Source organism: Canis lupus, chromosome 5 (assembly GCF_048164855.1).
Source record: "Canis lupus baileyi chromosome 5, mCanLup2.hap1, whole genome shotgun sequence".
NCBI lineage: Eukaryota > Metazoa > Chordata > Mammalia > Carnivora > Canidae > Canis > Canis lupus.
Genome location: NC_132842.1, coordinates 59,506,105 through 59,563,092, shown reverse-complemented (window position 1 = coordinate 59,563,092; position 56,988 = coordinate 59,506,105). Strand labels below are relative to the sequence as shown.

At 55.7% G+C, this 56,988-nt stretch overlaps 1 protein-coding gene across 5 annotated transcripts; it reads left to right on the top strand.

Annotated features, from left to right (window-relative positions):
* The first annotated feature begins 19,490 nt into the window (after window positions 1–19,490).
* On the top strand, window positions 19,491–56,416 carry ADGRG1 (adhesion G protein-coupled receptor G1). 5 transcript variants are annotated; one of them, XM_072826945.1, is made up of 14 exons: window positions 19,491–19,609; window positions 45,774–45,870; window positions 46,417–46,839; window positions 47,376–47,508; window positions 48,084–48,231; window positions 48,816–48,947; window positions 49,278–49,394; window positions 49,571–49,616; window positions 49,869–49,972; window positions 50,364–50,482; window positions 52,299–52,567; window positions 53,537–53,645; window positions 53,875–54,143; window positions 55,094–56,416. In XM_072826945.1, exons 2-14 carry the CDS (start codon window positions 45,807–45,809, stop codon window positions 55,222–55,224), a joined length of 2,064 nt encoding a protein of 687 aa, XP_072683046.1. In that variant the 5' UTR covers window positions 19,491–19,609; window positions 45,774–45,806; the 3' UTR covers window positions 55,225–56,416. The 5 variants fall into 5 exon arrangements, with proteins under 5 accessions (XP_072683046.1, XP_072683045.1, XP_072683048.1 ...); XM_072826944.1 differs by lacking the exon at window positions 19,491–19,609 and adding an exon at window positions 26,520–26,681; XM_072826947.1 differs by lacking the exon at window positions 19,491–19,609 and adding an exon at window positions 28,336–28,356.
* The last annotated feature ends 572 nt before the right edge of the window (window positions 56,417–56,988 follow it).

Below are 56,988 nucleotides of genomic sequence, written 5' to 3'. Positions count from 1 at the left end.
GATGGGGAAGAGAGGGCACCAATAAGTTACAGAGGCCAGATGCGGGATGCATGAGTGGAGTACTGGACCTGTCCGGCCAATCCTAAACTCTATCCTGCCTAGTGGGCTCAAACATGCCCTTTCTGCCCCTCTCTTACCACCTGTAATTGCTGGGGCTGGAACCAACTCCTGTGCACAGCTGCTGGGGTCTGGACCCAGCCTCACTTCCTGGACTGGACCCTTACAGGGATGTTGCCCTCACAACAAGGGTTGATGTTCCCCCATCCACCCCATGTCTAAGTGAGTCATATTGGCTGCACTCTCTGGACCCTGAGTCTGGTGTCCTTAGGCCCTTCCCGGGTCCAGCCTCCCCCATCTTAGTGAGAGGCAGGCCCATCTCAGCTCAAATTTCAAGATGCTTCATGCCTCAACCTGTCCAAGCAAGGGGGTACCAGGCACCAGACACCAGGCACCGGATGGCTTCTCTTGTCCCCAGTCCTGGAGTAGAAGCAGATCTGCCTAGAGTGCTGGGACTGAAGAGGAGTCAGGAGCATGAGGATCCCAGGGAATTTTGGTCCTTTGGTCCTTCCTTAGCAGGGAGGCAGGGTACCTGTAGGGGTCTTACCCAAGAGGCAGGACCCTGTAGACCCAACAGCCTGCAGGGTAGAGGCCAGGGGAACCTGCTAGGAACGCTGGAGAAGCAGCTCTGCAGGGTGAGGCTCAGAAGCAGGCATGGTAGGTCCAAGAGCAGGGCCTGATGGGGGAGGCTGTAGGAGGCTGTGGGAGGAGCCAGAGGGGTCTGGGCAAAGGCCTATCTGCCTATTTTAAAGAGGGAAAGTGCATGTGGGGAGTGGGGAGAGGCAAAGGGTGAGGGAGAGAGAATCCCAAGCAGATTCTGCTTGGAGTGCAGAGTCCCAATCTGGCTCAATTTCATGACCCCGAGATCACAACCTGAGTGGAAACCAAGAGTTGATCACCAAACCAGTTGCACCACCCAGAACCCCCACTATAGGTTTTAATATATGTTATTTTCATTAGTGTTCAGTTAGAAGTATTTTTATTTTTTAATTACAATTTCTTCTTTGACCTATATGTTATGAAGAAGTGTGTCATTAAAATTTCCAAATAATGGGGATTTCCCAGATATACTTTTTATTGTTGTCCAGCTTAATTACACTGGGGTCAGGAATACATTATCTGAATGATTTAAAGTCTTGGAATTCACTGCGATTTGCTTTATGTCCTACAGTATGAGCCATGTTTATACATGTTCTTGAGGTGTGTGAAATGGGTATTTTGTAATTGTTGTGTGCAGTGTTCTATTTATGTTCATTCATTGCCTTTTAACTGGGGGCATCTAGCCCACTTATAATTAGTGCAAATTTTATATATTTATACATTTATGTGTGTGTGTATTTACATTTATTTATATTACATAGATACATATTTACCTATATATATGGGTAAGTGTATATGTAATATATACCTACTATAAATATTTGGAATTAAATCTATCACCTTACTTATCCTATTCTTTCTCTCTCTTCTTTTTGGCTGTCAAAAAATTGCTTATATTTTATCATTTCATTTGATTCCTTTCACTAGTTTGAAATGCTATTTAGTTGGCCTTTGAACACGCTGGGGTTAGGAGTGTCAATCCTGGGGTAGTTGAAAATCCACATTAAAAATCCACATTTTGACTCCCTAAAAACTTTACTAATAGCCTGCTGCTGCCTGGAAGCCTTATCAATAATGTACATTGTTGATGAACACATACTTTGTTATATGTATTATATAATACTGTAGTCTGACCATAAAGGAAGCTAGAGAAAAGAAAATGTTATTAAGAAAATCATAAGGAAAGGAAAATGCATTTATAGTCCTGTACTATTACAAAACCCATACATAAGTGAATCCATGCGGTTCAAGCCTGTGTCGTTCAAGGGTCAATTGTACTGTCGCTATTCCTTCAGCGCAATGGCCAGCAGCCTTCCTCTGTAAAGGTTCAGATAATAAATATTTTAGGATTTGCACACCATAGCCTGTCACATATTGTTTGTTTGGATTTTTTTTAAAGATTTTATTTGAGAGAGAGTGTGTGAGAGAGAGAGCACAAGTGGGGTGCCGGGTAGAGGGAGAATCTGACTCCCCACTGAGCAGAGAGCCTGATGTGGGGCTTGATCCTGGGACCCTGGGATCATGACCTGAGCTGAAGGCAGATGCTTAACTGCTGAGCCACCCAGGCACTCCATTTGGTTTGGATTTTTACAACTATTTATTTATTTATTTATTTATTTGTTTGTTTGTTTGTTTGTTTATTTATTTTTTACGACTCTTTTAATATGTAGGAAGCATCTTGGCTTGTAAGCCATATAAAAACAGGCTGCAAGCTGGATTTGGTCCATGGGCCATTGTGTCATGACACTTATATATTAGTGTCTATCCTAGAAATTATAACGTGCACACCTAATTTATCAAAGCTAAAAATAATCAAAACCTTTCCTTTTCCCCTGGGTAACATTGATGTTAAAACATTTTGATTCTACTCATTTCTCAATTTATATGTTATCTTGTCTGGTATTTTCATTGTATTTTAAACCTCACTAGAGTTTGTCATTACTATCATTACTGTTTTATACAGCCAATGTTTTTGTACATTGTCCACATACGTATCACTTTCTCTACTCCTTATTCTGTTACCATATTTCTAGCCTTCAATCTCAGTCATTTTCCTGATGACTCAAGTAATGTTTTGGAATTTTCTTTAGGGAGCGTTTGCTGGTAATGAACTCTCTCAGTTTTTGCTTACCAGAACAAAGTTAACAAAATTTATTTTGCCTTCATTCTTGAAAGATGTTTCAAGAATGACTATAGATTCTAGGTTAGCAGTTTGAAGGTCAGAGGGGACATATTCATCAGATGCTCATTTCATGTTGAATTGCATAAAAGAAACTATTCTCTTTATAATGCTAGTTTCTACACATGTCCAGCCTACATCTTGCCATCACTTCCATGCCCCATTGCCAGGGTGCTGTGTCCTCTGAGCTGGTAAGAGCAGAAGTGAGCTACATACCATAGACGGATGCCTGCCTTTCCTCAGGAAGGTGGGAAGGTGAAGGCTGACTCCCAAGCTCCTGGCACATCTATCAATTACCTCTCCTATGTCCACCTGTCTCCCAAATGGCTACCCTAAGGACCTCCTGCCTCCTTTTTGGTGGAGAATTCATGAAATGGGGGCAGGATGGTGGGCTGATTAAGAACATGGACTTTGAAGCCAGGCTGGTCAGTGGAAATCCCAGCCCCTGTGTAGGAGTTATGCGACCTTAGGCAAGTTACCTAACCTTTCCATGCCTGAATTTCCAGATCTGCAATATGGGCATGATCATAATGGTAACTAAATCATGGAGTTGGTAGGAGAACAAACATGTTAATAATAGCAATGCCCTTAAGAAATGTGCTTGGTACATAATTGGCAGTATAAAATCTGCTCTAAAAAATGGGATGATACGGGCACACCTGGTGGCTCAATCAGTTAAGTGTCTGCCTTCAGCTCAAGTCTTGATCCTAGAGCCTTGGGATCAAGCCCTGCATCAGGCTCCCTGCTCATCTAGGAGCCTGCTTCTCCCTCTCCCTCTGCTTGCCTCTCCCCCTGCTTGTACTCTCTCTATCAAATAAATAAATAAATAAATAAAATCTTATTTAAAAATGGGATGATAAAAACTGTCTCATGCAGGTCAACTGGAATCATGGACACAGTATTATGGTTGTTCTTGCTCTGTTCATATAGTACAGTCCCTTCATTTAATAGATGAGAGACGGAGGCCCAGAGAGGGTGGAGATTCAGCCAGGACCAGGACCACCTAGCAGGCCACTGGCTCCCTGATCTAGAAAGCAGCATTCCAGGGTGCTAGCTCAGCTCTGCCACTAGTGACTGGTCGTGGGACTGTGGTCTGGTGTGTTCTCTCTCTGGGCCTTGGTTTCTCTGTTGGTGAACCAAGAGGAAGGGCCAGTCATCCCTCCCCCCATCCTCCAGCTCCATCTGACTGGTGAGGGATATTATGAACAAGCCCCCAGGCTTGTGCTAGGAGGTTTGGGCATAGCAGTTCTTAAAGTTTACTTGAGGCCCCACAGGGCTGGGGATGTGCAGTGGAATGATTGTTGAAGCTGTCTTCTTGGAATCCACAGGCTTGAGAACTTGCCTCAAACCAACTGCTATCACACCTATAGCATCTGAGAAGGTGTTACCCAACAACTGGCTTGGGCAAGCAGTTTCCCACGGTGGAGGGACAGGCAATGGCTGACACCTGGGGATGAGAATTTGCTGCAGCCCTCTGAAGGCAGGCCTTCTTTGGACATCTGAGACCTGCTCCACCTAGACTGCCCTGAGCTGACACATGACACCTGTGGGTCTGACCTTGCACTCCAAGCCTCGAATTGGTTCCCACCTTTCTCAGGACGTCAGTCGCCCATGAAAGAAATGGGATGGGGGAGAAGGTGGCTAAAGGCTCCACCCAGCCTGCTCACCAGGTATGTGTGCCTGTCCCTCCTAGCACAAGCACGTGGCCCTAATCTCCACCCGCCCTCACTGCAGGGCAAAGGCTGTGCAGAGTGTGAGCACAGGGACCGCTGCTCAGCCACTCTCTTGTCTGACCTCTCTGAGTGCCAGTGCTCCTCACCTGTGCAGGGAGAGCAGCTCCCTCTTGGCAGAGCTGGTAGGATTATCAGGGCCTGGCATAGCATCTGTGCTCTGTAATGCAAAAAGCAATTCCCACCCCACTGATGGCCCTCTCCGCCCCCCCCCCACCCCCCCCACCCCCGCCTCAGGACTCCCAGGCCTCCACCCTAGAAGGAGCCAGAACTCAGAAGAGGCCTTGGCTGAGGTTCCAGAGCAGATGCTGGAGCTCCCCTCCTGGAGTGGGCAAGGGTGGGGGGGGCCCTACACCCATATCCTGCCGGGCCTCCAGGCCAACCCCGAAATTACTTATCATTTAGTTAGGGCCACCAGTCTGCAGGCAGCTAATTGCTTCCATTAGCAAAACAGGAAGACCTTAACGAGCAATTAATTAATAAAGCTGCTGACTTCCAGAGCCACTTCTTTCAACAGGAACTGATTTTATTAACCACTTAGTCACTTGGACAAAGGCTGATATGTGTGGATTTGCATCCTCCAAGATCTTAGGAGGAAATGAAATGTAACTGGCTATCATTTATAGAGAGTCGGAGCTGTGCCCAGTGGTGTGGGTTGCAAACCCCAGCTCTTCCACTTCTTACAGTGAAGTCCTATTATGATGCTCATTTTCCCCAAAGATAGCGAGGCTCAGAAAAGCTCCTCTCTCCCTCCAGGGTCACAGAACTAAGTATAAATGGATCCCGGTGGGTCTGACTTCAAAGGTTGTCTTCCCTTTGAGTGGCCCCCCAAATACAAATTTCCTTTCATGGATAGAAGACTCCAGAACCTGTGAGCTAAGGGGCTGTCGCTGGGACTCCCTCATGGCCTGGCAGGGAAGACTTGTTTGGACTCAAATATGTTCTCAAAGCAGCTTCATGGCTTTAGAGATGAAGGAAGCCCTCAGGCCCTCAGACACACTGAGGCTGACTTGTCTCCTCCAGCTACACTCCTGCCTCTCAAACTACCAGCCCCAATTTTCAAGTTCCCGATCTTTTCTCTGCTACTCACTACCTCTTTGTCTGTGGTTCTCCCCAAAAGGCAATGTTAATGTGGTTTTGGATGGCATAGGGAGATTAATTTTTGATTTTAGTTTTTAGTTTCATGCATAGACTATCTATTTATTTATTTATTTATTTATTTATTTATTTATTTATAGATTTTATTTTCAAATCTTTACACCCAACTTGGGGCTCGAACTTATAACCCTGAGATCAAGAGCTCATGCTTTACTGATGGAGCCAGCCAGGCACCCCTAGTTTCATGCATAGCCTGTAATGATGGCATGTGACTCTGGTTATTGAACACAGGGATATTGTGCCTTCCTTTAAAATCTGCCATTTTGGATCACATTAAAAAAAATCTATAGATCTTAAAGAAAATATTAGGTAGATATTTGGCAGATTTGATTTCTAGATTTGGAAAAAACTGAGAATGAACTTGCCTGCCGGAAGTTAGGGCGACTGGGTCTGGGTTACCCCCTCCCTTCTTAACCACACAGGTTCAGGGAGGAGTTTGTCAGCCCCAAGAGAGAAGTCCTTTCCCAGAGGGGAAGTTGGCCTTCCTCCTGAGCCAACAGGCTTATGCTGCTGTGGGGTATTTATTTTTCTGCAAATGTTATCAGTGTGCTACATGCACACTGTTTAAAAAGAATCATGGTTGCCTGGGATGGGAATGGAAGGGAGGTTGCCTGCAAAGGGGGCATGAAGGAACTTTCTGAAAAGATGAAGATGAAGATATCTTGACTGGGGTGTTTGTTACATGAGTGTATGCATTTGTCATCAATCTGTACATTTCAAATGAAATTTTAATGTGAAATTTGGTTCATAAGTAAATAAAGCTGTTTTGAACGCAAAATCAAAACCAAAGCCACAAATATTCATTTATGTCAGGAGCCACTCATATTTGTTGTCACATTTGAGTTCTGAGGCCTATACTTCCCTGCACTATTGTGTATGCTGCTTCCCACTCAGCTGTCATTTTAGCTGCTCCCCAAACCAACATTTATAGAGCTCTTCCGTGTGCTAGTCACAGCAAGGGTGCTTAAGATGTCAGAGTTACATGTGGCAAAGGGATATCACAAGTCAGCCAGGAAATTATGGATTAATTAGTAAATGGTCTTGGGACAACTGGCCCTCCATTTAGAAGGAAATAAAATTAGATCCCTGTCTCATATCATATACACATACACGAACAGTCCACATGGATAACGGATGGATTCAGTGTTAAACAAGAACTGTGAGAGTATTAAATGAAAATAGCGGAGATTTTAAAAAATAAATTCTAACTAGAAGCAGCCAAGACATGAAACCTAGAGATCATAAAGGAACGTTACCTTTGACTATATAATAATGGAACACTTTCTATGACCAAAGACACCAAGAATTTAGCTAAAAGGCATGCAGTAGACCACCAGAAAATATTGCCTCCTATGTATTAAAGAATTAAGGATTTTGAAATGCAAAGAGGTCCTATAAATCAATAACAAAGTGACAAAAAGGCCAATTAAAAATGCACGAAGGTGGGGCGCCTGGGTGGCTCAGTGGTTGAGCATCAGTCTTTGGCTCGGGTTGTGATCCCGGGGTCCTGGGATCGAGTCCCACATCGGTCTCCCGTGGGGACACTGCTTCTCCCTCTGCCTGTGTGTCTCTGTCTCTCTCCATTTCTCCTATGAATAAATAAACAAAATCTTAAAAAAAATAAAAATGGGTAAAGGATATGAAATTTGTTTCATGCAAGAAGAGATACGAATGGATAATGAAGTTAGGAAAAAGTGTTTGATTTCCTTCACAATTACAGACAGGGATGTTAAAACAATAATGTCACCCCTCTCTGGATTAGCAAAGGTTAAAAAACATTGATGTGGGTAGGGGAAAACAGGCACTTTTCTCCAGTATTGGTGGGAACCTACTTGGTACTACGTTTTATTTTTAAGATTTATTTATTTATTTCATTTATTTGGGAGCGAGCACATGAGACTGTGGGGTGGGGGGTGGGGGGCAGAAGGAGAGGGAGAAGCAGACTTCCTGCTGAGCAGGGAGCCCAGGACCCTGATCTTGACTGAGCCGCCAGCCAATTGAGCCACCCAGGCACCCCTTAAGGTAGAACTCTGAAGTATAGCTGCTACAGTTAAGCAGTATCTATAAAAGTTTGAACTGCATAAACCCTGTGCAATTCAACCCAGCAATCTCTCTCTTAGAAATCTGTCAGCCGAAGCTACTTCTGTGTGCCCCCAAATACGTATGTCTTAATTCTTACAAAGCATATTTTACTAAAAATTGGAAACTGCCTATGTTTCCTTCAAAAGGGGGTTATGGAAAAAGAATTTTCTATTTGGTGCAACAGGATTCTTGCAGCACTTTGAAAGAATGAAATAGAACCCTGCGTACTGATCTGGAATGATACCCATTATATTGTGGCAAGAGAAAAGAAAGCAAGTTGCAATAACTATGTATGGCATGATAATCGTGTGTTTGTGAAACAATTGCAAATATGAGTTGCAGGTATATATAAAGTAATAATGGCTCAAAAAATGGAGTGCTTGCTGTGCATGCCAGCTACATGGGGTTATTATCATTGCTATTCTATAGAAAAGGAAACTGAGGCCCAGTGATTAAGTTACTTGTCCAAGGTGGCACAGCTGGTCAGTTGCAGAGTGGGGATTTGAACCCCGGCAGCAGCCTGACTCTGCAGCTGGAGCACTTGATCTTATTTTGGCCTTAAAAGCCCCAGTACTTCTGTTAGCAATGGTGACCTCTCAAAACAACACTGAACAGGCTGAGTTGCTTTTAATAAATACTTACAATAAATAAACATTAAAAAATGCAAACTGGTAAAAAAGCCTTATCAAAAGTCCCAGTTTCCTGCCAACGCTCCCCTCAGAGGCAACCACTCTAACAGTTTTAGTTCATGTGGTGGTTGCCTCAGTGCAATAAATAACATGCTTATACAGCTATTTTTTGATTTATTAACCATGGATAGTATCTATTGACTTCTGCAAGCATTGGAAAAAAGTAAAATTAGCTTCTCTTTTTTTCTTTCTTTTCCTGTTATGATGCTGTTTGCTGCTCTGACTCTAGGCTGGACCCTGGGGTGGGCACCTCATCCCACTGTTGCTAAGTCGAGGCCTATTGAGGCTCAAAGTCTAAAAAGGCTGCTTCAAGGTGGTTATGGGGGGTACTGGACCCCTGGTGTGTGCATCTCCAGGGCCTGGCTGTTTCGGTGACGCCCTGTGGCCCACCCCATGGATGACAGTGGTACACTCCTGGCCACCTCCCTCTGGCGGAGGCTCAGCATGGCCGGAGTGGAGTGACCCTGGCTGAGTGCCCGCAGGAGGCCATCCGGAGGTGTCCCCCTGCTCAGAGGCGGGAGCAGGTGTGTTTACGGAGTGGCAGGTGCAGCCTCCTGGTGCTTGGCCAGCCGAGGGTTTCATTCTCTACCACCAAGAAGACTAGACTTTGACCCTTTGGGGCCTCTGCCTTCCAGATCACTGCTCCCATGTACCTGACTCCTCCGGTGGAAAGGCTGAACTGGTGATTGAGGCTAGTGGTTGCCTGATACCCAAGACCCTTAGAAAGAAAACACCACTCTCCCATTCCTTGACACTGAAGTCACCTGGCCGGAGAGGCTTGGAAAAAAATTACCAATATGGCACCATCCCAAACCAATTAAATCAGAAACTGTGGCAGCAGGTATTTGGTCTGGAAAGGAGGGGAGCCCAGAGAGGGCAGTGATTTGCCAGAGGTCAACAGCAACCTTGGGATGAGTACATAGGAGTCCAGGTCTACTAAAGACCTGTTTAGTCTGGAGAGAAGCAGGCTGAGTGGGGTCAGTGAGGAAATTCAGGGCAGAGGCAGCTTCACGGCTGTGGGGACAGAGGGGTGGTGGCCGCCCTGCCAGAGGGATGGCCGATTAAAGAGGCAGGGTCTGTGTGTGCCTGCCTTCAGGATGGCCTTCCTCGCGGGCCCGGCACGGCAAAGACGGGAGGGGAGGCAGGCACAGCCATGCAGGGGGCCACATGGACCACACTCCAGCTGAGCCAGGCCACAGGTCTCTGACCTCAGCTAGGGCTGCGTGTGGGGGTGGCTGAGGAGCCCCTTCCAGGGATGCAGGTACAGGTGGGCTTCTACATGGCAGGGGTGAGGAGGTAGGGGCAGGGCTCTGGGGGAGGGCGTGGGGGAGGCAGTGGGGGCATCGGGGGTGCAGGTAGGGAGGTGGAGAAATGTGGCAGCACGGCCCCAGGCCCCAGCGCCACCCCTCCCCCGACCCGGAGCCTGAGCGGGCCGGCACCCCCAGACCCTGCCTTCTGACTCTCAGCAGATGGGGGGCATCACGTGAGCAAACCCAGCATTCAGGGAACCAGGGGCCTAGGGACCAGGCAGATGGCAGGTGGGGAGGGGGCAGGCCTGGCACAAAGGGGCCCCTCAACAGAGGGGAGGGGCGGCCAGGCCCCACCTCTCCAGGCTAGCCCTCCACAGTCGGGTCCTCAAGCCTCACCGGGTGTTCCTTGAGGCCCTCGGGGAGCCCTGCAGATTCTGGGGTGAGGCTTGGACTGCTGGGGAGAGGGGAGGGGCCGGGGGTGTGGGAGGAGCTTGAGACGCACAGTTTGGGGGTCCTGCCCAGTGCCAGCCTGCCCTGGCATAGGTGGGCCGAGGCACCTGGCCAGGCCCCTCCGGCCCCAGACTCTCTCTGGCTCCCTGGAGGCTCGGCCTGAGCTAGAACGTCCTGGGCCTCCCCTGGCCTCAGACCCTGGCGGGCCCTGGGCTCAGCGCTTTGCACGCCCCTTCATTCCTGCCAGGTGGGTGCTCCTGCTGTGGCCACTTGAGAGATGAGGACACTGGGGCTCGGGAGGCTCACCGGTGACCAACTGCTTGTCTTTGGGGCTCTAGAGTCTCAGATCTTGTCTGCTGTGCTCCCCTGGCCCCCTCAGTCGGGGGGCAGGGGGTTCCTGGGTTGGGCCGGGTTCTGTTCTGGGCACTGGAGAGCATGTGCCCTTGTCTCAAACCCAAGCCCACGCTCTGCCGGGGTGTCAGGACCTACAGGGATAGCAAGGCGGGTCTGCCTGGGGAGAGCCCTGGCTGTGTTCCTCTCTGGTGGCGTGAGCGTGGGCGCCAGCCTCGGTTTCCTCATCTGGACAAAGTGGGTAACACCAGTGTCCACGTCGGAGGGCTGTTGTGAACACTAAGGAGTTAATGCAGGGGGCTGTTTGGAGCAGCCCTGGCCCACGGAGGGACGGACTGACAGATGGACGTTAGCCTTTATCCTGAGATCTCCATATCGGGCAGGTGGAGGCACTTGGTCCCGTGGCCACACTTAGCAGGAAGGGAAACCAGAGGATGATATTCTGAGGAACCACGAGGCCCTTGAAAAGCTGAGGCTCTATTCCTCTAGGAGGGACAAGTGGCTATTGGCAAACACCCAAAATATCTGACCTGGAATCCAGAGGTTGTCAGCTGGAGGGCCATGGGTGGTGTCTGTCCCCAAACAGGTTTTGACCCATTTTCAAAGGGCTTTAAATCCATTCAAATTCATTCTTGACTTTTAACCTTTTAAATTTTCACATAAAAATCCTATTTCTGGCTTCTCTTGAAACACTGTAGGATCAGCCTTCCCTGAGCCAAAGCCCTTCAGTGACGGCGGGTTGGAGTTGAGCATCACTCCCCAGGATGGCCCGTGCTCTCCCCGCCCCGCCTCCCACCTGCTCTCACTGGCTTGCCCGGCCCCCCTGGGCCCTACGTTTGTAGCTCCTGCCATCAGCTGCTGCAGACAAGGACGAGAATCCGTGCTAGCTGTGGAAGTGCACCTGCGCCGTGCCGTGCTGGGCTGCCCCGCAAACACGACACCCTCTCTGATTCAGGAGCTGCGCCCCTGCACTCCCGTTTCCTCCAGTGGAGTTGCCTTCTCAGGCTTCAGTTCTGACGCGGGTTAGGAACTTCAGAGAGGCACCAGTTGCTTCTCCTGTCAGCTGTTCTGAACATACACCACAGGAGTTGCACACTTTGGGGCCAGCCACAGCGTCCGGGGAGCATCCCCCCACTGCGCCCTCTGCCACAGTCCAACATTTGGTTTTGGGCTCTATTTATATACATTGATGTACATAGATACCAAGGGGTTTCATTTTGTTGTTTTTATTGTACCAACTACATTAGAACAACCATTATGGAAAAAAACTCTAAAATTGAAAGAAACACCCACAATCTGAACAGCGGGCTTTGCTCCCCAGCCGCACTACCTAAGTGCTTGCTACGTGTCAGACACCCATGAAGTAAGAACGGGTACAGATGGGTAAACCGGGGCACAGGGCTGCTAGGCCACCTCCCCAAGGTCACACAGCTAGTATGCGATAGAGCTAAGATGTGAGCCAGCTCCGGGGTCCCGCACTTACCGAACTCCTCAAAGTGGCTTTTCCATTTCTCACATCCATGCCTAGATCTAGAACTGGCTTGACCTAGAAACACAAAAGCAACACCATCGTTCACTCTCTACAGAGCATTTCTGAGTAGCCCCGGGACCCACCCTACCTCAGAGCAGACAAATAAACTCCTGAAACAGGGAGAGACATCACCTTCTCTTTCTGCTTATTTTCACCAAATTTAGCATTAAAAAGCACTTTTATTTTGGTCATGGCACATGAGGAGAGAGTGGCCAAGTGTCTCAGTTTGTCCTGGTTTCCTGGGATGCAGAGCTTTATTTATTTATTTTTTAAAGATTTTATTCATTTATTCATGAGAGACACAGAGAGAGGCAGAGACACAGGCAGAGGGAGAAGCAGGCTCCCTGTGGGGAGCCCGATGCGGGACTTGATCATGCCCTGAGCTGAAGGCAGATGCTCAACCACTGAGCCACCCATGTGCCCCTATTATGAGGTCTTTAGGGTAGGCCCTAATCCAGTAGGACTGGTGTCTTATAACAGAGGGGAATGTGGATATAGATACATGGGGTGAATGTCACCTGAAGATGAAGGTGGAAATCAGGGAGATGCTTCTAGAAGCCAAAAAAGGCCAAAGATGGCCAATCCTAAAGGGAGGGGAGAGTATGCAACAGACCCCCCCCTCACAGCCCTTAGAAGGAAGCAATTCTACCTTGCTCTTGGACTGTCAGCCTGCAGAGCTCTGGGACAATATATTTCTTTCTTTTTTTCCTTTTTTTTTTTTTTTAAGATTTTATTTATTTATTCATGAGAGACACAGAGAGAGGCAGAGACAGGAGAAGCAGACTCCATGTAAGGAGTCTGACATGGGACTCGATCCGGGGACTTCGGGATCATGCCCTGAGTCAAAGGCAGACGCTCAACCACTGAGCCACCCAGGTGCCCCTGGGACAATACATTTCTGTTGCTGAAGCCACCCAGTCTATGGTCCCGTGTTGTGGCAGCCCCAGCACATAGATCACCGGTTCTGAGATTATTGATGTCACTGGTAGTGGTATAGCTAGAAGACCACAGAGCACTGAGCTGCGGCACGTCTTGTCCCAAGTCCACGTTCAATGCTCATATCCTGGAACTGGCCACGTGTGAGCCCTTAGACCATGGAGACCTGCAAATGCTACACATCAGCCCTTGAGTTACTGTTTTGTTGGTTGTGTAGATAGACGTAAGACAGTGGCGGAGAAAATGGTGATGAGGCACATTTCTCCCAGTGTGTCGTGTCTGTGGTCACTACATCTTGAACAGCACAAAAGGCTGAAAACTATGATCCCCTTCGGCAGTGCATTCCAAAGCCATTATCTGAGTCAGCAAGGATTCTAGGGCTTGCAGGCTATTGTCCAATTCTGTAGAAAATCACCCACGTCCTTGATGAATAAGTGAAGTTCTGACATGTCTTTGTCATTTCACTTTTGTCTCAGCAGTGTCAGTGACAATATCACTGTTCATGTCCTAACAACACTCAGAGAGCTCACCCCTGGAGAGGGATGGAAGGCCGGCTCCAGACCCAAGGCTTCAGAGGGCTAATGGGTAGATGGACAGACACACTGCCTGATGGACGGGCAGATGGCCTGCTTCCAGCTCTGAGGGTAGACCAGAGTCCCGGACAGGGTGCAGGGCTGCCCTACTCTCTGCCCAGGGTACATCTGTAGGGTTCCTGCTTGGTGCCTGGTACCTCTCTCTGTTAGGACCTTGTGGTGTTAGCAGCTGAAGCTTGACCCAGCCTTGACCAATAGCCTTGACCTAATCAGGGCAGAGTCTAGTTGTTCAGCTACTCTCTGAAATATATATTGATCCCTTCATCCCCCTGTTTAAATCCACCCATGGCACCCCCCCCCCTCACTGCCCGGGAACCAAGATGGCACCTCCATCCCTGTCTTCACAGTGCTGCTCTTCAGCCTCATTCCTCTTGTCTTCCTGCTCCAGCCACACTTACCAGCAGCCTAGTTCCCCAACACTCTGAGCTCATTCCCCTCTTCAGGCCTTTGCATATGCTGTTCCTTATGCCCCAGGCTCACTCCTTCCAAGGCTGGCTCCTCTTTATCCATTAGGACCTTGTTACAAGTGTCACCCTCTCCAAGAAGACTTCCTTGGTTACCTGGCTAAAGCAGGTTCCCTGTTGCATGCCATCTTTGCCCTTTTGTTTTTTTATTTGCTTTCTTCATTGTCCTTATGTTATATGTCATTATTTATCTTCATACTTAGTGAATCACTTAATTTATTACTTCATTGATTTTTTTAATCCCTCATTCCATCAAACTATAAGCTCCATGAAGGCAGGGGTGGTGTCTATCTCCCATTCACAAACAGCAGTGTGAGGCCTGGCACCCAGTGGACACTTAGAACATGTTTGTTGAATGAATGAATGAAATACATTTTCTGCGGAGCTGCACAACATAGAGATAAACCGAGGTCCAACAGAGCTGCAGGTTCAAGTCCTGACTGGCACTAACTGGCAATGTGCTCTAGCGCAGGTTACTAAATCTCTTTGGGCCCCAGTCTCTCTTCTGTAATAACAGTACCTCCTTCATAGGATTGCTATGGGGATTAAATGAGTCAAGCCATTCAGTTTTTAGGAAAGGGCCTAGCATACACCGAGGTGCTCTCGAGAGTTGGATGTTAGTGTTCTTGAAGGTAAAATGCAGGACTTTTACGATTCAGAGGCTCAGAGGCTAACTTCCTATAGGAAAGAATGGGATAAGTCCAAGAGGGCTTCCTGGAAGAGAGGACATTTGAAATGGGCCATGGCGGGGGTGGGTGAAACTTCTCCAGGGGGAGAAGGGGATGGGGAGGTCAGCAGAGAGGAGGAGCACCAGGTCCCGGGAAGAGACCCACAGGCAAGCCAGCCCTGCCCTGGGGCTGGATGAGATGCCCCTGATGCTTCTTGCAGAGACCGACCCAGCACGAGCTGTGCAGTTCTCAACCCACAGCCTCCCTGCCCCCACGGCCTTGACATTTCATTTGTACCCATTTCCTGTGTTTGGTTTGTATACAAGGAGGGCTGACTCTGAGGAGACATGGGGAGGCCTGGCTGAAAATGCTCTAGGAGGAGATGACTCAGTTGCCCCAATACCAACCCTGGTAGACCTGAGTCAATTTGACATGGGGCAGATCTGGAGAGGCCCCCCTGGCCTACCTCAGGACTGCTCCCACATGTCACGGAAGCTAAAGGTGTGGCCTGATGCCATCGAGTCATGGGCTTGCATGAATTGGCTCTGAGTCTCTGGGTTGCCCTCCGTCTCCTCATCTGTAAAATGGGGGCAGACACCCCTCGGAGTTGCTGGGACGGTGAAATGAGTCTTGGTGGGAATGGTGCATTTTAGAGCGGTTTCTACCCCGGCTCCTTGTGCCATTCGTTTGAAAACACTATAGGACGGGTCCTTGTATTACTCCCATTTCACAGACAGGGAACGCTGAGGCTCAGAGGTGGGCTCTACACCACACAGCCAGGGAGTGGCAGACTCAGGACCGATCTCCAGACGAGGTGCAGGTGGATGATGAGGTACAGGCAGCACCTAGAAGGGAAGAGTGACCAGAGGTGGGCGGCGGAGGATGGGCTCCTCCTGGGAAGCGGGCACGCTGTTGGCTGTCTTTCCACTTCTTTTCTGGAGAGGCGGGGCTGTCCCAGGACAGTGAGGACAGCGGGGGCTGAAGAGCTGCAGCTCCGGCTCCGACGCTCACCTCTGGCCCTGGAGGTCACCTTCTCCTCGACGGTCACAGTGGAGGAAAGTTTTGCTCTTATTCTGATGGAAGGAGCAGAGGCCAACTCCGTTCAACAGAGACACAACAGCAAGGACCCGAAGGGGCTTTACAAGGCCAGGAATTTAAATCGGCAGGTCAGCCACTACTGGTATAGCACTTTGAACGTTTTCTCATTTAATCCTTACAACTCCGTGATGGATACTCCATCACCCCCATTTTGAAGGTAAGGAAAGCAAGGCTCAGCAAGGCAAGTGGAGCTGCACCCAGCACCCAGGCGGTCTGCTCAGAGCTCCTCACCTAGTTGCAATTATGTCTCCAGCCGTGTGTTTTCCAAAACATAAAGCCCTGGCACCTGGTAGTTACTCTGTAAATGTCAGATTAGGGAATAAAAACATGAAGTAGTAAAAAGATGGCTCATATGCATTAACCTGTGAGGAGAAAATGATTTTAAAGACCATTTAGTCTTCCCCATGGAGGTGGTGGGTGTCTTCTCTGGGACATCCCAGCTGAACACCTCCTTAGTTCCCCCCTCCGGGGGATGGGGAGCTCACTTTTTACTTTGTGGGTAGTATTAGCTCTCAGAGGAAGTGCGGACGCTGAGCCTGTGGTCCTACTAGAGCGCAAGAGGTCAGAGCTGGTCGCCTTTCATGCCTCTCCACACTTCCCTCCTTTTTTTTGTTTTTTAAACATTTTATTTATTTATTCATGACAGACACAGGCAGAGGGAGAAGCAGGATCCCCGCAGGCAGCCCCACGCGGGACTCGATACCAGGACCCCGGGATCATGCCCTGAGCTGAAGGCAGACGCTCAACCACTGAGCCACCCAGGCGTCCCTCCACACTTCCTTCTTGTCTAGATACAGGAGTCTGCATTTCCTGAGGCTCCCCGCTGAGCAGGGCTGGGGGAAAGCAAAGGGAGGCTAGACTTACCCAGGACGGATAAATGGGCCCAGTCCTGGATCAGACCCCCTGAATATGATCCCAACCCTCACCTTCCACCTTTACCCTTAAAACCTACATTAAAGGGATCCCTGGGTGGCGCAGCGGTTTAGCGCCTGCCTTTGGCCCAGGGCGCGATCCTGGAGAGCCGGGATCGAATCCCACGTCGGGCTCCCGGTGCATGGAGCCTGCTTCTCCCTCTGCCTATGTCTCTGCCTCTCTCTCTCTCTCTCTCTCTCTCTCTCTCTCTCTCTGTGACTACCATAAATAAATAAAAATAAAAAAAAACCCCACATTAAAAAGTGTCTCCTATCTCATAGGGTGGAGTCAGGAGTCCGTAGGGGTGTGTGGGCACCCTGGAGATCGAGGCCCCAGCCCTGCAAATGCTCCACAGATACCTTCTCCAGTGGGGCACATTGCTGACCCCAACCCTTTTCCTCTGGAAGGCAAGCAGGGCAAAGGCAGATGTCCTCATTTAAGAGATGACCTAAGGCGCAGAGAGGTTGAGCAACTGCCCAGTGCACCAGTAAATGAGGGTGGAGCCAAGGCTCCAGTCCTAGCCTAGTCTTGGTGAGCTGGTGATTATATCACTGCCAGGGGCCCTGAGAGCAGAGTGGGGTGGGGGAACGGAATCTGGGTGCTGGGAGTACAGGAGTCACCAACAGGTATCCCGGAAGTCACTGGGACTCCCTTGCTGTCCTTATCAGGGTGGGTGGCATCAGGGTGGGGGCCACGGGTACAGCTCTCAGGGCCCCGGGGTAAACCCTGGGGCTTTAAGAGTCAAGCTGTCTTCCTGCAGGCCTGTTTGTTTCTCTAGTGCCCCTCACCTGTGCTCAGCCCCTGGGGGGGCGGTGTGGGGGTGTGGGGAAGCTTCCTGCTGAGCAGAGCAGGCATGCCTGCCCGTGGGCAGAACAGAGGCGGTATAGCAGTTGGCAATTTGCCAGGCGAACAGGGCTGAAGGGGTGAACTGGAACCAGTAACCCCAGTGGGTCTGAGCTGTGGTCAATAGATCAGGCTTTGGATTGGGCTTCTCCAACACTCCTCTAGATCCGGCTCCACCCCATTCCCTTGCCATCCATCCATCCTTCCACTTTCCTCCTCTCATGTCTACCTTGACCCTTTCATTCAGCTCTGCCCACCTCCTCCTTGTTCCTTAGACACCAAGTGCCCACCCACCACCGGGCCTTTGCATGTGCTGTCCCTGCCACCAGAATGCCCTCACTCCAAACATTGCGCAGTCTGCTTCCCTTGCTGCATCCAGTCTGTGCTCAGAGAGAATTGAAACCAAGCCCTCTCTTTTCTTTCCCTTCCACCTGTTTGACGTTGCTCCATAGTTCTTACCACCGGATGTAGTTCATATTTATTGGCTTATTAATTAATTCTCTATCTCCCTCTCCAGCTCTAAGAGAGCAGAGATTTTTGCGTTCTGTTCACTGCTATAGCTCCTATTGCCCAGCATGCAATAAGCATGCCCTCAATTTAGCACATGCTTATTGCCCTCAATAAGCATGTGCTAAATGTGTGGCCAAGTCCATCACCTGTCTGGCTTCCCACCTGCCCATCAACCATTTCATCTCCCCACATTTCCTCCGTCACCCACCAGTCACCCAGAATTTCTTTGCCCCAGGCCCTGTGCTGGGGCTTGGGTTTGGTGATTTGGCAGGCACACAGATAAGAAGGGAAGAATTCTGACCCTGGAAATGGGTCCCAGGTAAGGGGGTGCCCAGGAGCCTGTGGGAGGTATACATGGGGTGGGGAGAGGCGAGGGAAGGCTCTCAGGGCACAGGATATAGACTTTGGGGATCCCTGGTGGCGCAGCGGTTTGGCGCCTGCCTTTGGCCCAGGGCGCGATCCTGGAGACCCGGGATCGAATCCCACGTCGGGCTCCCGGTGCATGGAGCCTGCTTCTCCCTCTGCCTGTGTCTCTGCTTCTCTCTCTCTCTCTGTGACTATCATAAATAAATAAAAATTAAAAAAAAAATAAAGGATATAGACTTTGTTGAATGAATCCATGCCTGGACGGCCTCTTGGAAGAAGTGATGTTTTGGGCCTCAATACTGGGGATACTGGGGGTACGGGGTGGAATCATAAGACGCCTGGGGGAGAGGGTTCCTGACTGTGAGAACTTTGAAAAGACCCGGCTTGGAGAACTACTGGTCTGAGGTGAGACCAAAGGGTCTGGGCAGAGGCTGGCCAGGCACCAGGCTGGAGGCCAGTGATCCAGGAGGCTGGATGGGGTGTGCCCAGGGACCCCATGGGAGCCTCTTGGGTGGGGCAGGGCCTGCCTGGACCACTTGCCTCTGCGCCACCTGGGGTACCTGGAGCAGCTGCCCCAATCCCTCCTGAGGAAGAAGCTCCCCTTCCTGTCCTTTTGTCTTAGTTCCTGCTTTGTGTCCTGCAGGAGGCTGGATGTTCTGAGAGTAGAGACTGGGTGCCCCATTCTCCATCCACCTGCAGTCCCTTTACTGCCAGCCTCCAGCCAGGTGTGGGCTGCTGACTTATTTTTCCTCTAAGCAGGTAAGCCTGGGCCCAGGCTTCAGGTGGGGCCTGAACTCAGGGAGGCGGCAGGAGGGAATATGGGGCAGTACCTCCAACAGGGACTCCTCCAGGCTCATCCAGGGCCCACGGGTGGACCAGCAGCCCATGCATTTGGCAGAGGTGCTAACATCCCATGGAGGACTGAGGCAAGGGGTACTCAGCACCCAAGTGGCCAGGGCAGCCCCTGCAGAGAAATCCAGGAATGGGAGGGGAGGTGGCAGCCAGCAGGAAATGGCTCGACAGGCAGGCGGAGCCTTACCTGGGGCGGCCTGCCCAGACAAGCTCAGACTGGGTGCCCGTGCGCCCTGGGAGGAGGTAGAGGGGAGGAGACAGTCCGACCAGGGGTCTACCCAGACTCGGAGGTAAGAAGCCGCTGCTCCCTGTTTATGGTGGAGGACGGGGCAGGAAAATTTAGCAAAGTTTGACTCCCAGCGTGGCCCACTTGACCCTGGCAGGCTCTCAGGTCTAGTTCAACGCCCTGAGGGCATGTGGGAGGCCTGGCCCTTGGTCTGCTTGGGGTTCTGGGCTGATTTGGAGGCCCTGGGTGTCCTGGGGTTCCGTTGCTGCTCTGAGCGTGGGTGGGGCGCACTAACACGGTAGTCGTTTTGGTGGAGTTGGGGCAGGTGGGTGCTATGTATGGTTGAGGACCAAGGTGAGGCTGTGAGCCCCAGTGTTTGGATGGGAAGGCAGGAGACATGCCCCAGGTGCCTCCACCAGTTTCGACCCCCAGCACCTAGAGCCTGTTTCCTCCTGTTATCCCAGGGGAAACCGGTTTGGGAGCAGGTTGGCCCAGGCTGTTTGTCCTGACAAGGAAGAGAAAGGCAGCCTGCCCTGGTCAGCTGAGCGGAGGGGACAGGGCCCAGGCCTGGGGGCACGCCTGCCCTGTCTGGCCAGCACAGGACTCTGCCTGTGATGACAGTCCTGTGGTGGCTGAGGACACCGGGAGAGCCATCACGGAGGAGAAGACCCAGCCCTGCCTGTCCCTCCAGGGCTCCAGGGCCAGGAGCTTCCATCCCTGGCTGGTGTCCCTGTCTGTACCCCGAGGGGGCTGGGCGAGGGCCTTGGTGTGAAAACAGAGCCGGGCTGCACGGGCTCCCCCCGCCCCCACACTGCTGGTCCTCCAGCCCCACGTGCCAGCCAGCCCCAAGTGGGCGCCTGCCGCCGGGAGGGCCCTGGCGTCTGGCCAGCTCTGCCCCACCAGCCTGGCTCCCTCGGGGAGTGTGGGCAGCAAAATGGGCCCCCCACGTTCCCTCTGTTAATTAGACAGCCCTTGCTAATGAGTGGCCCTCGCGGCTGCTCCATTACGCCTCCTGTGCCATCTGTGCCCCCGCACTTAGGGGGACACCCCGGCGGCTGCCTGACTCCTGGGACAGACAGGCGTGTGCAGAAGGCAGTGCTTCTGGGGGGTGTTGTGGGGTGTCTCCCGGGGCAGGAGGCTGGGTGCTCTGGGGCTTTCCACAAAATATGTCCAGTTCCAGCTCTTTCTTTTGCTAAAAAGAGAACTGGTAGCAGCTGGAGTTCCAGGTGAGGAAACAGGCTCCCTCTTTCTGCCCAGGTGGGCCTCCGGCGGCCAGCACCTTCACACGGCTCTGTGCGGGGCGCCGAGAGGTGTGTGTGGAGGAATAGGGGTGGGCCACACGGCAGCTGCCAAAGCCGAGACCCTGGGCTCTGGGGACACTATGGCAGTCAGAGCTGGACAATGTGGTGTCAGGTCCCCTGCGGTGCTATTTGAAGGACTTTGGGACCATGCTGGGAGGAGTCTAAGTGGGGCAAAGGGCAGTTTGGAGTCTCCCAGTCAGTGGGTCTCCCCCACCCGGGATCCCCTTGGGAGGAGTGGTCCCTCCCCACTGTCACTCTGAGGAGGGGCTGTCCTGCTGGTGCCAGAGGCCAAGTGGGAAGACAGCGCCCAGCCCACCTAGCTCCAACCCCCTGAGCTACGAAGGGGGGCCTGATGTTTACCAATGGCTAGGGCCTCCCCTGAGGAACCCAGGCCTCTAGATGCCCGTCCCTGCACTTGTTTCCTGTGGCAAGAGTGGCCCAGGCTGGCCGGCATGGACCTGGGTGTGGGGACAGAGCTTCTGGTTCATCTTGGGAGAGCCCATCCTTGCCCTGGGCTCGGGGGGGGGGGGGGGCTTCTAACGGCTGAGAGGCAAGAACGTGGCCAGAATGACCTTCCAGGCCTGTTCTGGCTGGAGTCAAGCCTCCTGCCAAGTGCCGCCGTCAGGGGCTGGGCTGAGGTCAGACATTCCGTCATGCTGGGAAAGAGGGGGCGGCAGCTCTGTCTACCTTCTGTCTCAGGCAGCTGGGCACCCAGGTGTGCCTACCTCCTGAGGAGGTCAGCAGGGGTGATCCTTGGATCCCAGCCAGCCCGACCCCTGTGAGGACCTGCATTCTGTAGTGGCCTCCTCCCAGCAGGATAGGAACAGGGGGGATGTCTGCCTGCCTGCCTGTCTGTGCTGGGCCCAAGGCCACTTCTTGTTTGTATGAGGTCAAGATGCCACTGGGACTAGGAAGAAGGCACTAGGGAGTTTCAGGGGACCTTGAAGTTAAATTCTGGCTCAAATTCTGTGTGACCTTGGGCTGGCTCCCCTCCCTCTCTGACCCTCAGTTTCCTCCCCCCTCAAATGGGACAAAGCCTCCTTGGCAGAATCATGGGGGAGAAACGAAAGTCACTTGCCTGGCACACAGCACTCAATAGGGGTGCATGAGCCATGAGTCTCAGACCTTAAGGGGGAAGGGGTGGAGAGAAAGCAGTGCTGGGACAGGTGTAGAGGCAATTGGGGAGTGTCTTTTCCCTGACCACAAGCTCCAGAGCTTTTGAAATCTGAGGCAGGTGAATGTGGGCTGGGCACCCGCTCAGCTCCACCCTCAAGGGAGCCAACTGGATCCAGTCTGTTCTTGGAGCTCCTAATAAGGTCTCAAAAAAACGGGGATGGACCTGCACGGTCTCTGCCCTCCTGTTTGCCTGGCCTTGCAGTCTATCCTTGCAGTTGGCACTAACCTCTTGTACCCCAAGCCTGGGCTTGAATCTCCATTAGACTTGTCCATTTTAACGGCCCACGGTGCCCCATGCTCTCCCAAGTCTTAGGTATGTCAGGCTCCCTGTTCCTTCTCCAGCTGGGGGAAGAACGGTGGGTGGGGGAGGCAGGCACAGGGCACACAGCTCCCTTTGTGAGAGTGGCTGAGTCACATGGGCAATGCCATCCATGCTGGGCCCTGGGGCGGCTGTGACGGGAGGTGGTGTTATCATGAGGCTACAGCTGCCCCCGCGCCTGTGGCCAGGAGGCTTTCCCACGGGAACAAACAGGAAAGTGTCTGGGAGAACCGGCTGCAAAGCATGTGGTCTGGATCCCAGGACCCAGGTTCAAGTCCTGGCTCTGGTACTGACGTACTGTGAGGCTTTGGGAAACTTCTCTTTCTCAGCCTCAGTTTTCATCTCTGTTAAATGGGAACAATCATCATTCTCTTGTAGAGGAGATGCTGGATGTGAGAGGCCTTTGCAAATGGTGGAGTGCCAGGCCTTTGGCATCTGTGTTGACTTTATTTTTTTTTTAATATTTTATTTATTTATTCATGAGAGACACAGACACAAAGACAAAGACAGAGGGAGAAGCAGGCTCCCTACAGGGAGCCTGATGCAGGACTCGATCCTAGGACCCCGGGATCATGACCTGAGCCAAAGGCAGACACTCAACCACTGAGCCACCTAGATGCCCCATCGGTGTTGACTTTATGATAACTGCAGCGACATTGGCCAATGTTTGTTGACTACCTACTGTGTGCCAGATGGGGTGCTTGATGCTTTATGAGGCCACTTTATAAGGCAAAGGGACAAGTCTGGATTTGAAGTCCTTTTGTCCAATAAAAACCGACCTCCAAGCAGGCAATGGTTGCCTGTGACCCTTCCTGCAGGTAGGCACAGCTCTTCACTGTCTGCAAGCCTGGCTCACAGTGCCCTGGGTGGGGGTTGAGAGGTGGAGAAGGGAAAGGCCTCTCCCCCCAGCTCTGTGACAGCGGGGCCCATGGAGCTCTGTCCTCTTACCCTGTCCTGGGGGCCATGTGTGGTTGCAGATCTGCTCCCACCTGCCCGGCAGTCCTGTTTCTGTTTCATGTTCAGGCTGTTCTGAATAGCAGAGCTCTTGCAAGTACATCAGGGGCACTCACTCGTGCCCAGGCTGTGAGCTTTATGCATGTGACCTCATTAATTATTATCTGTGGTGTTGGCGTTTTCTCCACTTGATAGGGGAGAAGGTGGATGGCTGGGGAGACAGCGCCTGAGTCACCCAGCTGGCAGAGCTGCAGGAGAGCCAGTTGGCCTGGGCCCAGAGCCCAGGCTTCCAGTTGCTCTTCCATCCCTTAAAATGAAAACCCTTTTGCACCTTCCCCTTTCAGCACTCCCCACCCTGCCTCTGGCTTGTCACTGGCCGGTAATGCATGTGACTTCCTCCCGGCTCTGGGGACCTCAGCCTTTCATCGCTGAGCTCCAGCAATGTTTCCAGTGGACTGTTAGAAGGCTCCCCCACACGTCACAGGGACACCCCCAATCCCCTGTCCCTAAGGGCAGCCTCTTCCTTGCCTCCCAGATATCTCTTCATCCCCCTGGCCTTCACATGTGGGGTAGGGGTCCTTGCCCTGCTTCGGGTTTCTTGGACCAAAGTCTTTCCTCCTCCCCCTGTCTCTATGTCCCCCAGTGCCCCACTGGACTTCCCCTCCACCCAGCTCATCCACATGACTGGCGTCAGCCCCTAGAGTCCAAACTAGGATTCTCTTGCTGAATTCCTTTGTGTCTCCAAAATACCAGTGGGACCCAGCCCACAGGTTTTGGGGAATGAAATGAGAACCATCCACATAAAACAGAGCATCTTGCACAGTAAGCCCCATGGACACAGCATCTCTTATCAGTGCTGTTATTAGTACTAATAATAGGTACTATTGTGATTAATACGAATTTATGGGGTTTCTCATTTTTGACCCCCAGAGCACTCTGGGAACTCTGCAGTGTCAATAACTGACTCTTAGTGTCACCCTGATGTGAGCCAGACTGAGGGCCAGGTGGGCCTGCTGTCTACCCCTGCCCTGGAGCCTGGCACAGCGCCCAGCACAGAGCAGGTCTCCGAGAAGCCTGATGGTGACCGGGCAGGCAGAGCTCAGCAAGCTCTCTCCTGCCCTGGCCAATCCACCACATAGGCCTTTCTGGCATGGCCTGAGTGGCAGCTGGCTCAGATTCTGTGTCCCTTGCTCAGAGGTCCAGCTTGGGGTGCCCCTGCCATCTGCAGAGAGAGTGTGCCTCCAACAGTCCTCCTGCATCCTGCTGGTCTGCACCCTCTGTGGGGGGTGTGTGCCGGGGGGACTGCTTCCTGCTGGCTTGGACCTGGGGGAACAGCTGAGGCTGCCCCAGCTACCAGCTGGCCTGGCCCTGAGGGACTCATCTTGGAGAAACTGAGGCTCAGAGGTAGTACTTGCTCAGAGACACTGCATGTCCGGGACTCCACATCCTTGGATAACTCACTTCCACTCCCTTGTTTCCTAGCTGTCCCTGCCACCCTCACCCCTCTGCATGAACTGGCCCCTCCAGCCCTGGCAATGAGCAAGTGCCCACGGTGACCCGGGAGAGAACAATGAGCCACATGAAGGCCAAGCACCCATAGTGCCTGTCTGCTGAGGGCATCGACCACAGCCGCCCGGGGGGCTGATAGCTTGGAGGGCACAGCACTGCTTACTGGCAGCTCTGGCCAGGGGGCCTTCCTGCACCTCACCATCAGCTTTGTTGCCTTCCTCCTCCCTTGATCTGTGCAGGCAGATGAGGGGTACACCTCACCCACAGCGGATTCCTGGCCTCTTAGACTGCTTCCATTCCTGTTGCATCAGGGCACTTTCCCAGGTCCCTTTACTAGAATGCAGATCCCTGCACGAGAGAAGGGGTGTATAGGCCCTGAGCATCTGTTGTGTCCAGACCCCATGCCAGAGGTCTGGGGAGGCTGGATTCATGAGTGATCAGGAGAGCCATGTGGAGCCAGACCGTCTGGGCCTCCATCCCAACTCTGACACTTGCCAACTGTGTGACCTTGGGCAAGTGAATTCCCTCCTCTGAGCTGCATTTCTCCACCTTGTGCTCTCCCTTCTCTGTCACCACATTCACGGCGAATATTTGTTGAGGACTCATCACGTGCCGGGCACTGGCCTGTGCAACATGTTTTCCTCCTCATCACTGTCCTGTGCTGCTGCGGTGATGGTGGGAGGGAAGATTCTGGGATGCAGTAAATGGTCAGTAAATGTCATCATTATTGTTATTATTGTTGCTGTCATCACTTACCCTCATTATATTGTGAAATTCCTATGGCACCTTGACTTGGGAATTGGGTAGGGATGAGGGAAGGCAGGGAGTTCCAGCTCTGCAGGGCGGGCCCTGAGCATGAGCCTTGTGGCGCTTCCCGACTCCCAGGGTGGTTATGAGTCTTAGCAGTGGGAGGGAGCTGCTGACAGAGGCCAGCAGCCGGAAGAGAATGCGGGCATCGGGCCATTTCCAAGTGTCTCGTTTTGAGCTTTTGGAGGCACCAGGAATGGTTCTTTTTCACCCGGGCCTCAGTTTCCCCTTTGGCCCAGTAGATGTACCTCTAGGGCCTCAGAATCTAGAACTGAAGTCCTAGAATGTTGAAACTTAGGGAACATGATGATGGGTCCCTTGGCTGTGGCAGCTGAGGCTCAAGGAGGGCTCAAGGAGGGCTCAAGGTGGTCAGCTGTGCATGGCCCGGCTGGCCACATGCCAAACCACTTGACACCCCGCCCCCCCACCCCCACTCCCGGCCCTTCCAGGGCTTTCCGCTCTGCCGGTCAGCGGCGGCTCCTGTCTGCTGCCAAGGAGCCTAGACTCTCCTTCAGGAAGGGGCAGTTGTCGCCTGGGCCTTAGGGGGGGGGCGGGCAGCATCTGTGGGGGCCCGTCGCCATGGCAACCCTGGCTTCTCTGCGGGAACTTTGGGGAGAAGAGCCCCGGGCGGAAAGCAGCAGATGGAGGGCGGGGAGGCAGGGTATCCCCAGCGGGGCTGTCTGTGCCTGAAGCCGGGCACCTGCCCGCCGATGGGTGGTGAGGCCAGGCGCCCCCTTGCCCAGCGCTGAGTCATGGGCATCCCCCAGGGTCACCGCCAGAGCTCCCTCGGCCCTGCCCCCCTCCCACTATGAGAAATCCGTGACTCACGTAAGGTCCCGTCATCCCAGCCAAGCTAGGGAAGAGGGAGGAGCCCGGCTGGGGCAGGCGGGGGGCGTCCCCCCAACACACCCGCCGCAGCCGCCTCGCCGCCGGCCTCCTCCGGCCTCCGCAGCTCCTGCCCGCTCGCGCCTCCCACGCTCGCCAGCGCGCCGGCTGGGGGCAGCGACCCCGGCTGGGGGCAAAGGCCTGCCAGCCGCCTGGCCCCGCACAGGACCTTCCACCGGCACCAGGTACCAGATCGAGGGTGTGCCGGCGGGAGGGAGGAGGGGTGGGGTGTGTGGCGGAGGGTGGGGTGCTGGTGAACCGGGAATTGGGAGGTCTCTTGGCGGCAGCCAGGCTGGATAAACACTGCTGTGCGGGGGTCTCCAGAGTCGGCGGTGGATGGACAGGGAGGTGTCTCAAAGGGGACTCGGCGCCAGAGGATGGACCCTCTGAGCGCTAGTCATTTGTTAGCAAGAGAAACTGAGGAGCAGAGTGGTATAGTCCCCAGGTCCGGCAAGCTGGGCTCTGCTCTCTGGTCTGTGAGGTCACTTCCCACTCCTGCTCCCACTGCATAGGTGGGAGAATGGAGGCTCCCAGGTGGCTTACCCAAGGTCATGCATCAAGTCTAGGGATGAAGGGCCAGGGTCCCTGGCAGAGGACTGTGCTTTTGAGGACAGCTTTGCCCACAGATGCCCAGTGTGGGTGCCAGGTGCCCAAGTGAGCCAGGGGCAGTCTGACTCCCATGACATAGGCCACTTTTGGTAGGAGATGGTCTCAGCTGTGGGGTCTCAGAGACAGTTCTGGAAACTAGAGGCAGACTGATGGGGAAGCAGAAGCTGCGCCTGGAGCCCCCTGCCCGCTAACCACCAGGTCCCAGTGCTTCCATTGGGTTGCACTCATAGAATTTCTCCCCAGGTGCTACTGCAGCGCCCACCCTGTTCCAGTGAGGGGCATCTACTGGTTCCTGTTCTCCCCTCTTCCCCACCAAACCTCCTTCCTGTGAGGCTGAGCTGGGGTCTCCCGTGGCCCCACAGGAGGGCCTGGTGCTCATTTTACTGAGGAGGGTTGGGGGACATGTATTGAGATGGGCACCTCTCACCTCACCCCAACTTCCATCCTGTCTGTAGCAGCTCTGGCCTAGCATAGGTGGGGTGGGTCGGAAGAGCCCTTGTGGCTCTTGAGGGCCAAGGAAATTATTCATGTGACATTTTTTGAGTGCCTTCTGTGTGCCTGATGGGGTGGGGTGGGGGCAGAGAGTGAGACAATTAAGGTGTCTTAGAACTCATGAGTGGTCCAGACTCTGAGCCAAGCCCCCCACCCCCTCACCGTGGGTACTCTGAGGGCAGAGCTGCTTTCTTAGGGTTGGAGACAGAGTAAGAAGCCTCTCCTGCCCTTGAGAGCTACCAGCTGCTGAGTTGGCTCCCCAGAGCCCAGGCCAGGGTCCTGTGGGAACTTTCCTGCCAAGGTCTAGAGGTTGGACTAATTTTGGGGCCAGACCTAATCTGCCTTTGTTTCAGGGACCCTGGGGATCTGAGATATAGACCCACCTCAGTCAGAGCACCTTGCCTTGCTTCTCTCTCTGGGCCTCAGTTGTTCCAGCTGCTAAATGGATATGTAGGGGTTATGATACCTGCCCTGCCTCCTGTGGTCTTGGGGCTTAACCCCAAGAGTGTCAGCTTGTAAAGCACACCACTCCGGGCATGGTCTGTGGGGGAGAGGCTGTGCTAGGCCGGCTGCATGCACTGTTGTTGCTGGCTTCACTGCTCTGGGCCACTGGTCAGCCTGGCTGTGACACCTCCTTGTCTTGTCAGGGAGACAGATAAACAAGACAGTGAGGATCTGAGGCTGAGGAGTGACATAATTTGCTAGTAGAGGGGAAGAGAACTTTCTGAGCTGGGAGGACCTGGCTGGACTTGGAGCCAGGTGAGGAGGGGTAAAAAGGTTGATGCGCATGTATGAGGATTGGGTGGGGGCTATTTTGGGCAGAGGCAACCGCATGAAAAAGGTTTGGGAATGATGAGAGCCAGTAAGTGGGGCAGGTGATGGCACTGGAGACCTGCCACAGGTCACTTTATATGGCCTGGATTGCCAGGCTGGCAGGTACCAATATGCTCTGCAGGAGGAGGAGTGGCATTGTGGCCAGCAGCCAGGTCAGATGGGTGCTGGGTGGGGGCTGGGTGCCCTGGCTGTGACCCTGACAGGATGGGGAGGTGAGGGGTGGGCTGTGATGCCGGGTGGCCTGGCTGCCCGAAGCCTAGGCTGTGGAGCTCATCGCTTGTGCTTGGGAGGCAGCTTCACAGCTGTGGGGACAGAGGGGTGGTGGCCGCCCTGCCAGAGGGATGGCCGATTAAAGAGGCAGGGTCTGTGTGTGCCTGCCTTCAGGATGGCCTTCCTCGCGGGCCTGGCATGGCAAAGACAGGAGGGGAGGCAGGCACAGCCATGCAGGGGGCCACATGGACCACACTCCAGCTGAGCCAGGCCACAGGTCTCTGACCTCAGCTAGGGCTGCGTGTGGGGGTGGCTGAGGAGCCCCTTCCAGGGATGCAGGTACAGGTGGGCTTCTACATGGCAGGGGTGAGGAGGCAGGGGCAGGGCTCTGGGGGAGGGCGTGGGGGAGGCAGTAGGGGCATCGGGGGTGCAGGTAGGGAGGTGGGGAAATGTGGCAGCACGGCCCCAGGCCCCAGCGCCACCCCTCCCCCGACCCGGAGCCTGAGCGGGCCGGCACCCCCAGACCCTGCCTTCTGACTCTCAGCAGATGGGGGGCATCACGTGAGCAAACCCAGCATTCAGGGAACCAGGGGCCTAGAGACCAGGCAGATGGCAGGTGGGGAGGGGGCAGGCCTGGCACAAAGGGGCCCCTCAACAGAGGGGAGGGGCGGCCAGGCCCCACCTCTCCAGGCTAGCCCTCCACAGTCGGGTCCTCAAGCCTCACCGGGTGTTCCTTGAGGCCCTCGGGGAGCCCTGCAGATTCTGGGGTGAGGCTTGGACTGCTGGGGAGAGGGGAGGGGCCGGGGGTGTGGGAGGAGCTTGAGACGCACAGTTTGGGGGTCCTGCCCGGTGCCAGCCTGCCCTGGCATAGGTGGGCCGAGGCACCTGGCCAGGCCCCTCCGGCCCCAGACTCTCTCTGGCTCCCTGGAGGCTCGGCCTGAGCTAGAACGTCCTGGGCCTCCCCTGGCCTCAGACCCTGGCGGGCCCTGGGCTCAGTGCCTTGCACACCCCTTCATTCCTGCCAGGCGGGTGCTCCTGCTGTGGCCACTTGAGAGATGAGGGCACTGGGGCTCGGGAGGCTCACCGGTGACCAACTGCTTGTCTTTGGGGCTCTAGAGTCTCAGATCTTGTCTGCTGTGCTCCCCTGGCCCCCTCAGTCGGGGGGCGGGGTGTTCCTGGGTTGGGCCGGGTTCTGTTCTGGGCACTGGAGAGCATGTGCCCTTGTCTCAAACCCAAGCCCGCGCTCTGCCGGGGTGTCAGGACCTACAGGGATAGCAAGGCGGGTCTGCCTGGGGAGAGCCCTGGCTGTGTTCCTCTCTGGTGGTGTGAGCGTGGGCGCCAGCCTCGGTTTCCTCATCTGGACAAAGTGGGTAACACCAGTGTCCACGTCGGAGGGCTGTTGTGAACACTAAGGAGTTAATGCAGGAGAGTGTTTGGAGCAGCCCTGGCCCACGGAGGGACGGACTGACAGATGGACGTTAGCCTTTATCCTGAGATCTCCGCATCGGGTGGGTGGAGGCACTTGGTCCCAGAGACAGCTAGTAACAACCCAGGGTGCTGGGGTGGGGGCGGGGGGGCCTTCATCCTGCTTCCCCCCTGGGGAGAGCTGGGGCCACCTGGGCTCCGGCAGGACCTACCCCTTCCCCCTCCCTCCTGACTTGTGCTTTGGTGGGAAGGTCAGTGGGGTGGGCATTGGGCTTCTGAGCTGCTGCAGACTCAGGCTCAGACAGTTTGTGGTACTTGTGGCAGTTCCAGGCGGCAGAGATAAAGGCTGAGCCCCAGGGAAGCTGGCAGAGCTTCTAGGCATCGCTGGACAGGGCTCTACGTGACAGGGAGGTGGCCTTGGGGGCTGAGGCCTCGCTGTCTAGAAGCCAGGCCTGCTTGGCTCCCTGCAAGGCTGGCGGCTCTGCGGCTAATGGCTCCGGCCTGGCTCCCCGGGCTCAGGGCTACTTACGCTAACTCCAGATGGGTAACAATGAGAGACTCGAGCCATCTCTGAGACCTCTGTGCCCTCTCCTCCGGCCATTGCCCACACATCACCCCCCTGCCCAGAAGCTCTGGCTTTGACTTTCAAGCAGACGGCCACAGGGGCCCAAGCTTGTAGCCTGCCTGGACCTCGACGTCTTCTCTACACGGAGATGAGAGTACCACCCCTGGGCTGGGTGGTTGCTGGAATCTGGAGTAGCCCCTGGGTGCAAAATGTGTGCTTAGCCCATTGCGCAGCTTTTAGAGGTCTTCCCTAAACCCAGACGGAAGATTTTATCTTCAGGGTCACATGGTGGCTAAGTTAGAGCTAGGTTCAAATCCTGAAAGATGACCTTGAACGAGCAGCTCAAGCTCTCAGAGCCTCATTACTTAGGCTATAAAATGGGGATGAAGATACCTAAGTCTCTAATATCTCTCTGAGACCCTGTGGGGATTAGCTGAGACGGCTGTTGACTTAGGGCCCCATGGGCAGAAATGCCCCACGCCGAGCTGTCCCAGACCTTTGCTCTTCCATCACCCAGTGGAGCTGTCCTTCTGGGAGAGGCCACCCAAGGTGGTGGCTCTGGGGCTGCCTGGTTCTGTCCCGGCTCCATCAACTGTGTGAACTTGGACAGGTGTATTAGCCTCTCTGTGCCTTGTTTTCCTCATCTTTAAAACGAGGATGGTGATGGTCTCTTGAGAAGGTTACATGAGCCCACTACATTTTAAGTGCTGAGTGTAGAGCCTGGCACACTCAGTAAGTGATATTGTCATTGCCAATGATCTGGGACACCACTGAGACCTCAGGATGCAACAGTGAGTTTATCCAGGAGCATTAGCCTTGTGCTCCCATGACGTTGTTGGGAAAGGCACCAGGCCCCAGAGAGCACGTGGGGCCCTTGGACACTGCCATCCAGGGGAATCTTGATCTGCTGGCATGAGCCTTTCAAGAGTGGGGCTCCCTCCCGCTCCTCTCTGTGACCCAAGGCCTGACCCTCTTGGACATTGTCTTGGGCCTACCATGGGAGGCCTGAGATCAAGTTAGGCTTGTTTCCTCGGGCAGCACTCTGTGGTTACTTCTCTGCTTGGCTGAGATCCCTTGGCTACTTGGCTCCTTGCCTGCACTAGGTGGCCGACCCCCTCTGAGTCCCTGGCCAAGTATGGCTCTCAAGATGGGCTCTGTGGTTAGCACCTTGGGTCTCTGACCCTGTGGCCGTGGGGACAACTGCCCAGGCCCACCTGTCTTCATGGTGACAAATGTGAGGGGTGAATCCCACGGGGCCAACTGGGGCAACTGAGTCACATTTGGCCTGGCACCCTCTGCCTACTGCTCCCCTGGCTGGGTCACCATCTGGGAGTGTGCCAAACCCTTGGAGAGGCTCATAGTCCCTCCACCCCCCAGGACACACAGTCACTGCCTACAAAGACCCTCATTCAGTCTTGGGTGCTGCTGGCCTTGAAGATTTAAATCCTTGTCCTCATTTCCTGGATGAGGAAGCAGGTCTCAAGTTCCTGGCCTGTCAGTGGTAGTGGCGGCCTGAGCCCAGGTCTGGACCTGTTTCTTCCCGTGGCACCACACATGGCTGCTTCCGTCTGAGGTAGTGAGCTTCCCATCCCTGCAAGGGTTTAGGTTTGGCAAACAATTGTAGCTCGAACTTGAGTGTCATGGAGTGTTCTTCATGGCTCCTTCTGGCCCTGAGTGGGAGAGGCACCCAGTCCCACGTTCTTCCCAGGCACGAAGTCCCTAAGCAGCCAGCCTGCTGGTGATCCTAAGGGTGTCAGGTGATGTTTGTTGTACAGGTGGTGCCTCCATAGCCTTGCCTGTCACCGTGTGCAGGCTTCCATCATTAGTGTCATCCAGTGGCATCTTTGGGAGGCTCCCACTGGCCTCCTAATCATCCAACGAGCTGGGCGGAAGGCACACGGGGATTGGGGTGGGAGTGAGTCTGGAGGGTGTGATGGAGGGATCAAGAAGGGGGCACACCCACCCTCAAATCATCAGGGAGCTGATGTTGCCCCTTGTTGTCCTTATGCAATGGACCTGTGCCTGGGTAGGGGTGTTCCTAACCCCGTGGCACTTCCCCCTCCCACACACCTGCATGTGACAGGGCCTCGAGAGAGCCGTGAGCAGTGGGTAGGGCCAGAAGGAATCCTCATGCGCTTCCTCAAAGCTGTATTTATCGTACATCTGTGTCTGCACCTGCCACACCCTCTTGGACTCTGCCACCTATGCACACACCCCAGAGCAGATGGGCAGAGTCTGTTCTCCAGCTCTTGGGCTGGGACCCAAGGATACCCTGGGCTGATGCGGGGTGGCGTGGGGAGCCAGGCTGGGGAGCACTAGCTGCAGTTGGGAGGACAGCCAGTGCTTCCTAACAGACTCTACAGCAGGTGTCAGCATGCCTGGGAGTCCCATCTCAGTGGGATGAGGTGGGACTTGGGTCCCCCACTTGGTTTCTCTCTCCTACAGGGCTGGAAGCCGCAGAAACTGCCGTCCAGGGAGGCGGGAGTGTTTGCAGACCCATAGCTGTAGGGTTGAAGGGACTCGGCCCCTGTTCCTGGGCTGTGAGGCCTTGGGTGCCATGCAGCCTCGTGGACCTGCCTACGCACCTCCCTTGAGTGGCTACGCGTCCTCTCCGTGTCCTGGAGATTCCAGAGCAGGGGTAGAGCTCAGGCAAAGGAGTGTACAGAACTGGGTTGGGGTCCACTTGCCAGCTGTGTAGCCCTGGGCAAGCAGCTTCTCCTCCCTGAGCCTCAGTTTTCTCAGCGGTAGAATGGGCATAATAGTGCCCCCTCATAGAGTGGCGGGCACGTGCACTGTGGAGGTTTGGTGCACGTCATATGGTTTGTGCTCTTGTGCTCCTTCCCTGCACCAGCTGCCTTGTGAGTCTCTGCATGCTGGCCCTTGGGATATGCCCATCCCCAGGTTCCTAGACCCCAGGGTCCTCCCTGGCCACAGACATGTAGTTTCCCCTCCCTGCTCCACCTTGGGGGAGCCCATGGGAATCCAGATGGAAGTTAAACATTTGCAGCAGTGAGAATAAGACCCACCTTCATGGCAGATTCTCCCCTTGGGCCCCCTCTTAGCCCTGGACCATAGGAGTAGGCTGTCGAGGGGCCTGGGAGTAGTAACTTTGCCTTCGTGTCAAGAGAAAACCCAAGGTTCAGTGATCACAGATTCAGATGAGATCTCAGACATGATCTAATCTAGCAACTTTGAAAGTCTGTCTGCGGTCCCAGTGATTTAGGAAGCTGGGGTTCCTGGGCTTCTGCATTGCAGGACTTTTCAGAGCCTTTACCAGGCAGCTGTGTATTGAAAGAAACGGTAGGCTGGCATTTAGGGCCCTATTCCTACTCTCAAGCTGTGTACAGTCTTGGGAGTCACTCTCTAGCCAAGCACTTGACAGAGATGTTTATGCCCCTGAGCCAGTCAGAGGCTGGGGAGTCAGGATGGCTCAGTGGTGGAACCTCTGCCTCAAGTGGACTTTTGGATCAGATGTGTAACATCAGGATTTGGCTCCTGTGGGGAAGAGGCTTGCAGCCTGCCTGGCCTGGATTAGAATCCCAACTCTGTCTCATTCATTCATGTATTTAGCAGTCATGGAGCATCTGCTGTGGCCCAGGCACGGCGCTAATATAGGAGATACCAGTGGTGAGCCGGGTAGTAAATGTCGAGAAATGGAAAACAAGTAAGCAAATTGGAGGGTCATTTCAGACGGCGTTAAGTGCTGTGAAGGTAGAAGGTGGCATGAAGAGGGTGATCAAGGGGAGGGTAATTTTGGTTGGGTAATCATGGATGGCTTCTTAGAGGAGGACATATTTGAAATAAGGGCTGAGAAGAAACCAGTCAGGGAACAGGCCTGGGAAAGAATGTGCTACGTTGAAGGGGAAGCACATGCAAAGGTCCTGAGGATAGAAAGAAGGCTAGTGTGCTGGAGTTGGTGGGAGGGGGGCTGGCTGGCGGTGGCGGTGGCGGTGGCGGTGTGTGGGGTCGCTGGCTCACTATTTGGGCAGCTGACTTATAAAATGAGCCTCCCCATGCCTGTCCTGCACTCCGCTCTGCTCGGCGGTATCGTGAGCATTGTCAGTGTCTTTGGCCGAGACTGGGCTCTGGGCAGCAAGGACCTATGAGCGATAGTAAGTATTTTTGTCATTACAAGTACTGGGTGGCGTTGGGTGGGACCTGTGATGTTGTGCCTGTTTCTCTGCATGTCACTGTGGTTAGTGAGCACCATGTGTGTGTAAAGGCCCTGGGGGGCCCCATCTGCGCCCTCCCCTGGCTCCCCTGAACTGCAGCCCCTTGCCAGCTCTTTTTAAGCAGAGAAGCTTCTGATCCCACAGTGACTGGCTTCTCTGGCCCAGCAGGCCCTGGAATCCTTTCCGGGGAAAGGTTCCACTGAGAACAGCAACTCCTTTCTTTGCTTTCTTTTCCTCTTCCTCCGGAGGGCCAAAAATAGTGCCCGAAGGGGACACAGCTCTGGGCCAGCAGCAAGACAATAGCTGCCTCCTGACTGCAGCTGCCTCCTGGCTCTGGTCCATGGGTGGGGGAGGAGGTGTGAGGGCGCATGGGCCCAGCGTCCCCCGGCCCCAAGCCCCTGCTGCCTTTCCCATGGCCTCTGCCAGAAACCACCGCAAAGCCCCTCCGGGCCTTTGAGTGCGACTGCTGAGGGGGTTCTCCACTTGTTCTGGGAAAGTGTTTATAGCTGCTTGGCTGAGACCCTAGCCCCTTAGTGCCCTGAGCAGCGCCACCGTGCCTCCTGATCTGCTGCTGGTCTGGAGCCACAGGCCCCAGTGGGGGCATCCTCTTTCCTGCCCTGACACGTGGGGACCACTCCATGTCTTTGATGCCCTTTCCCCTTTGAATGGCTCTGAAGGACTTTTTAGAGGCCAAAGGGATGTGCCCTCTTGGAAGGAAGTGAGCTCCCTGTCACTTGAGGTGATCAAATAAAAGTTTGGATGTGCACTGGATCGGGGTGGGGGGGCAGGACTAGTCAAGCGTCAGATGGACATTTAGCCTTGATGTCTCTTGGAAGAGATCTTGGCTTGAAGTTCACAGCCCTCCCTACCAGCCGGGTGGCCTTGAGAAAGTCCCATCAGTTCCCTGAGCCTGTTTCCTTATCTGTAAGTTAGCTTCAACAGGGCTGACCTTGCAGAGTGGTAGGGATACATCTCCAAAATGCCTAGGGTAGCACCTGGCACAAAGAACACAAAGAATCGGTTTCAGAAGCTTTGCCTGTGTTCTCTTCCCTTCCCACACTCCTGTGCTTACTCTGGAGCACAGATGGGAGGGTCTGACCCACTCTTGGCCCCCAGAGAATGCTCTGGAAGGAAGCCAGGGGGAACCCCCAGCCCTAGGGATAACTCAGAATGAAGATCTGTGGTGTGCTGTGGCTACCTAGGAAAGCTTTTTGGAGCAGGTGCCTCCCGGAGACACTTCTAGGGAATGTACGTGTACATCCTGCACCTGGGGGGGCCAGTGATGAGGGGTGGAGGGAGTCCAGCCTGGGATGAGGTCAGGGCCACAGGCCGGCAGCCTCCAGGGGCAAATGTAGCTGACCACGCCAGGCATCCTGGGCCACAAGGGTGGCCCCACCGGGCCCTGAAGGATTTGCTACCCAAGTCTCCCGACTCAGATGCTGACCCGCTTAGGGAGGTAGCCCTCACTGCTCTCCGTAACCCACGGTCCTCAGCCCTGCCCCTCCTGCCGGCTCCGGCTGGGCCTGGCCAGCATCTGAGTCGGGAGACTTGGGTACCGGACAAGTTAGGGCGCTTGTGCGGAGCTGGGTCGGAGCCGGGCGGTGACGTAGTTCCCTTCCTGCAGCTGCCAACAGTTGCCAGGGAAACGGTTGCCAGGGGCTGCTGTCACCTGCGCCCCTTCTCCCAGACTGGTGGCTGGGGCTCGTCGTCTTCCCTGGCTGCCCGCTTTGTTTGAAGCTCCAGTGGGGGGGCAGGGGCGGGGTGGCTCGGCTTCAAAGTCCTCCTCCCCAGAACCTGATCCCCGCGCCAGCAGGCTGCAGCCCTTCGCTCCCTCGGTCACGCTCTTTATGTACTTCTAGTGCACTCGATGCCACAAAGGACGAGTTCAGGTACGATTTCCCCTCCTCCCGTCTTCCCTCCATCCCTCTCACTCCTGGTCCTGCTTCCCCCCTTCCCTTCTTCTCGTTCTCCTCCCTTGCCTCCCCTTCCCCTGCTCCTTTTCTCTTCCTTTCCCTTCCTCTCTCTCTCTTTCTTCTTTCCCTCCATCCTTTCTCCCCCATCTCCCCTCTCTCCCCAGCACTGCCAGGGGAGCTGATGGATGGGGGTGGGAGGTGGAGATAGGGGGCACTAGGAGCTCTGGGACAGGCACAGATGCCATGCTAAGGGGGATTTATCAACTAAACAGCAGCCACAGCAGGAAGTGGTGGGGCTTAGGGCTCCACCCCACTCCCTTCAGCCTCACTCTAGCTAAAAACCGATTTTCTGCCTTTGGGCTGCACCCTCAGTGAATAAAGATAAACCTCTGAGAGGTGTTGGGAGGCTGCATCCCCAGGCTGGCAGGAGCCATGGCATGGGAGTCCCCTGGGCTCTGAGCAAAAGGGTATTTGGAACCCCAGGGAGACACATCTGGAAGCATCTTTGCTGTGAATTTTAAAGAGAAGGCTCTTCTAGCAGTCAGGTAAAGTCAAGGGGAAGCGGGCTGCAAAATCAAGAGCATCAGATCTGGAGCTGGGCCCTGGGGTAGCATCTTGGGTCCACCACTCTCTGGCTGTGCCATCTCCAGCACGTAGCTCTACTTCCAGGGGCCTCAGTTTCCCTCTTTGTTAAATGAGCATAAAGGCACGCTTCTCTTAAGGTTTGGGGGAGGGCAAGTGTGTTCCTTTGTGTAAAGAGCTTAAACTCGAGTCTTGCATTTTCCAAGAGCTTAATTCTAGCTGTGTTACTGGAGGTGGTGAGCACACCGGCCCTCCAGGGGTGCGAATAGCAATGGGAGGCCCTGGGGTGCTGTGTATTCAGTGAGCAGAATGGGATCCTGGTCTGTGCCTCCACTGCACCTCCCTGGAAGGGGGCTGGTGCCTCAGCCTTGCCCAGGCCCCCAGCATTCTTAGAGAAGGACACCTGGCTGTGTGCCCTGTGTGCCTCTCAGCCAGGGATCTGGGACTGGGAAGAGGAAGAAAGAGAGGGAGAGTTCGTGGCTGACCTCAACAAAACTAGGGTCCTGTACTCCAAAGACTGGCATTCGGCTAGGTCCAGGGTAGCTGCTCTGCAGCCCCCAGAGCAGGGTGGTAACTGGGCTGACCTTGTAGGCCTGCCCTTGGGCAGAGTAGGAGCACAGATGGGGAAGGGACACTTCAGCCAGCCAGCTGAGTCTGCGTGTGGTTTGAGAGGGAAGAGAGTCTGGCCAGGAGGAGGAGATGGCCCAACGCTGCTCCTCGCTGCCACCTCGGACATAAGCCCTGCCTTTCCCTGGAAGCATCCTAAGGCCTGGCCTATAGAGAAGACAGGTGGGGACACGGATCATAGTCATCCACAGAAGGAAACCAAGTCTCAGAGGGGATAGGCTGGCCGAAAGTTCCAAGGGCCAGTTGGCTGCAGAGCTAGTTCCGGGCTGTGCACATCTAACTCCTGTCACCCCCACTCTGGGAGGCTGCATTCTCTGGGCAGGTGCTGTGTGTCCTGGGGTCCCGGAGCCCAGCCTTGGCAGCTCCCTGGGGAGAGGGTTGCAGGGAGAGTTGGTGGGGGGTGGGGACTCACACTGTGCCAGGAGCATGGAGCTGGCACCAGAGACCCTGCGCTGCTTCCGAGAAACCCTGGTGCCTGAGCCCAATCCCAGCCTGGGCCAGATCTGGGATCCTTTCTGATCTCTTCTCTTTTAGGTTCCAAGTCCCTATAATCCAGTCTCACATTCTAAGAGGCTTTGATTCTCTGCTTCTAAAAGCTCTGGCATGCTCCTGTTGCCTCTTTCTTTCTCTTTTCCTTGCCCCTCCCCTCCCTCTCCCTCCCCCTCTGTCCCTCTCCCTTTGTCCCTCTCCCTCTCCCTCTCTCTCTCTCTCTCTCTCTCTCTCTCTCTCTCTCTCTCATTCAATTCCAACCCTCTAAGTGTCCCAGCTGTGTGAGGACAGGCTGAGGGCCCAGCTGGCTGTGGCTGAACTTAATGGAATGGCCAACCTGGGGACAAGGCTGGCAGTGCCCCTTTCCCCAAGAGCTGCTGCTGCGGCCACCGCCGGCCGAAGGGAGGTGGGATGGGGCCTCATATACCTTGGGCTCCCTAAGGACCTCTTGCCTGGAAATGCCAAGGATGGTGATGAGTTGCCCTGGGGAACATCACAGTCTAAATGGCTCCCGCAGCCCATCTCATGGTAGCTAATGGCCTCTGAGGGGAAGGGAGGGCTGGAGCTGGGAGGGAAGGTGCTGACGGCTGTATTATCTGGGTGGTGGCAAGATTTTTGAGAGCTTGTTTCTAGTGTTGGTAACAGGTGCCCATGCTATAAAGGACACACCCTCACAGTGGGCTGGGAAACTAAGCAAGGAAGCTCTGTGGATTTTCTTTCTGCTGGACTTATCAGAGCCTTTGACATGCTAACACACAAGGCCAAGCAGTGCCTGCAATATTTCTCTAACTTGGGAACTAATGCTTCTTAGAAAGTGCTCTGGCAAAGTTACTACTTGGTAAAGATGAGGAGACAGTCCCAGAGAAGGGATAGGACTCCGGGATCACCATGACAAAAAGCATAGCTTTGAGGTTGGGCAGCCTTGGGTCTGAGTCCCGGCTTGGCTGCTTATTTGATCTTGGGCGTCACCTAACCTCTCTAGACTTTAATTTCCTTTTCTTTAAATTGAGGGGTCATAATAGCATTTGCTCCCCAGACCCATGGTGACGACTGAATCGTAATTTGTGCAAAGTGCTTTGCATGATGCCAGCACAGATTGAACACTTTCTAAATGAAGCTGCCATCCTCTCTCTCCTCAGATTCCTGGGTCCTTCCTGCTGGGTCAGATAGATCCTGTTCCCCTCCCCACAACCATGTGGTGTCAGGAACTGCAGTAGAGGCAGGGTGCGGAGGCCAGAGGCCCAGGGCATTGGCCACGTCTTAAGGCTGGCATCCCAGGGAGGAGGACCAGTGTGTGGAAAGGCTTGGAGTGGGGAACACCCAAGCCCGGGCTCACCTCTCCTTGTGTGACTCTACGTTGGCCTCTCTGAGGCCTCAAGTGAATGTTCTGGTGCCAGATAAAGCAGGCTTCAGGATGGGTGGCTCTGGGTAAGGCTCTTGGGGAGGACTGAGTCCTTTCACACAGACCGACCCCTTCCTTCCATCCTAGCCGAGAGCATTCTGCTTCTGCCCTTCCTCGGTCTCCCGCAGGGCCAGGGCCCGTCTGGGTACACAGAATTGTTGCCCATGGACTTGGCTGTACCAGAAGCCACAGGGCGATGCGGCCATGCTGCTGGGGACGGCCCTCCAACGAGTCTGGTGCAAGAATGTGAGACTCACCCCAGGCAGTGCGTGGGCATGGCCTTGGCATCCGCCAGCCTCTGGGGGCAGGCAGTTAGTTAATTTTTTATTCTCCTTTATTGTAGAATTCCTGAAACCTGAAGTCACTCTGCTTCCCCAGCCATCCCAGAACACCCTTGTGGGGAAAACCTCTAGCTTGGATGGTCACCTAGCTGGAGCTCAGCCACTTGGTTGGGGAATGGGAGCAGAGGCAGGAAGAGACTGGGTACTGCTGGGGGCCCTAGGGCAGGGGCTGGTCTAAGAGGGAGCTTGGCCCTCGCTCCCACCTAGGTCTGATGGGGGTCCCTCCTTTGATTTGTTGGATAGGTGGTGTTTCTAAGTAAGATTTTTATCAAATACTTTGGAAAGTGCCAGCGGGAGGGTCTTCTTAGCCTCCCCCCCCCCAGCCCCCATGGAGGAAGCACCTGCTAGAGCTGTCTCTAACTGTCTCCCCTGGCTGCCCTTTGAGGTCTATGCAGCCCTCTGTTCCTCTGCCACAGAGCTGACCTGCCCCCACTACCAGCGTTCTTCAGCTCTCTCCTTGGTCCCTTGCAGACCCATACTTCACGTGCATGTGCACACACAAGACACACTCATATGCATGCTTACATTCTCAAGGCTTGATGCTCACCATCCCCCTTGTCTCTGTTCTGGGTCAAATCCTTCTTTTCCTAAGCCCTCTGCCCTGGGCTCAAGGGGGTAGCCCACAGCTCTATGTTGCCCCCCCCCTTAATGGGGAGCAGCTTAGGATTCAGGATGGAGCAGGACAGCTGAGCTGCATCCTCTTCCTTCTGTCCCACCCCCAAGGAAGGCAAGATGAGGCTGACACCTGAAAACCTGCTCCAGGGCTTCCCTTCCACCCCTGCCCTCCTTCTCCCTTTTGTCCTTTGGGAAGCCCCTTCCAGGTTCCTGGAACCCTGCTAAGCACCAGGTAAACCCTACAGGGAGCAGGACCTGTCCTTGCCAGCGAGTGGAGAAGAGGCACTGTTGGCCTGCAGGCTGCCCCAGCCCCCAGCCCAGGCCATGCCATTCAGCCGCTGCGTGATCTGGGGTTGGCCCCCTCATCTCTGACTTTCTCTGTAAAACACGGCTACTGCTATCCTAGGCTTGTAACCCAGCGGTTCCAAGCCCGTGGAGTGTCAATCAAGGGGACTCTTGTTAAAGCCCACCCCAGACCTTCTGCCTCTGATCCTCAGCGTGAGGGCCATGTGAATCTGATTTTAGTGAGCTCACCAGGGTGAGTCTGAGCCAGGGGCAAGTTTGGGCACCTCTGATGTGAACTTCTCATGCAGTGGAGGCATAGAGAGTGGAGAGTGGGCTGTGATCCTCCTGCCCCCTGAACACGTAGTTAATTCTGACAGGGGAGGGTGGTTAGGTGACACTTTATGGGGAGGGTGTATCTTCAACGGAGCCTTAGTAGATGGGTTGGGTTGTCACAGGGCTAGGGAAGGCCTTCCAGGCAAAGGGTCAGTCTGGAGATGGGGAGGAAACGTCCACAGTGTGTGTAATGGGAAGCAGAAGAAAAGCTGTGGGGGAGCAGGTCTGGGCATCAGCCCGGTTCGGTATGTTAGAGAAGTGCCTGCCCAGGAAGGGTTAACCCCAAGCAACCAGGTCCTGTCCACTCAACTTCCACCTCCGTCCTCCAAGGAAATGGGTTTTCCAGGAGCCTGGACTGGGCCAGCAAGGACTCATGGCTCTACATGGATGGCACAGGAAGTGACTCAGGACCTCAGCGGGAGAAAGTGAGCCACGGGTTCCCTGCCTGTTGCCCCCTCCCCCATCATGAAGATGGACAGGGCTGGGCCTGAGTGGGACCCTTCTCCTGGGCCTGGCCAATTCTGGGCATGAGTGGGGGTACAAGCTCTGGCCACCTTCTGCTCTGCCTGTGTCCCTGGGGACCCCGTGACGGTGGCCCCCATTGTGTTGAGCTGGGCTGGACCATTCTGTTCTCCTTTATGTTTACGGAAGGCCTGAAGTTGAGAGCAGCTGCCCCAGAAGCAGTTATGGGAGGGGACCTCTCCTGGGGTACTTGGCCCCCAAACCCAACCCCCAGGCTGGAGTTGTCTGCACCTGTCAGTGGCCTTGGCTACCCTGTCATTCTTATCTCCTTTCTGGGGGGATCTCCCAAAGCCAGGGGAGCATGTATCTCTAGGACCTTCGCCAGTGCCAGCTCTGCAAGGAGTTCTCTTAGGGTGAGGCGCAAGGTCTGTGCCTTGGCCCCACCTGGGGTGACCTTGGATCAGATAACCTTTCCCCAGCCTCAGTGTCCTGGTCTGTAAAATAGCAAAACAGTAGGACCAGTCTCACAGAGTGGCTCTGGGGATTTCAGGTGACAGCATGGTTGACGCTACTGCTGTGATCATCGTGGTGCTGCTGCTAGAGTAGTCCTCTCAGCAACTCCTGGGTCTGGCCTAGTGCCACGTGAGGTTTGACAAAGGTCTCGCCTGCATGCCGATGGTTGGTTTTAAGAGTATTTGATGGCTGAGGCCTGTCCAGAGACCAGGGACAAGGTTCTGCCTGTGTAGAGGTCCACGTACGGGCCCCTGGCTCCTGGTTCTGGGGTTCAGCTTTCAGAGCACAGGACCGACCCCTCCTTCCTCGGCTGAGTTGAGTGGTGGAGGCACCCGGGCTGGTGACCAGGGCATTCTGCAGCCCTGCTGGGGGTGCTGGGAGAATGTGGCCCCCATTATAGATGCCAACTGCACCCTCTGAGTCAACTGCACCCTCTGAGTCAGCTGCACGGGGCAGTGGGAGTGTACAGGGGGCAGACGTCCCCCCACCCAGGCCACAGGCAGGGGGTAGAGGGAAGGAAGAGAGCGACGTGATGGGCAGCGGGCAGCGTGCTCTGTAGTGTGAAGTGAGGCTGGGAGGGTGCCAAGTGGACAACCAGGCAGTGCCCTCCCCCTTCCCGGTAGAGGCTGCGATCTCCTTGTCCCCGGTCCTGCTCTCCCTCCCCTCAGAGGGCATGTGAGTAGTTCAGGCCAGGGCCGCAAGGACAGAGGTTTTCTGGGCGGGGTTGCAGTTTTCCCATGGCGCTTCCGGAAGGGAAGTTTCATGCTCTAAGAATTTCCCGTCAAGGTGCTCTGGAGGCTGAGCTGGCCAGGGCCGCAAGGCGGGGGGCACGGAGGTGGGAGGAGAAGGGGGTAGGGCCCTGCGACAGGCCGGGGGTGGACTTAGGGGCAGGCATAGGCCGGTCAGAAAGCACACAGAGATATTTAGCCGACACCTGTGGTGCCCACCACATGCCTGGCCATGTTCTACGTCCTTTACAAGTATCAAGTCATTTATAGATGTGGCAGGTGAGGCCTAGAGAGGGTGAGTGACTGGCCCAAGGACACACAGCTTATCCAGCAGGAGAAGTTGGCGTTGGATGCAGACAGAGTCCACTCCGCTGCCTAAGAGTGGGTTGAAGGAAGCCCAGTGGATTCTCCTACTCAAATCCCGGGAATGTCTATGGGGACAAGGTTGTCCACCTAAGAGCGGCTGTTGAAACAGTGGGGTAGAGATGAGCCTGGAAGTGTCAGGGTCGTGCAATTGGTCCCTTGACTGTGTTTGCATCCCTTCCATGGTACTCACAGTGGCACAAGCTCCCTTGTCCACCAACCTCCCCCTCTGCCCCCCATGACTGGAAGTTCACTTCTTTGTCTCAGCCTTTTTGTTCTCAAAGCTCGATCTGGGAGGGTTGATGCAAAGTGGATGACTGCCCTGTCTAGGGAGCAGTGGTCACTTTGAAGGTCAGTGGGCCAGAGACGTACATGGATTTTTGGCCAGCTCCATCCTTGCTTGTTGTGTGATGTCAGGAAGTCATTGATCCTCTCTGGGTCTTGAATCCAAATACCATAAAATGGAGAATTTGGACAAATCCATAAGCCATCTGTCAGCTTCGAGTTCACAAGTGTAGAGCAGTGGTTGCAGCGAGGAGGGGCTGCCTGGAGGAGGTGATATTTGGATCGGGGATCAGAGGTAGCAAGCAACAGGGACTGGCAGAAAGGAGAGGAAAGAAGTGGGTCCAGGCGGGACATATCTCTGTCTCCCGACGCTGGGTTTCCTCCTGCCAGTCTGAGGTGGCAGGACATGGTTGCAAAAAGGGCCAAAATGCTGAGAGAGGGCACAGAGTGAAACCTTAAAAATCACAACCTGGCCGGTAATGACCATTCCCTAAAACACATTCATATGGTTCTTCTAAGGAGTCTTGTGATGCCACAGAGGCAAGACAATGAGCCTGGTTGACCGATAACGGGACTGACAAGGCCCTAAGAAATTGGGGTTCCATTATGCGTGGTGGGGCATAGGGGACTGCCTCTAGTTTCAGGGGGTCAGGTTAGTTCAAGGAAGGAGACAATGAGCTCCTCCCTGGGCCCCATCCCCCATCCCTTTGATGCTACCATCAAATATTCCATCCAAAAACCACCCCTTCCTGGAAGCCCCCTTTGGCTTCCCCCAAATTTAGACTTGTGTGCACCCAGGTCTCCAGGCTTTCCTTCGCCTGGCTCGCGGCAGATGATTGCATGTGTCACCGCAGTCACCGCAGCTCCCCGTGAACGGAAGATGCCCATGTGTCTGTCTGTGCCTAGCTCAGTCACGGGGCCAGCTGGCCGTGGGGAAGCCACCAGCTCGTCCCTCTGAGCGCCGGGCATGCGGGTTTCCTGCCAGGCACCGCAGTCGGGACCAGGCAGGGAGGCCCTGGCCTCTGGAGTGATCCTGGGCATCTCACTTAACCCCTTGGGCTTCGCATCCCAGGTCTGTGGAAGGGGCAAGGGCAGGGCCCACCCGGCAGGGCTGAAGCGAGGCCGAGTGCAGGCACAGGGGTGCTGTGGGAAAGCACGGGCTGGACGACTGGTGCTCAGCTAGCGCAGGCCGCGGGGGGTCGGAAGCGCCCCCTCCCCACCCGGGCCCTACTGTCCCAGTCTCCCTGTCCCGGCGGAACGCACCTCTGCCTTTTCCCGGCTCCCCCTGGTGGTCACGACAGGGAGCACCCTCTCCCCGGCTCCCTGCAGAGGGCGCTGCCGGGCGCTGATGTTGGCTCTGCTTCCCCGACCCCTCACCCCTCCGACTGTCTGCCCAGCCTTTGTCCTGCAGCCCCCCTCCCCCCGCCCCCGCGCCCTGGGCCGGTCCGCAGGGATGGGCCAAGAGCTCCCTTCCTTGCTGAGGGGGGAACGCACCACCCTGCGCGGCCTGGGGACACAGGAGGCCCTGGCCAGTGGTGGGAAGCGAAGGAGGCTGGGGCTGACTATACAGGGAATTCTGGAAGGCTTCCGAAGGCAGTGTCCTCTGAGCTGGGTCTTGGGGATGATGATGGTGAGGTTCCTGGAGGAGGACCCGGAAAGCTCCTATTTTCCTGTGTCTCCTCGAGGCCTGGAGGGGCAGGGCCGTGGGGTGCTTCCAGGTGGTGCTGGAGTCTAGCCAGGATTGCCCCAGGGCTGCTGGGTCTACAGGGAAGGACTATTACCAGCCTTGTCTTGGGTGGTGTGCACGGGGCCATGCAGCAAGGGAGAGGAGGAGCCGGGCCTGAGCTCAGCCTGGGCGGCCGCTGCCCCCTGATGCTCAACTTTGGCAGCTCTGGGGAGACCCACGAGCTGTTCCCACACTGGCCTCCTTACCTCACGTCCCACACCCAAGCTGCACCGCCCTCCCCGTCTGCAGGGCTGGCCCGACCAGCCTGCACCTCTGGCCCCAGCTAACTCTCCTGGCCTCTTTCAGGTGCTGACTTCTCAGGTGACCTTGGGGTGGAAGATGGGTGCCCAAGTGCTGCTGCAGATGGCACTGTTCCTGCTAGGTGTGCTCCTCCTGGTTCAAGGTAAGCTATCTTGGGGATGCCCTGGGACTGTTGTGACTTAGGCTACAAAGCTCCGTGTCTAGGACAGCTGCGGGCATATCCACCAACCCCTTTGGGCAGGCACAGGACCTTAGATACAGTTTAGCTAATGTATCTTGGAGAAACAGGCACTCCTTCTTTCTGGCAGCTGTAGCCCCATAGTGCATAGCTTGGGGTGGGGAACATGGACTGGGTTTTGGCCCCACTCAGCTCTGCAGCCCAGAGCATCCTTGTGCAGTGCACAGCCTGTGCAATTGTATGGTAGGCATGGCCTTGTGAAGTACTTTATTGCTATTAAAATGTGGTTTTTTGGCCTTTGAAATTATTATTGTTCTTTTTATAATTTGAAGCTAGGAATTTGTGAGTAGGGCACATTCACATTTGTGTAGACCTTGAGGGTATAGGCCCTTGGAACGTGTGTGGGTCCCAGGCACTGGGATCCAGTATTCTGGGCCCAAGACCTGGCCCTCTCCTGCCCCCGGCTGCTCCCTGCCCCCAGAGTCCCATCTGTGGTCTTTGTCTCCTCAGGTACCCAGGGCCGGACGCCCCGTGAAGACTTCCGTTTCTGTGGCCAGAGGAACCAGACGCACAAGAGCAGCCTGCATTATAAGCAGACGTCGGAGCTGCACATCTCCGTCAAGAACTCAGAGGGAGCCCTCACGATCCATGCCCCCTTCCCCGGGGTCCTCCCAGCTCCCCAGCTCTTCCCTGAGCCCAGGGGCCTCTACCATTTCTGCCTGTACTGGAGCCGCCACGTGGGGATACTGCATCTTCGCTACGGCAAAAACGACTTCTTGCTGAGTGACCGAGCCTCTGGCCTCCTGTGCTTCCGGCACCGGGAGGAGAGCCTGGCTCAGGGACCCCCGCTGCTCGCCACCTCGGTCAGCTCCTGGTGGAGCCCCCAGAACACCAGTCTGCCCAGTGCTGCCGGCTTCACCTTCTCCTTCCACAGTAAGGCGGCCTCCAGGCGGCGGGGAGCCGCGGAACGTTGTCTGAGGAGGGGAGGGGTGTGATCCAAGCTGTGCTCCTGGAAGGGCTGTGGGAAGGTAGGGGTGAAGGCAGAGGGTCGGGGAGGTTCCATCCAGAGGGTCCTGGGAAGGTCCAGGCAGAGGAAGATGAAGCCCACCCAGGGAGGGAGCAGAGAGAGTGGGAAGACGACTGGGTGTCAGGAGCCAGAGGCCGCATGGGCCCCCCACCCCTGGCCTTCCTCACAGCCCTCCTGGGTGGGCCCTCTTGGCTCCAGGTGTGTAGGCAAAGGGGCACATGGGCAGGTGCATCCCGGCCTGCCCTGCTGGGGTTGGTGTTGCCCGAAGGTTCCCTGTGGCAGGGCCCCCCTCTGGCCGGCTTCTGGGTGACCTTGGAGGGTGCACCCCACCTCTTGGAGGCTCAGTTTCATCTGCCGTAAAACGGGAGGGTGAGATGGGAGTGGGACGGGTACAGCCTGTGGCACCTGCTCAGCAGCCTCAGGCGCTTCTCCCCTGCTCCAGATCCTCCCCAGAAGGCCTCCCACAATGCCTCGGTGGACCTGTGCGAGCTGAAAAGGGACCTCGAGCAGCTCAGCCAGCTCCTGAAGCACCCCGGGAGGACCTCGAGGAAGCCCTCATCAACCCCCGCCAGCCAGTAAGCGCGGCCCCCCCAGACCTGGATGTGGGCAGGACGGTGACCTGGGGCGGGCGGCTGGAAGGAGGCCTCTCCTGGGGCTGGAATGTTCATGTCGTCTTTCCACCTCTTCCTAGAGAGGCATCGAAATACAGCCTGGCTGGGGCAAGCCCCTGGCCTTCGTATAAACAACTATCACCACCCCCAGACAGCGCCCCCCCGCCCCCGAGCCCTCTTCCCCACTGGGAAAGGGGAACTGATGGGCCCATTGGAGGGCTCGGCACACTGAGGCCCCAAGACGGGTAGGGCTGCTCCCCAGCTGCGGAGCGAGTCCACTGAGGCAGAGCTGGGCCCGGAACCGGGTGCTCGGGGCAGCCGCCTTTCCTGTTAGCTCTGCTGGCCTAGCCCCTGCTCATCCCCCCTCGCCCACCACCATGCCAGGGCTGTGGTCTCTCTCGCCCCCTCCCTTCTGCCCCCTGCCCCTCCTTCCCCTATCTCCACCTGCCTCTTTCCTGTGTATCTGCGCGGTGTCCCCTTCTTGCTCCCTCGCCCTGTCCACCCCGACCAACCTCCCCAACCCCTTCTCCCCCTGCCAGGAGGCTGCAGACCCTGGAGTCGAGGCTGACTTCTGTGAAGTTCACAGGGGACACGCTGTCGTTCGAGGAGGATCTGGTCAACGCCACGGTGTGGAAGCTGCAGCCCACGGCCAGCCTCCAGGACCTGCGCATCCACTCCAGGCGTGAGGTCAGGAGTCAGGGGCCTGGCTGGTCGGGGCAGGAGACAGATGGGGAGGCTCCCGGGCCTCTGGGAGCCAGACGTGGGCTGACAAGGGAGGCCTCAGGCCCGGAGAGTACCCTGTTAGTGGCTGCCGCGTGGCGGAGGACCCTTCCTCACCTCGGTGGGGACAGGGAGCGGGCGGCATCAGAGCTCCTAGGCACCCCGTGTGGACAGAAGATGAACTGCGAAGTGCCTGTGCGTGCGCCTCAGTCTTGAGACCACCCCTCACATGGCCTGGTCACTGGGAGCACCCCCCCCGCCCCCCCCTCACCCTACTACCCACCCTGGGATGCTGTAAGCGGCACGGGGTTGGAGGCCAGACAGCAGGGCACCACGTGAATCTCCCTGTTTGCCCCTGTTTGCCTGTTTGCCCCTGGAGCCCTGGGTGCTAACCACAAGGCTTCCCAGCCAGCACAGGAGCCAAGCAAGGGAGGGCTTCCCGTAGGAGGTGCGCTTAGAGATGGCAGCATCCAGGAAGGTGTTGGAGGGGGAGCTGTGTGTAGAGGCCGGAGCCTGCCTCTGGCTGAGCCCACGGGGATTCTGGTCTACAGGAGGAACAGAGCGAGATCCAGGAATACTCGGTGCTGCTGCCCCGCACGCTCTTCCAGAAGACCAAAGGCCGGAGAGGGGAGGCTGAAAAGAGACTCCTCCTGGTGGACTTCAGCAGCCAAGCCCTGTTCCAGGTGTGGGCCCTGGAAAAGCAGTTTCTGTCTGTGGGGAGGTGGAAGGCGGGCACGGAGCCAAGATGGGTAGGGCTCCCTGGTCCAGAAGTCAGAGCCTTTCCTTGTAAGGTCAGAACTTGGACTGTGAGGTACGAAATCTCCCCCAGAGAATGCTAAATTATGTTGTTTTCACTATGGTGTAAGTGACTACATGGGCTAGAATTGTTGCCAGGAGGAGACTCTGCATCTCAGGGCAATGTTGTCGGGGAGAGACGCCAGTCCAGAGAAGCTAGGGGACGTCTGGGCCTTTCTTCTCAGCCTTGAGCCCTCACCTCCCTTGTATGGATGTAGGACAAGAACTCCAGCCAAGTGCTGGGTGAGAAGGTCTTGGGGATCGTCGTGCAGAACACCAAAGTGGCCAACCTCTCAGAGCCCGTGGTGCTCACCTTCCAGCACCAGCCACAGCCGGTGAGTGCAAGTGAGCCTGCCAAGGAGTCACTTGTCTTTGACAAAATGACCAGCTGGCTGGGGCCCCATACAGTCAGGTCCACACGGGCTTGGGGCTGACACTGACTCCCTCAGCCCCACCCAGGAAGGAGCGGTTCCGTCAGGGGGTCCACCCTCCTCCTTTCTCGTCCCTACAGAAAAACGTGACTCTCCAGTGTGTATTCTGGGTTGAAGACCTGACATGTGAGTGTGGAGGGGTCTCTGAGCTGGGCAGGTATCAGGATGAGAACAGGGGTCCTGGACGGTGGGTGGAGGTGGGGTTAATCAGGGAGGACTTCCTGGAGGAAGGTGGGCCTTGAAGAAGGAATGATGGCAGACTAGAGATTTGCCAGGTGAAGCAAGGTTTGGAAGAGTGACACGATCATGGATTTTGGGTGGTCCAGTGGGGTCCTGAAGGACTGGGCTTGATCAGAGCCCCACGGAACCCTTCCTCAGTGAGCAGCCCAGGCAGCTGGAGCGATGCTGGGTGTGAGACCATCAGGAGGGAGACGCAGACGTCCTGCCTCTGCAACCACCTGACCTACTTTGCAGTGCTGATGGTGAGCGGCCCTCTCCCTGACCCGCAGCCATACCCCGGGCTGGGCTGGTGTGTGCCAGCTGCTTTTCACCTGCAGTCACTTGTTCTCCACACTGACCCCCAAAGTGTCTCCTGCTGCAGTCCTATTTTATAGAGAAGGAAACTGAGGCTCAGAGAGCTTAAGCCATTTACCTCAGGCCACACAGCTAGGAAGTGAGAGCTGCAGACACCCCCCTTCTGAAGAATGCACTCACGGGACCAGACTCTGCTCAGTTTGGTGGGGGTGGCCTGTAGATGCCTGAGTGCCCCCCCCCCCCACTCCCCGGGAGCACAGGTTGGCGCTTCACCTGGGGCAAACCATCAAGTGTGAGTTGGGGACACTGAGGCCAGCCCGGGCCTGTCTCATGGACCAGGTCGCCTCTGTGGAGGTAGCCGCCGTACACAAGCACTACCTGACCGTCCTGTCCTACGTGGGCTGTGTCATCTCCGCTCTGGCCTGTGTCCTCACCATCGCCGCCTACCTCTGCTCCAGGTAGGGCCTGGCAGGGTGGGTAGGGGCAGGGGGACAGGGAGGCGGGGGTGCGGGGAGGGAAAACCTTCATCCCAGGCCCCCAAGCTGGGACCCCATGGCCGTGGAGACCCACCCTGGAGACTGGCTTGGCTACCCCTGCCCCAAAAGCACGTGTGGTTTCAGGAGCCCTGGGAGGTGTGGTCTGCTGACCTGTGGGGACTGTGTTTTGCCCTCACATCTGTGGTGTTTGGATGACGTAACTCTTACAAATGTTATTACCTGCCGACGTGGAACACAGGGAGAGGTGACAAAAATCTAGATTTTTCTGTCCCTGAAGAATCCCGTGTGTCACCACTGGGGGCATATGATATACAGTGACAGTTGTGACAACGGTTAACGCTTAAGGTTCCCACGTGCTGCCCACTGTTCTAAGTGTGTTATGTGCACGAAGTAGGTTTAGTCCTCACAAGGACCCTAGGAAAGGGCTCTCAGAGGGGGTCAGTGGCCTGCCTGTGGTCACACAGCAAGGCAGTGGCAGAGGCAGGCTCACGCCCAGGTCTGCAAGGCCGCAGTTACTGAAGCTAAGCAGTGGCCGCCGTGGACAGGCACAGCCTCGAGAGTTCTGTCCAGCGCCCTGTTGTCCAGTGTCTGACTGCAGGCCTGGCCCCTGTGGCATTCCGGCTTGACAGGGCCTACTGCACCCCCACCCCAGGGGCTGTCTGTCACTCCATTTCTGTCATTGCGGTGCCTTGGGGAGGGAGGAGCCCCACGGACAGGATGAAGAGCGCCTTTATGCCTCCTCACGCCGGCTGTGTGGACGGGTCTGGATTGTCAGGGCTGGGCCTGAGGTGCACCGTGGTCAGGGCCCGGGCCCGTTTGTGTGGAGGGGAGACATTCTAAGCACCCGGAGCGTGCTCGCTGTTCTCGGGTGGAGGACAGGAGGGTGAGGCTGCGTGTCTGCGTGTGCCTAAGAGGTGGTGTTGTGTGAGCTCACAGCTGTGCACGGTGGGGCTGGAGCAGTGACAAGGGACAGCAGGCAGGCTCAGGGCACAAGCCCCCAGCACCTACCCATGCATCGCTAGAGTGTCCAGGGGCCCAGGGACAGAGAACCTTACGGACTGGAGTGTTTTACCTGTGCCTGATGCTTTACCTTGGTGGGCGGGGGGGGACGCCCTCCCACTTCACAGATGAGTGAGCTGAGGGTGAGGGGGAAGGGAGCAGCCCAGGGAGATACCTAGGGCCACGGGTGGGCATGGCTCTTGTTCCTTCTGGAACAGGTAGCAGGAGGTGGTGCTGGGCAGATCACAGGTGGGGGTGTGGGGGGCCAGGGAGGTAACGCCGGCAGTGTTTGGATACTGTCGAGTCCTGGGTGTGGGGGGTGGCGGGGCTGTGCACACACAGACTTGCAGCCCTGAAGACAGACAGACATACCCCACCCCGCCATACTCACAGCCTCACAGTCACATGGTTGTGCAGACAGACGGGCAGACACAGGACACAGTGGCACGGAGTCTCCAAAACAGCAACAAATGCGGAGTCTTTCCCCTCCAACTTTGGGAGTATCTGGCTGGTTGCAGTGGCCAGATTTGTCTTGCTTGTTGTCTGTGGCTGAATCTGTTGTTGAATATGCACACGGTGCCCAACCTGTGGGTCCTGGGCACACAGTAGGTGCTCAGGGACTAGTGGGAGATGACCTGGCTGCAGCCATAGGAACAGGAGAGGGTGTGCGTGTGTAGTCTGGGAAGGCTGCCTGGAGGAGGAGTGCTGCCCGCACCTCCCCAAGTGGGCCACCATGGTGACCCTATGCGCCCGCCGCCCCTCCCCGCCCCCACCGCAGGAGGAAGTCTCGGGATTACACCATCAAGGTGCACATGAACTTGCTGCTGGCTGTCTTCCTGCTGGATGTGAGCTTCCTGCTGAGCGAGCCGGTGGCCCTGGCCGGCTCCGAGGCTGGCTGCCGCGCCAGCGCCATCTTCCTGCACTTCTCTCTGCTCTCCTGCCTCTCCTGGATGGGCCTGGAGGGCTACAACCTCTACCGACTCGTGGTTGAGGTCTTCGGCACCTACGTCCCCGGCTACCTGCTCAAGCTGAGCATCATGGGCTGGGGTAGGTGGGCAGAGGGCGCTGGCAGGCCCCCCACGCCTGCCTCTTCTACTCGACTTCCTTTACCCATACATCCTCAGGTGTTCTTGGCCTTGGCTGGGTTAAGGACCCCTTTGGGAAGATGAAGTGCTGAGCACTGCCCCCAGAAACACACACTCTTCACATTGCTCACTTTTTAAAAGGAAGGTTTGCAGACAGCCACCATGTATGGATGTGCAGGTTGTGTACTGCTCAAAGGCACCCCGTTGGGGGATGAGTGGGCCGTAATCCCGTCCTCCACTCATCTAATGCACCCAGGCTGGCAGCGGCTCTGTCTGTGGATCCTCCAGCGCTTCAGATAACAGATTCTCCATAGCTCTGGTGTTTGTTCTTGGCCAAGACCACCCAGTTTACCATGGCCCAGACCTCTCAGGCCTGGAGGCCCAGGGGGCACACCACGAGTCCTTGTGGATGTTGCAGCAGCCCCCAGACTCCACATTCCCTCACCCAGCTTGCTGCTCCTCTGTGTTTCTCATCTGTCCCATTCTTGATTCACTCCATTGATTTACACAAAATCCCTTCAGAGTTGGCTCTGTGTCAAGACCTGGGTGTTTGGTGCTGGGTGACCACTTCTGGAGAGTCCTCGGTCCCCAGCTGGTGGGCAAAGTCGAGGCCCAGTGCAGAAGTCCCCTTTCCAGCTGCCCCCCACCCCCCAGTCTGTGCCCCCGTCTCCTTGTGACGTCCTGCCCCCCAGCAGGGAAGCTCAGACCTTCTCTCCAGGGATGGGGGCCCAGGGGGCCCAGGATGGTGAGGGGGAAGGGGCAAGCCAGGGCGATGGGGCTCTCTATGGGAAACCTAAACTGGAGTGGGGGAGGGGAGGGTCTGATCACGGAGGACCCTCCTGGAGGAGGGGAGGGGAGGGGAGGGGAGGGGAGGGGAGGGGAGGGCAGCCCCAGGCGGTGGGAGATGGAACTGCACGCTTGCTGCCGGCAGGCTTCCCTGTCTTCCTGGTGATGTTGGTGGCGCTGGTGGACATCAGTAACTATGGCCCCATCATCCTGGCTGTGCACAGGACTCCGGAGAGTGTCATCTACCCTTCCATGTGAGTGGCTGAGTGCGTGGGGGCGGGAACACGAGCCTGGGAGTGCGGAGCCACACTGCCACACTGACCTCGGGGCTCCTGGGCGCCAGGGCTGCTGGAGGCCTTGGCCTGGCAGGGAAGGTGGTGAAGGCGGCTCCCCGGCCCTCGGGGCCCCTGTGACACACACCCACAGCCCAGAAGCACGGCGCCAGCCCTGTCACCCCCTGAGCCCTCATGTCTTTGCTGTCAGGTGCTGGATCCGGGACTCCCTGGTCAGCCATGTCACCAACCTGGGCCTCTTCAGCCTGGTGTTTCTGTTCAACATGGCCATGCTGGGCACCATGGTGGTGCAGATCCTGCGGCTGCGCCCGCATGCTCACAAGTGGCCCCACGTGCTCACGCTGCTGGGGCTCAGCCTGGTCCTCGGTTTACCCTGGGCCTTGGTCTTCTTCTCCTTTGCTTCTGGCACCTTCCAGCTTGTGGTTCTCTACTTATTCAGCATCATCACCTCCTTCCAAGGTAGGCACAGAGAAGACCACCACCCCGGCCCCGGGTAGGGTACCCACGTGTGGAGTACGGGGCTGGGAAGATAGGGAGCCAACCCTGAAGGCTTCTCTGGGCCTCGGTCTTCCCATCTGTAAAATGGGGGCACCCAGGCCATAGTTGACAAGTCTTTATTGAGTACCTAGCACATGGAGGCCCTGTGTGAAAACTTGGGGCTGCATCTGTGAACTAAGACTTGAACTCCTCTGGGTATCAGCCTCATGGGGAGCTTGCTAGATGTGTAGACTCTGGCCATGCCAGACTTACTGAATCAGACCTGCACTGTAACAGATGCCCAGGGTGTGTGTGTGTGTGTGTGTGTGTGTGTGTCACAGGCTGCGGAGCTCTGGTCTAAGAGAGTGCTGGGCAGAGGGAGATGCAAGAGCCAAGGTCCTGAGGCTAAAACTAGGTGTGTGTTGGAAGGACAGTGAAGGGGAGCGAGGCTGAAGGGTAGCTGGGTAAGGGGCAGAGGGGAGGAGGGAAGGGGAGAGATGCAGAGGAGCTGGATCATGAGGGCTGGGGCTTGATGCCGGCAGGTCCCTCTACTGGGACCCCTCTACACCCCCTCCCCCACCAAGGACAGACAGACAGACATACACGCACACCCCTCTGTTCTGGCCGAGAGGTGCTTAAGCAGGTGTTCTGGAGCCTGAACACCACTGTTTAGCTCCTGGCTCAGTCAAGTCCACTTACCTCCCTGTGCCTCAGTTTTCTCATTTGTGAAACAGAATAGTAATGAATAGGCCTGTCCTCATGAGAATCTCGAGAGGATAAAGTGAGATGGGGCCCAGGAAATCTCAGTGTCTGGGGCACGGTGGGTGTTCCCTTGATCACATGGGTGCTGGTAGCCTGTAGGGAGGAGGGGAGGGAAGGGGCAGGGCTGCCCGCCCCCCCCGCTGAACCCCATGCCCCCTCCCTGCCCACAGGCTTCTTCATCTTCCTCTGGTACTGGTCCATGCGGCTGCAGGCCCGGGGCGGGCCCTCGCCTCTGAAAAGCAGCTCGGACAGCGCCAGGCTCCCCATCAGTTCGGGCAGCACCTCGTCCAGCCGCATCTAGGCCACCAGCCACCCGCCAGAAGCTGCCTGAGGAACCAGAGATGGGGCTTGTCCTCACCACCACCTGCCACCCCCACAGCCAGGCCTGACACTTGATGGTCAGCCAGAGACTTGAGAGGAAGGCCCAAGGACCTTGGGGTGAGGGGGCTGTTGCCTTGGCAGCCAGACGCCCAGGCTCGGCCCTTTGAATTGGCCTGTGTACTACTCGGCTCTCCGGCCCCGCTTACAAGAGGCTCAGGAGGAGGACCTGTACCCCCACTGTCCTGAGGGCTGAAGGCTGGTCTTAACTCACCACCCCTGGGCCCAGCCCTCATTGCTGAGGATGGGAGGCCACAGGCCCCAAGGTCAAGACCTAGACCTGTGAGGCCTGGCACCATCCTTGGCCCTGTGCCCCAGCCCCGGACAGAATGTGCCAGAGCTACTGTCTCTGGTGAGCTCCACGAGGGCCCTCTGCGGTCCTGTCATTTTAGCCTGAGAGTGGTACTCAGGGCACACGAGTGTGGGGCAGAGCTTTGAGCCAGAGCCCTGGAGGAGGAGAGCCCCCTGCAGCAGCAGCTCCTCTACCTCTGAGCCCAGCACCTCAGCCTCCCCAGCCGCCATCCCTCTCCAGCCCCCGATTCAGCCAATTCCAGTGCTGTATTTTGGGTTGTGGTTGCCAAGAGCTGCTTGGTGCCTGCTGTAAACCTTTATCTACTGCACGGGCCTTTGCCTGCCTTTGACTCAGGCTTAGTATAGATGTTCTGGGCTGGGCCAGGTCTGTCTGTCCATCTGGGCCTTTCTATAAGCTGCCTTGCCCTTGTTCACCACTGCCAAGCCCACCCCTCACAGGGACTGTCAGCCTCTCCCAAAGCCCTCTTGTGGCAAGAACTGTGGAGCATAGCAGGGCAAATTTGCTTCTGCCCCAGTACTGGGAAGACTGAGGTGCGTCTCCCCTGGTGACCCTGGCCTAGAGCCTAACAGGCTCCTCAGGAGCTACAGGCACGGGATTAGGGATTGCTGGAGATCCAGGAAGACTTCCTGTAGGAGGCAACATTTGATCTGGCTCTCAGCCTTAAACATGGGGAGGACTTTCTTTTTAAGCACTAGCTCATTTGTCTTTTGAATTTAAAGAAGTAGATGTTCATTGTAGAGAATTTGGAAACTATAGAAGAAAAGAAATTAAAATCAGCTGTTGTTAATACCTAACAAACTAATGTAAACGTTTGGAGCGCTTCCTTTTGTGCTTCTATTAAGAGTCATTGATACAAACCCCTTAGGCCCAATCAGGAAACACAGATGAGAGAAGGTGGCCATGTGTGAAAAAAATCAACTGCTGGAAACTTTATCCACCAGGATAGGCAGGGGATAAACGGTTCCTTGGCGTCAGTGTTGGGAAGGCAGTGGGGAATGTTGGGGTCTGTGGTGGATTGGAGATGATTAACCCGATGCCGTGGGAGCAGCAGCCACTCAGCTCCAGCCGCCCACTGCCCTGAGCAGGGATGCAGGGATGAAGGTCCATGTAGCCATACCACCCACCTTTTATGATAAATCAGGAATCGATTGTGTGGGCGCAAAATCCCTTGATTTAAAAGTCTGACTCATCCAGAAAATTCACTGGCCAAAGAAATCAGATGTGGGGACTGAATTCAGCCCTTGGATGGTCATGTGACGTACGGAACCGGTTTGTGGGCTGGAATGAAGTAGGTGGGCTGCAAGAAGCAATGATTGGACTTGCCTCCCATCACCACCTCCAGCCCAGTTCCGTCCAAGCTGCTGTGCCCGTGCC

Coding starts and splice junctions, on each gene's coding strand:
- ADGRG1 (XM_072826945.1), top strand. CDS start 45,807: ATGGGTGCCCAAGTGCTGCTGCAGATGGCACTGTTCCTGCTAGGTGTG. Junction 48,232..48,815: donor GCATCCACTCCAGGCGTGAG/GTCAGGAGTCAG, acceptor TCTGGTCTACAG/GAGGAACAGAGCGAGATCCA. Junction 50,483..52,298: donor GCCGCCTACCTCTGCTCCAG/GTAGGGCCTGGC, acceptor CCCCCACCGCAG/GAGGAAGTCTCGGGATTACA.